The following is a 51304-nucleotide window of genomic DNA, read 5'->3' as shown; positions in this document are numbered from 1 at the left end:
TAATGGGTTCTTGATTGCTCGGTGGGAGGCTGAGGTGGGGCGATACGGGGAGAGGGGGTGAGGGGGGGGCTCCCCACCTCTTACGCTGTCGCATCCTCAAGGACGCGAATACAGTGAGGGCAGCAGCAGCGGCAAGCTGGGCAAGCCAGGCAGCTAAGTGAGCCTCGCGTCTTGTCAGCGCGAGGCCAACCATCGGCAGGTCTGCCGGACGAACTGCGCCCCACTCCCGACAGCTGAGCAGGGCTCGTCGAGGCTGGGAGGCGCTTCACTGACCTGGCAAGCGCAGTCGGTGCTCGCTCGGCGGCAGGCGAAGCAGAACTAACGAGAGCCATTGTTGCCCTTCTCGAATTCCCTGAACGGAAACACAAACTGCGCGACGTTTCAAGGCGCGCAGTGCACGCCCAGCGACGCCACGTGGCAGCCGCTGAAGGGAGCCGCAGGGTGGCGACCCCTGGCAGAGGTGCTGCAGGCGGGCAACACAGCAGGGGCGTCACCAGGAAGCAATCCCCGTACTCGTTGGTGTGCTGTGTCGCCTACTTCGGTGTTCCTGCGTCTTACTCTGCTACTCCCCGCATTCATAAACCAGCATTGACGAGGTGCAGCGTGGTGCAGTATGGTCAAATAGCCCCACCGCGGTTCGTGCGGAGTCGGGGCGATCCTCGTCCAGCAGTGGATTGACGGATTGGGGTCCATGTGCATCATGCAGAGGGTGGGGTCCATGTGCATCATACAGAGGGTGGGGTCCATGTGCATCATGCAGAGGGTGGGGTCCATGTGCATCATACAGAGAGGGGGGTCCATGTGCATCATACAGAGGGTGGGGTCCATGTGCATCATACAGAGGGTGGGGTCCATGTGCATCATACAGAGAGGGGGGTCCATGTGCATCATACAGAGGGTGGGGTCCATGTGCATCATACAGAGGGTGGGGTCCACGTGCATCATTGCTTGTGTTGCGATCCAAACGTCGTGGTTTAATTATCTTATATCTACGTGACTCTACCGACAGAACCAAAGAGCTGGCACCTCGCTTTGGTGCGTCAGGAAGTCGCGTGGCGGGTTGAGGCGTGAGAACTCGCGCCTCTGCCGAGATGCACTCGGCAGAGTGGCGAGGTTTGGTGGATCACACACAGATTTAGTTCAACTCCCTTCCCGTGCGCGTCGAGGAGCCGTAGCCTGGCTCGCCGGAAGGCCGCGGAGCCAACGTGGACTTGACCCGCTCGCTGTGTTTGGGATATCGTGTTGCCCCCTCGCACGCGTGGGGTTTCCCCAGGCGCTCCAGTTTCCTCCCACATGCGAACACTCATTAATTGGGCCGATAACACCTTGATATACATAGAGAACTGCAGAGCTTGGAGGGGATTTGGCACCGGCTCACCGCCTAGCTGCTGCTGCCTCCCCGCTCGTCTGCGGTTCGCTAACGCGCCGCCGAGTCTCTTCAAGAGTGAGTGGGCAGCGTGGGCACTGGGGGCCCTGCCGCTACCAGCAGTGACGCGAGCAGCAGGTGGAAGGGCCGCGCCTTCACCTTTCACCTGTGATTTAAAAACACACACTCGGCTGTAGCAGACAAACCCGAGTGCACTGTTCTGCCAGATTTACGAATGGATTCTCCTGTAAATATTCCAACGTTGTTCTAACGTTACCCCAACGTTGGCATCGTTTGCCCAACGTTACCCCAACGCTGGCATGTGGTAGATATCTTTTCCCAACGTTACCCCAACGTTGGCATGTTTCCCGCTTGTTCAGTCTCAACCAGGGGTCGCGCAATCGGAATTGATTCAAAACAATGAAAAAAATAAAAAGGCAGTCGCGAATGTTGGGAAACCAACGGACACGGACGTGTTTGGTACTAAAATATAATTTTCAAACACATGCGGCTTAACAAAGCGTTCGTGTTTGTTCTGCAAGGGGTTTCATTGTGTCCATGCCGTGAGCATCATCATTACAAGCAGCAGACGCGCACCGCCGCACGACGCCGAACATCGAAATCACGAAATAAATTAAGAAGCCGGAATGGAGGTTCGCCGCGAGATCGCAAGAAATCTCGGCGAGAACAAAAGACGGCGACATCGTCTTCGTCATCGTCGTCTTCGTCGTCATCGTCTCTTTCCGTGTCCAGGGGGAAGGGAGAGGGGGGAGAGTTGGGGGGCGTGGGGCACGCGCACGGCCGAAGGAAATCCGCGGAAGCTCCACCCGTGACTCGCCCGCTCCGAGCAGAGCGTGGCTCTCAAGACGGCTCTCATCCGCGCATTTCTAATTGATAGGAAAGCTCACGACAAGTTCCGTGCCGATAATAACATTGTGTGTGGCCTTAAAATAGCAGGAATCTATCATGGGCGACGTTTCGGGTAGTGGGCCTTCTTCAATCCATCCTGAACCTTTAGACTTGAGTACCAAGCTCCAAGGCTAATAGGAAGAAAGAACGCATGAACAACCGAATCATTCGCTTATCGCGGTAATTAATTGCTAATCCACTAGAGGGCATCATGAGCCATCATAGCACGTTGCTTGTAAGCGCTCAACGTTGTGGGAGGGTCCCATCGTGTCGAGATGGGAGTGGAAGTTCCAATGTCATCGATGAAACGAGCCGGACATGTGCCGATGAGACCCACGAAGGTCGAGATTAACGTTGGCTGCTCAAAGGCGCGATGCTTCTACTGGGACGCTTAGTGGTGCCGGGAATGAAGGGGCCGGTGGACTTGGCACTGTGGTGGACCAACGACGTTGTTCTGACCCCATGGACGTTCGCGTGTTTACTCGGCGCACAGTCTCACCACGGCGAGCACAATCGGCATGGACTCACGCCACGTGGAGTGACACGGACGAGAGGTTTGGTGGCTTGGGGCGGGGAATTTGTGTCACGGGACGAAGGCGTCGCGAGTCGCTGGCATCACGGGAGCTGTCGAGCGGGCGAGTGGGTGGGGGCCAGGGCGAGTGGGTGGGGGCCAGGGCGAGTGGGTGGGGGCCAGGGCGAGCGGGTGGGGGCCAGGGCGAGCGGGTGGGGGCCAGGGCGAGCGGGTGGGGGCCAGGGCGAGCGGGTGGGGGCCAGGGCGAGTGGGTGGGGGCCAGGGCGAGCGGGTGGGTGGCCTCCGCGGGACCAGGGCGAGGAGACAGACATTTGGAAAATTAGCTACCACCACCACCACCATCACCACCACCATCACCACCACCATCACCGACCACCACCAAATTCACTTTAATTCACGACGCATCCCCAAAATCGGTGGAACTGTAATAGATTCCTGGACCACCCAATTATTTTGATTAATTAGGGCCGATTGTTTGAACGTCATGAATTACGGTCAATCTACTTCTGGATGACAGTCTCCCCCACCTCCCCACACGGTGTGGACATGGGGTGGTGTGACCATGGCTGGTGATGCTGGGTGGGGGAGGAGGCGGACGGGTTCGGGTGCAGGGGCGGTGATGCTGGAGTCGTCTAGGGGATGTCTGCTCCTCGCAGCGCGGAGAGAACAGCGGAGGGGAGGAGGAGGATGGCACAGGGGAGAGAATCACTCGAACGCTGACGGGGAACACCAGCCCTGCCCATGTAGCCCGAACCACAACAACCCTGCCCCTAACCACACTACCTCTACCCCTAACTACACCAGCCCTGCCCCTAACCACACTACCCCTGCCCCTAACTACACCAGCCCTGCCCCTAACCACACTACCTCTACCCCTAACCACACTACCCCAAACCACACTACCCCTACCCCTAACCACACTACCCCTAACCACACTACCTCTACCCCTAACCACACTACCCCTAACCACACTACCTCTAACCACACTACCCCTAACCACACTACCCCTAACCACACTACCCCTACCCCTAACCACACTACCCCTAACCACACTACCCCTAACCACACTACCCCTAACCACACTACCCCTACACCTAACCACACTACCCCTGCCCCTAACCACACTACCCCTGCCCCTAACCACACTAACCCTCACGACACTCGCCCTTTCCCTCACCACACGAGGCCTCACCAGCCCTGCCCCCATCTCTATCTGAGTCGTGTGCCCGCAATCGGCCCTCGCTCCCCCTCTCGCTCCCCCCCTCGCTCCCCTATTGCTCCCCCCTCGCTCCCCCCTCGCTCCCCCCTCGCCCCCCCCCCTCGCTCCCCTATTGCTCCCCCCTCGCTCCCCCCTCGCTCCCCCTCTCGCTCCCCCCCTCGCTCCCCTATTGCTCCCCCCTCGCTCCCCCCTCGCTCCCCCCCTCGCTCCCCGCCTCGCTCCCCTATTGCTCCCCCCTCGCTCCCCCCTCGCTCCCCCCTCGCTCCCCCCTCGCTCCCCCCTCACTCCCTCCTCCGCCGCCTCTGTGCCGACCGCGTCGTGGTGCGTGGTAGACGAGGTGAGACGAGGTGAGACGAGGTGAGACGAGGACGGCCCCTGGTCCCGCCGTCACCCTCTCATCGCGAGCAGCCGTGCGATGGCCCTCGCCGCGTCCGCCCGGCCCGGGTCTCCGCGCAGGCGGTGCAGCTCCGCTCGCTCCGCCTCGCCCTCCACCTCGTCCTCCACCTCGTCCTCCACCTTCGTCCTCCACCTCGCCCTGCCGCCGCCGTCCAGCCGCCGAGAGGCCGAGCAGCCGCTCCACCTCGTCCGGCGCGACGAAGTACGGCGGGAGCCGCGGGCCGCGCCGCGAGTCGGCCTCGTCCGCCTTCGCCACCTCGCCGCCGTAGTCGTCGTCGCCCGCCGTCGCCGCCGCCTCCTCCTCCTCGTCCACCTCGTTGCGCTCCGCCGACTCGGAGGCGGGGGGCTCCGGACGGCCACGGGTGCCGGGGAAGGACGAGGTGACTCCTGTGGAGCCCTGCACGGGCAGAGGGAGGGAGAGAGTGTGGGGGAGAGGGGAGAGACAGGGGGGCGAGTAGGGGGGGACAGAGGGAGAGGGGAGAGAGGGACAGGAGAGAGAGGGACAGGGGAGAGGGGAGAAATAGTTGTGGAGGGTTTTGTGACACAAATTTGGACAGATCACTACGTGGCCTAACCCAATAAATCAAGGATGAGTGCATGCGTGGTGGTACAATGCTGCGTGTGATGGTAACCTGTGTGACAACGGCAGTGGTGATAATGCGCACCGCTTACACGCCGGGAAGTCTCCACACATTTGATAGGGGCACCTGCAGTGGCAGCTGTCCCTGTGTATCGAGGATGATTCTTTATTGATGAGTAATTTGCGGTGTATTGGCAAATTTGGAGAATTGAGTCGATGGGACATTCTTGGCAGAATCACCAATACGCAAAAGAAATGATCTATTTGGTGTTTGAACATTTTCACACCTGTTTTTTGCCATAAAGGCTAAAGCCAATTCTTACATTTTTCATCAGTTTGAAACTGGCAAAAAGGTCCCACAGATATAACTGCTGTTCAACCCGAGCTGCACGTGCTCTGATGTTTGCTTTTTCACCTTTTGGCATTCTCTGGTCCAACATCGGCGAGACAATGCCATAAAGAAGGCTGTCTCTGGTGTAGGCCAATGAATTTAAAAGACAATGCCACATATTCAGTATAATTATCAGAGCATGTTTGTTTGCATGCTTAGACGTGTGGTTAATGCAGACTTGGAAGGCTTGCCAGTAAGGTGTCTGTTTGGTGTATGAACATCCTTAACACTTGGCCTGTTATTGTCGCCAGAAAGGATAAAGGCTCTTCTGATATTTGTCATCAAGGGTCTGGAATGCTATCGCCAATAAACTGCAACTTCGATCACTACCTGTGACATATATTCTTGGGTTCTTTCGGTAAAATCACGTAGAAGGGAAATAATAAAATAATAACAAATAAAAATTGTCACGATGTTTCGACTGCAACACAAGCAATCATCAGGTGTGAAATCCACAGCAAGAAAATTTGAAAGAAAGTGGCGGTTTGTCCTGACGTCAGCACCACGGACAGCGATTTGGCAGTTGGCCAGATGGACGAGTCCATCTATGTTCGGAAAAGAGGAGGGGGGAGCAGAAAATGGAATGCGGTCTGAAAGTCACCGTAAGCGTGAACACAATCAATTAAGACCCGAAATGGTTTATCAAATCCTTCCAATGATTGCTAAGCCAGAATCCATCTTCTCGGTTGAAATTGTCTGTGTTTGTATATGTGGATAGCCTCATGAACGAACCTCTCATGGTAGCCAGATGGCTTGCAGAGAACCTCTGTCTTGGAGAAGTCAATGTCATGTGAGCCCACTGAATTATACCAGTGATCTGCCACGGCCGAGGTGTTGGCCCTACCGTGTTTTAGGTCTGCCTTGTGCTCACGGATGCAGTCTGAGACATGTCGTTTGGTTTCTCCAATGTAACTACTACCACAGAGGCAACTCAGTTTGTAGACGCCAGGGTACTCTATGTCCGGAATCACATCTTTTACAGACAGAACCAGATCACGGATTTCATGTAATGTGTTGAATCAGACCTGGAGCTTGTGTTTATTCAAGATTTTGGAGATCTTTTTTGTGACCCCCGCAAAGCTTTAAATCGAAATTTACCTGTGAGATCTTCACTAAAACCTGCCCTAGAGGAGTTGTACACACCTAGCTGCCACTGCTATTCAGAATGGCCTGAAATCAAATGTATCATTCCGGATGACCGCTGCAAAGTATGATCTTGAGTTTTGATTGTGGTGTGCTGATCTTTAAAGGTGTATCGAGAAATGTTTATTCTGCTACTGATGCTCTTGCTGTTATGGTGTGACTTGTGCAACCAGCTATGGCTGCGGGGTTTGGTCGTACATGTTATGTAAATCGTTTGTTGTTGGATTTGAATCACAGTTCCTATGATCACTGTTACATTGTTTTTGTGGCTTTATTTTGGTGTTTCTGAGGACGGTTTGGCTCTGGCCATGTTTGTTTGTTGTGGTACAGAGTTAGACTGATAACTTTAATCTACATTGTCTTATGGTTGTTATTGTTTGACTTGCATCCCACTGGGATTTTTGCACACAGCGTTGAAATTTGGTGCTTTTTCTGGAAGACTTTGCTGTTTTTTCCAGGATTTTTTCTGTTGCGTGTAGTCACTTTAAGATGTTTCTTATTCGTGTTTTTGTTTTGTTGCGGTTGCACCCGAGTCAAGAGCCGCATGGCTCACAGGACTACACCTAATAAATGAAACTGAAAACTGAAATTGGATCATGAGGTGAGACCGCCCCCTCCCGCACCCCACCAGCCGGCGTGAGTCGTACCCACGAGTTGGCGTCAGCGGCGTCCTCCGGGTCCTCGGGCGAGGCGTCCACCCCGCGCCGGTCGTTTTGCACGGCGTTGTAGGCGCTGTAGAGGCGCGGGGCCGCCATGTGCGTGGGGCGCGCGGCTGTGCCGTGCAGCACGAGGCGCCAGGCCACCACGCGGCCCTCGTTCTCCACGTGCCCGGACTGCGGCACAACGGCGATGTCGGTCACACGGCGGCAGTGGCATGCGGTGACATTCCCGACGCGGTGACATTGACGACAAAGTTTTTTGGGAAGATCAAGAATTGTAAAAACGGCACTCTCGGTGGGTTGGTGGGGGAAGGTGAAAGACGCAAAGAGACTGGGAAGCTTCAAGATCCACGTCCGGCAGACACTCACCCGGTCGGTGATGGTGAGGGTCCAGGTCCCCACTGGATTCTCTCCCCACGTGTGCACCGACATGAAGGGCCAGCCCTTGAAGCCGTCGCGAGACGCGTCGCGCTCGCGTTCCGCCAGCAGCGCCGTGGTCGTGCCTGTGGGGGGCCGCGGGGGGGGGGTAGCGATGATGATGGTGGTGGCACAGTGGCGAGCTCTGTCACCGCTCATCTCAGACATCCATCATAGAGGGGTCAGTCAACCCGTGGCGCCTGGGCCTGACTCGTGACCTCCTGCCGGCAGCAAGAGTCTGCCACGCTTCACGTGAGGTGGCCTCAAAGTGCACCTAGCCTGGCACAAGCGCCGTGGTTCACGTCCCCGTTGGCGAATGCCGGACGAGGGCCGTGGGTGGTGAGAGTGACGACCACGAGGACGTCTCAGGGGTGCGAGGGAGAACCACGGACGAGCGGGAAGGCAGCAGCAGCAACAACCGCCTGTGCTCTGCGGTCCTCTGTATATGAAGCTGTAATTATCGGCCAATGGTTGAGCGTTTACGTGCGGGAGGCAGCCCGAGCATCCGGAGAAGACCGGCAAGTGCATTGTGGGAGGAAGCGCCGTGTCCCGCACAGGGGGGACAAGTGGAGTCCACACTTTGCTGTGCCCGCGTCCCCACGACGGCCAAGCGAAGGGAGTTTCGGAGCATCTGTGTGCGAGCCACCAACCCTCGCTGCCTCCACGCTGCTGGATTAATGGTGGTGGTTATGTTGGTGACGTTGGCGGTGTTGATGGTGATGCTGGTGATTACGCTGTTGACATTGGTTAGTGGTGATTGTGGTGGTGATGATATTGGGAAGTGGTGGTGTTGATGGTGGTGGTGGCGGTGTGAGTTTTGTGTGGATCAGAGTCGGGGGGTGAAGGTGGGGGGTGGTGAGTGAGCGGAGTGGGGGGTGAGCGGGGATGAGCTCTGACCCGCGGGCGAGGTGAGCGTGATGTGGAGGTCTCCCCTCCGCGTGTACTCCAGAGTCGTCTCCAGCTGCACGTGCTCCAGGGATCGAATCTCGTTCTCCTGGCCCTCGCAGCCCCGCGTCGGGATGTCCACGGACACCTCACGCCCGTTACCCAGCCACCTGCAATGCCGTGGCGTGGGGGAGGCGGTGGGGGGTGGTGGTAGTGTGGGTGGTGTGGGTGGTGGTGTGGGTGGTGGTGTGGGGGAGGCGGTGGGGGGTGGTGGTAGTGCCACAACAGTTAGCGCGCTGTGGGGCAGCGGTGATGGACCTCCAATTATCGCGGTTTTCTCCGTAGGGCGGTGCGAAAGAAGTTCAATTTCCACTCGTACAGTGCGGCACGCGCGGTCGCGTGCTCGGTGTTTGTTGCAGAGGTTAGCTGTTCGAATCCGGCGTGCCACCCTGGTTAATACTGCGGTGATGTGGTGTATTGACCATAACAATGCTGTGCATCGTCTGCTTCCCAATGGACGTTCAAAGTCGCCTGACATCACTCACAAGAGTAGGAGTGAGGGAGAGAGTGAGTGGGCGAGCGAGTGGGTGGTTATTACTGCGGTGATGTTCATTAAACATCTAAAAGGTACTATTACTACGCACCGTCTGCTTCACTCGCAGTGTAACGATAAAGATCCCGTGACGTCGTTCGCAAGAGTAGGCCATCGTGTGCCGGAGTCACGGTCCACTTTTGAACAATGACACCACGATTCACTCCATTTGGATCACGCGCACAGCTGACACATCGCCCCCTACTGCGGAACGACCGCGGGCCGTGTCTGTGGAACAGCGGCGCCTTCCTCCGTGACGATCGCCCAGCTCGAGAATAACAATAGCGCCAATACCACAATGTGCTCACGATGGAGCGGGTGAGCGGGTGAGTGGGTGGGTGGGTGGGGGAGTGAGTGAGTGAGTGGGTGAGTGGGTGAGTGGATGGGGGAGTGAGTGGGTGAGTGAGTGGGTGGATGAGTGATTCAGTGAGTGAATGATCCAGATAGGCAGGTGAGTGAATGGATGAGTGATAAGGGTGGTTGAGTGAGTAGACGTGTGGGTGAGTGGATGGATGGTTGAGTGAGTCGGTGAGTGAGTGGGTGAGTGGTTGAGTGAGTGGGTGAGTGGTTGAGTGAGTGGGTGAGTGGTTGAGTGAGTGGGTGAGTGGTTGAGTGGATGGTGGAGTGAGTGGGTGAGTGTGTGGGCGAGTGGTTAATGACGGAGTGGTAGAAGTTACCATGAGGGTAAATGCCCAGCCCTGCAATCGCTCGCTGGCACCACTGCTGACGGAAGGGGCCTCCACGAGAGGGAGCTCTACCAAGAGAGCGACTCTAGACTACTCTAGACTCAGTGGAGACTCAGACCACAACACTTCGACCCCCTAACCCCTACACCCCAACACCCTCGCACCCCTACCCCCTAACCCCAGCACCTTTGCCCCTGACCCCCCTGACACCTGCCCGCGCGCTCACCCCACCGCCCACCCCAACCGGGCCGCTCACCTGGGCGTGAACCGGTCGTCTGTGACGACACAGGCCCTGGCGGGCGCCACGTGACGCCACGTGGCGGGCCGCGCGAGCTCCACGAGCGCCTTGGCGTTGAGGAGCCCGAACCCGAAGCGGCTGTTGACCATGAGGCCCGCGCCGTTGCGCTTCCAGCCGGGGTTTTTGGCCAGCGGGTCGTACTCGGACGTCCACACCACCAGGTGCTGCACGTCTCGCCAGGTGAGCGCCGGGCTGCGGTGGTGAGGAGGAGGAGGGGGGGTGAGCCCACAGAACGTGGCTCGCCGTGGCTGCTTGCGCAGTGGGGGAGGGGGGGGCGTCTCGTGGCGACCCGTTCAACACGGTCCACCATCGACGCGGTGACAACCACAAGACAAAGACCCCCCGTGTCGCCCTCACAGACTGCTGGGGCTGTGAGCGAGCGCCTACGAAGGCCGGCACGGCACACGGGGGGTGTGTGGCCGGCATCACGCCCGACCGCCTTTGTCTCCCCAGCAGCGATGTTTATGCACCGCACCTGGTCCTCATTTGAGGCTGAATCGACCCAGGGGATGCCCAAGACTGGTTTAGACAATCGCCACTGGTATTGGCCGTGAGCAGGAATCGCAATCGGGTCACCAAGTTCGTAGTGCAGCGCAGCGCTCACCGCTACACCACCGCTCCTATAACACCATCAACCACCACCCCACCCCGTCTGTATGTACAGTATGTTGAACTTCTTTCGCACTGCACGAAGCCAATCGCGCTAATCGGTGGTGCGGGGGAAGGACAACAAACTAACACACAAAAAGCAGTTCTCAAGCAACGAGTTTGTCAATCTACATGATGATGATGATTTAAAAGTGGCGTAGCTCCAGTGGCTTCCTAATATCGGATGGAAGAGCGTTCCAGACGGCCGCAGAAGCGCTTCTGAAAGCGCCGCGCCTCTCCCCTCCCTCCCGTCCCCCTCCCCTCCCGCCCCCCGCCCCCTCCCCTCCCTCTCCCCCCCGCCTGCCCCCTCTAGCCCCGCCCTCCCTCCCGCCCCCTCCCCCCGCCCCCCGCCCCTCACTTGGCCTCGAGCGCGAGGGCGAAGATCCCGGCCGCCAGCGGCGCAGACGCCGAGGTGCCCGTGTGGGTGTCGGTGCACGCGTTGTGCAGGTCCGCACTCGCCTGCAACAACACCACCATCAACAACAACATCGTCAACATCACCACCATCAACAACATCTTCAACATCACCATCAACAACATCGTCAACATCAACAACATCGTCAACATCAACACCATCAACAACATTGACAACATCAACACCACCATCAACATCGTCAGCATCAACAATACCACCATCAACAACACCACCACCACCAGCACCGTCAACAACATCGTCAACATCAACACCACCACCATCAACAACATCGTCAACATCACCACCATCAACAACATCGTCAACATCAACACCACCACCATCATCAACAACATCGTCAACATCAACACCATCAACATCATCGTCAACACCACCACCATCAACAACATCGATATCATCACCCCTCCAACATCACCACCACCAACATTATCAATATCAACACTAGCTGCAACATCACAATCAACGACATCATCATCAACACCACCATCAACATTAGCACCATCGCCAACATCACTACCATCAACATCAAAATCACCAACAGCATCACTAGCAATGTGATCATGATCATCATCGTCACGAGCTCCATGATAAACAAAGTCATCACCATCATCACCATCGCTGGCCTTAGCGATGCTGATCATGTCATCGTACTTGTTTGTGACATGATTGTTGTGTCTCAATGCCTAGGAGTGTCTGTCTCCATGTGTCTCCATGCCTAGGTGAGTTCATGTCCCGGTGTCCCTATCCCCTGATGTCTCCCTGTCTCCAGGTGTCTCCATGCCCAGGTGAGTTCATGTCCCGGTGTCTCTATCCCCTGATGTCTTCCTGTCTCCAGGTGTCTCCATGCCCAGGTGAGTTCATGTCCCGGTGTCCCTATCCCCTGATGTCTCCCTGTCTCCATGTGTCTCCATGCCTAGGTGAGTCCACGTCCAGGTGTCCCTATCCCCTGCTGTCTCCCTGTCTCCAGTTGCCCCCCCCCCTGCACACGCAGGCTCGTCGAGGGTGGTTGGTGGGTGGAAGCGGTGCGTGGGTGCGGTAGGGGGTACGTACGATGCGCTGGTCGCTGTAGTCGCCGCTGCTGTAGGCCGTCGCCATGGTGGAGGAGCACCTCTCGGCGTACCAGGGCGAGAGGCCGCGCTGCGAGGCGCTGCTCACCGAGATGGTGAACACGCTGTCCGTGTAGCCGTCGCAGTCGCAGTTGTCCCCCTGCCGACCCCCGTTCCCCGACGCCCACACGAAGATGGAGCCCTTCCCGCCGCGACCCTGGCGACGGGGTCACGGGGTCGATGTTCGGGGTGAGAGATAACGACGATACTAATTATAATGGAGGACGTGTGGTGTAGGCGCTGTCGTTCCCACGGTGTAGGGCACGCAGGCGGGTGGGTGGCCAGGGCAGGGCCCTCCTCACCCGCAGGATGCCGTGCTCGAAGGCCTTGCGCGCCAGACGTCCGGGCCCCTCCACGGTGCGGCCGTCGTCGTTGGGGCCCCAGGAGGCGCTGTAGATGTCCACGTGCTGCGGGTTGAAGCCGATGGAGCTCGCCTCGATGGCGTCCGTCACGATGCCGTCTAGCATGCGGATCCCTGGGGGGTGGGGGGGGGGGGCAGGTCAAGGGGCCACGGGGTTACGTGGGGACGGGCGGGTGGTGGCAAGGGTGTGGGAGAGGGCTACGTGGATCGCGTTCAGTTAGCCGTGGTCTAGCCCATCACTGGGGAATCGATCTCTGGCTATTTGGCCACTGTGGGCCACTCGGATCTGATATGGGACCACCACCGTGGAGCGTGGGGTGTGGCACGGTGCCGGATATCAGCCGGAGCGGTGCGGAGAGCCGCTCCGGGAATTAGATCTTGAACACGCCACTGCATCCATCTCTGCGTGATCTCGTCGTTGTGATTCTGATTGGTATTGGGTACACAATCTCTCTCGCTCTCTCGCTCTCTCGGTGCCCTTTCTCAAAGACGTCGGTGAGCGTGGCCTTCCTCCCATTTAGTTCCGTCCTTGATATTTACTCAATAGCTTGTTAGTCTGTGCACAATGTTACACTAAGGGCAATGTTAGTCTGTGAGCGAGTGAGGCGCTCACCTCCCACGCGGGCGTTGAAGGCCACCCCGACGCCACACTTGCCGTTGTTGGCGCGCATGGCGATTTCACCAGCGCAGCGGGTGCCGTGCCTGCCAGGGTACACACGCGGGGGTCACGGGGGTCACGGGGGTCACGGGGGTACACATACAGGGATACACGTGGGTATAAAGATAACGATCCCCCGGGTAGCCTGAACAGACTGTTGGGGCAAGTGCTGTTAGCGAGCGGCGCCTACGAAGTGGGGGCGGGTGGCTGGCAGCGCTCGGCCGCTTTTGTCTCCCGGGTGGCGATGTTTACACACCGCACCGGGTACTCATGTGAGGCTGAGTCGACCTAGGGGAGTCCCAGAAATTATTGTGGCGGTGGCTGTGGTCTCACTTGTTCTCGTTGGTGATGTCGTATCGGGGGAAGGGGTCGGGGTCGTTGTCGTTGAAGTCGTAGCTCGCGTCGGGGTCCTGGGGGTCAGGGGTCATGGGGAGGGGAGCGGGGAAAGGGTTAGTGATCAGGTTCGGGGTAGGGTAGCAGGGTTCGCGTTTAGGATTGTGGGGCAGGATTGGATATGTATGTGTATGTTGAACTTCTTTCACACTGTACGTAGCCAACCGTGCTAATCGGAGGGTATGGTTAGTGGTAGAATAGGGGTTGGGTTGGATAGGGGTAGGAGCAGAATTAGTGGTAGGAATAGGGCTGGAGGGTGGATTGGGGGTGAGCACTCCTTGCATGCTATATCCGAATCGTCCATCACTCAGTGACTCTCCAACTCCAGGCCGGGTTTTGCCGACGCGGTGTCCAGGGCCCATCAACACTGAACACAGCAGCTGCCCCCTCTACCAGACACCCAGCTGCTGCTGCTGCCCTCTCTACCAGACACCCAGCTGCTGCAGCTGCTGCCCCCTCTACCAGACACCCAGCTGCTGCTGCCCCCTCTACCAGACACCCAGCTGCTGCTGCTGCTGCCCCCTCTACCAGGCACCCAGCTGCTGCTGCTGCTGCCCCCTCTACCAGGCACCCAGCTGCTGCTGCTGCTGCCCCCTCTACCAGACACCCAGCTGCTGCCCCCTCTACCAGGCACCCAGCTGCTGCTGCTGCTGCCCCCTCTACCAGACACCCAGCTGCTGCTGCTGCTGCCCCCTCTACCAGGCACCCAGCTGCTGCTGCTGCTGCCCCCTCTACCAGGCACCCAGCTGCTGCAGCTGCTGCCCCCTCTACCAGGCACCCAGCTGCTGCAGCTGCTGCCCCCTCTACCAGGCACCCAGCTGCTGCTGCTGCTGCCCCCTCTACCAGACACCCAGCTGCTGCAGCTGCTGCCCCCTCTACCAGGCACCCAGCTGCTGCTGCTGCCCCCTCTACCAGGCACCCAGCTGCTGCTGCTGCCCCCTCTACCAGACACCCAGCTGCTGCTGCTGCCCCCTCTACCAGACACCCAGCTGCTGCTGCTGCCCCCTCTACCAGACACCCAGCCTTGTTGCTGCTGCTGCCCCCTCTACCAGACACCCAGCTGCTGCAGCTGCTGCCCCCTCTACCAGACACCCAGCAGCTGCTGCTGCTGCTGCCCCCTCTACCAGACAACCAGCTGCTGCTGTCCCCTCTACCAGACACCCAGCTGCTGCTGCTGCTGCCCCCTCTACCAGGCACCCAGCTGCTGCTGCAGCTGCTGCCCCCTCTACCAGACACCCAGCAGCTGCTGGCTGCTGCCCCCTCTACCAGACACCCAGCTGCTGCTGCTGCCCCCTCTACCAGACACCCAGCTGCTGCTGCTGCCCCCCTCTACCAGACACCCAGCTGCTGCTGCTGCCCCCTCTACCAGACACCCAGCTGCTGCTGCTGCCCCCTCTACCAGACACCCAGCTGCTGCAGCTGCTGCCCCCTCTACCAGACACCCAGCAGCTGCTGCTGCTGCTGCCCCCTCTACCAGACACCCAGCTACTGCTGTCCCCTCTACCAGACACCCAGCTGCTGCTGCTGCTGCCCCCTCTACCAGGCACCCAGCTGCTGCTGCAGCTGCTGCCCCCTCTACCAGACACCCAGCAGCTGCTGCTGCTGCTGCCCCCTCTACCAGACACCCAGCTGCTGCTGTCCCCTCTACCAGACACCCAGCTGCTGCTGCTGCTGCCCCCTCTACCAGACACCCAGCTGCTGCTGTCCCCTCTACCAGACACCCAGCTGCTGCTGCTGCCCCCTCTACCAGACACCCAGCTGCTGCTGCTGCTGCCCCCTCTACCAGACACCCAGCTGCTGCTGTCCCCTCTACCAGACACCCAGCTGCTGCTGCTGCCCCCCTCTACCAGACACCCAGCTGCTGCTGCAGCTGCTGCCCCCTCTACCAGACACCCAGCAGCTGCTGCTGCTGCCCCCTCTACCAGACACCCAGCTGCTGCTGCTGCTGCTGCCCCCTCTACCAGACACCCAGCTGCTGCTGTCCCCTCTACCAGACACCCAGCTGCTGCTGCTGCCCCCTCTACCAGACACCCAGCTGCTGCTGCCCTCTCTACCAGACACCCAGCAGCTGCTGCTGCTGCCCCCTCTACCAGACACCCAGCTGCTGCTGCTGCTGCCCTCTCTACCAGACACCCAGCTGCTGCTGCTGCTGCCCCCTCTACCAGACACCCAGCTGCTGCTGCTGCCCCCTCTACCAGACACCCAGCAGCTGCTGCTGCTGCCTCCTCTACCAGACACCCAGCTGCTGCTGCCCCCTCTACCAGACACCCAGCTGCTGCTGCTGCTGCTGCCCCCTCTACCAGACACCCAGCAGCTGCTGCTGCTGCCTCCTCTACCAGACACCCAGCTGCTGCTGCAGCTGCTGCCCCCTCTACCAGACACCCAGCTGCTGCTGCTGCTGCCCCCTCTACCAGACACCCAGCAGCTGCTGCTGCTGCCTCCTCTACCAGACACCCAGCTGCTGCTGCTGCTGCCCCCTCTACCAGACACCCATGTCAAGGTACGCCTCTGCTTGGGGTCAGGTTTTAGGGTCAGGCTTTAGTGGGTAGGATTTGTGGAGGAGGGTTCTGGGCAGAACACGAATCCTCGTATTCTCAGGAGAACGCTCGAACTCCACGCGACTGAAATGTCCCCAAATCCGGGAGCCGAGCCCAGGCCCCTCTCGCTGTGAGGCTGCACGAGTCTCACGGCACCCACTGCGGACGTGTGCCCCCCCCCCTCCCTCGCCCTTCCTCACGTAGTTGCCGCGGATGTCCGTGTGGTTCCACTCGAGGCCATCGTCCAGCACCGTGACCACGACCCCGCGGCCCGTGATCCCCGCGCGCCACACGGGGATCACGTGCAGGTCCAGCTTGGGCAGCGAGCGGTCCCTCCGCGTGTCCTGCTGCTCAGGGGGGCAGCACAGGGGACACGGGGGGGGGGGCATGGGGGGGGGTGGCACGGGGTGTTGGTGGTTGTGTCTGGTAGAGATGTATGTTGAACTTATTTCGCACTGTGCGTAGTCAACCGTGCAAATCGGGAATCGAACTCGGTGTCAGGGGCCGGGTTCGTAGCGCGGTGCGCCAACCACTGCGCCACCGCTCCCCACATACCCCCCCTCCCCCACCCAAAGTCAAAGATCCCCCCTGTAGCCTTGAAGAGACTGTGGGAGCAAGTGCCCTTAGCGAGCACCTCCATCACCACCACCAACCTTATCGCCCCCACCACTCTCACCACCCCCCCCCCCCAGGTGCTCACCAGGTACCACTCTCACCACCCCCCCCCCCAGGTGCTCACCAGGTACCACTCTCACCACCCCCCCCCCAGGTGCTCACCAGGTACCACTCTCACCCCCCCAGGTGCTCACCAGGTACCACTCTCACCACCCCCCCCCCCCCAGGTGCTCACCAGGTACCACTCTCACCACCCCCCCCCCCAGGTGATCACCAGGTACCACTCTCACCCCCCCAGGTGCTCACCAGGTACCACTCTCACCCCCCCCCCAGGTGCTCACCAGGTACCACTCTCACCCCCCCCAGGTGCTCACCAGGTACCACTCTCACCCCCCCCAGGTGCTCACCAGGTACCACTCTCACCACCCCTCCCCCCCAGGTGCTCACCAGGTACCACTCTCACCCCCCCCAGGTGCTCACCAGGTACCACTCTCACCCCCCCCAGGTGCTCACCAGGTACCACTCTCACCACCCCCCCCCCCCAGGTGCTCACCAGGTACCACTCTCACCCCCCCCAGGTGCTCACCAGGTACCACTCTCACCACCCCCCCCCCAGGTGCTCACCAGGTACCACTCTCACCCCCCACAGGTGCTCACCAGGTACCACTCTCACCCCCCCCAGGTGCTCACCAGGTACCACTCTCACCACCCCCCCCCAGGTGCTCACCAGGTACCACTCTCACCCCCCCCCCAGGTGCTCACTAGGTACCACTCTCACCACCCCCCCCCCCAGGTGCTCACCAGGTACCACTCTCACCCCCCCCCAGGTGCTCACCAGGTACCACTCTCACCCCCCCCCCCAGGTGCTCACCAGGTACCACTCTCACCACCCCCCCCCCAGGTGCTCACCAGGTACCACTCTCACCCCCCCCCCAGGTGCTCACCAGGTACCACTCTCACCCCCCCCCCCCAGGTGCTCACCAGGTACCACTCTCACCCCCCCCCCAGGTGCTCACCAGGTACCACTCTCACCCCCCCCCCCAGGTGCTCACCAGGTACCACTCTCACCCCCCCCCCCAGGTGCTCACCAGGTACCACTCTCACCACCCCCCCCCAGGTGCTCACCAGGTACCACTCTCACCACCCCCAGGTGCTCACCAGGTACCACTCTCACCCCCCCCCCCCAGGTGCTCACCAGGTACCACTCTCACCACCCCCCCCCCAGGTGCTCACCAGGTACCACTCTCACCCCCCCAGGTGCTCACCAGGTACCACTCTCACCACCCCCCCCCCCCAGGTGCTCACCAGGTACCACTCTCACCCCCCCAGGTGCTCACCAGGTACCACTCTCACCACCCCCCCCCCAGGTGCTCACCAGGTACCACTCTCACCCCCCCAGGTGCTCACCAGGTACCACTCTCACCACCCCCCCCCCCCCAGGTGCTCACCAGGTATCACTCTCACCCCCCAGGTGCTCACCAGGTACCACTCTCACCACCCCCCCCCCCCCCCCAGGTGATCACCAGGTACCACTCTCACCCCCCCAGGTGCTCACCAGGTACCACTCTCACCACCCCCCCCCCCAGGTGCTCACCAGGTACCACTCTCACCCCCCCCCCCCCAGGTGCTCACCAGGTACCACTGCTTGAGCCACAGGGGGTCGTCGAACATGTCCACGGGGGAGCAGTGGGGGCAGGGCGCGGGGGGGGCGCGGGGGGGCGCGCGCTTGGAGCGATCCTTGTGGTACTGCTGCTCCACCCACTTCACCTGCAGGGGGGGCGGGGCAGACGGGGGCAGTGGGGGGCAGTGGGGGGCAGGCAGAGTCGTGATGCCACCTGGAGCGGTCTCGGCGAACGTCGCCCCGATGGGGCGCAGCAGAGGCAATGAGCGGACTAAGAAACGAACGCGCGAGGAGCGGCGTCAGTGGGCGGCGCGCGTGAATCGACGTGGAGGGTGGTGGGGGGGTGGTGGGGGGGGGCGGTACCCGGTGGTCGCTGGAGAGGCGCTCCGTGTGCTCCTGGGTGTCCCTCCGCACCCTCCGCGGGAGGTCGCGCCTCTGCAGGAGGTAGTGGTCGTCCAGTGCCCCGATCTGCCGGTGCAAGGCGGACACGGGGCAGCAATTACGCATCGGAGCAGCCGCGCGCCGGCTCCGGCGCTGTTGGTGGCTACGCTGTTGCGCGTGGCCGCTGCCTGCGACCCACAGCGCTGTGGAGGCAGCGGCGAGGGCTGGTGGATCGCACGCAGACGGGTGCCGCGGTGGTCAGATGTTAACTACCTCGCCTGGTATACAGGAGGTCGTGGGTTCGCGCCCGACTTTTGGCACCTGCTGTATATTTTGAGTTGGCGTGTCTCTCTCTCCCCGTGGTCGCGTGGATTTTTCTCCAGGGGGTTTCCCTCCACGTGTAGAATCGACACGCGTTTAGGGTATTTGACGGCTGCTATAAATTTCCGCACGACGAGCCACTTTGATGAGCTCTCATTTGTGGTCAGGTTGCTTTTCATAAAGAGCTACATAGCTCAGTGGGCCTCACCTGGCAAAATACAAATAGTCTAGTTCAAGTCAAGAGTCGTATTAAGATGCTGCGGTGCCGCCTGCAACGCGTGGGTGGAGCATGCCCACGGCTCGCGAGCAGCAGAAGGCTGCACGGCAAAGCGTGGACTCATCTCCATCTGTTCCAACTCCATTGCTGTGGGTGGGCATTGAGGGGGAGCTCTACCCTGGCTCGCCACGAGACGGCAGCAATGCTGTCAATGTTCATTCATTGAACATTAAATCGCTGACTACTAATTTTATTTTTTTAAAATAGAGCATCACAAACAATAACTACAGTATAATGACAATTACTGATTAGCACCAGTAAGTCGGACTAGAGTAGAAATGCTAATACACACTAATAACAATTGTTAATTATAATTCTGGTATTTGAGCAGCTACTGAATACAGTGCCGAGGGCATTCACAAGACAATGAAAAATATCCCCCGTAGAGTCGCAACAGACTGTTGTTGGGGCAAGCGCTGTTAGCGAGTCGCGCCTGTGAAGGCCGGAACGGTGCACGAGGGAGGGTGGGTGGCCAGCACCACGCCCGGCCGCCTTTGTCATTTGAGGCTGAGTCGACCTAGGGGAGGCCCCATGACCAATTCATAGGTTCTCGCTAACAACCCTTTCCTCCAAAGTATCTTAAGGCTTTCCGGGGGATCGTTGTCACTGGCGGTGGGGAGTGGTTTATGACACGTGACGATTGTTTCCGCTGCCGCGCCGAGGTATCGGAAAGAACCCAACACAGTGTGCCGAGCCATCACACGAGGACGGGAGCATCGACTTCGTCGGCAGGAGCACGAAACACACGCGCTCCCGTCGTGACCCACCAACCCCACGCTAACCACACTCGCATCGTGTACAGCGTTGAAGCGGTGCCTTGGGGCATGGCAGCAGCTGGGGCGGATGGAAGCCACCACAAACACGCGCGTGTGTGTTTGTAGGGGGGGGGGGGTTATGCTGCGTTCACAACAGCGCATTCTTCAATAACAATACCATGTGGCTTGATGACGCAAAACATGGATAATAGGCGACGTTTCGAGCAATGCCCCTTTAATGCATGTACATTAATGTTCTGTGAAGAAGGGTCATTGCCAGAAACGTCGCCTGTTATAAATTTTCCATTATAAGGCCACACCACCCGGTGTTGTTGACAAATGCGTTGTGTTTTTTTCTTTCTGCACGAGAGGTAAAGCGTTGACAGTGTCGTGTAGCCGATGTAGTCGAGTGATCGACTCAAGTTCCATGGACAGGGGTTAGGTTAGAGCAGCTGGGGTATAAGTTAGGGTCACTCTTGATTTAGGGTCACTGTTTGGCCTTGCGGTCATGTTCAGGCTCGGGTCAGAGTTGGGGTTATGGTTACAATTAGGGTTAGGGTTGCGCGAACGATTATGGTTACGTTTTGACTTAAAACTTTCGTGACTGCAGGAATTCATATGCTTGGTTCTTTCGGTAAAGACACGTAGATAGAAAATTATAAAATAAAATTACAAAATTAGCTTTTATTGTTTAAAATTATTTGTATTTTTTATTTTTACTTTTTATTTTTTATCTATGTGACTTTACCGAAAGAACCAAGAAAATGGGTTCCGGCTTTAATTAATGGTTTGCTTATGGTTTGGGGTTGAGTTAGGGGACAGGGTCCATTAGTCAATGCTTGAGATCTTTGAAAAGAGCTTAACAGCTCATCGGATTCCTCCAGTGTCGAGACTCAGCCACATCACGCAATCCAAACACAGCGTCACTTGGCCAATTAACAATTATCTTTAATCACACAGCGACGCTCCGGTGAACCGGTCCGGTGCGGATGGGGATGGTGGGGGTGATGGGGATGGTGGGGGTGATGGCGGGTGATGAGGATGGTGGGGGTGATGGGGATGGGGGGAGGGGGTTGATGATGGGGGGGGGAGTGCGTCATCGTCCATGCTCTCCTTCACACATCACCGCGAGCAGCTGCTGAAACAGGAGCTCGCTGATGATCTCGATCGAGGTTTGACTCATAACGACATTCGCTAGCAAAGTGCATCATCGTCATCGCCCATTGCCAGAATCAAGATCGTGTTTACGTGCATCACCACCACCATGACCCCCATTAACATCACCACCATCACCACCGTTAACATCACCACCATCACCACCACCATTCACATCACCACCATGAACGTCACCGTTAACATCACCACCACCATCACCACTGTTAACATCACCACCACCATCACCACCGTTAACATCACCACCATCACCACCACCACCATTCACATCACCACCACACCACCACCATGAACATCACCATTGACATCACCCCCATTCACATCGCCACCAGCACCGCGTGGTCAGACCTCCCACCCATCAACATTGTAACAATCACCACAATATAGTTGTCATCATCACCATCATCATAATAGCCAACACCATCAAAGACAATGATCATCCGTGTAGCCATTAACAGACTGTTGGGGCAAGTGCTGTTAGCGAGCAGCACCGAAGAAGGCCGGCACGGCACACGAGGGGGGTGGGTGGCCAGCACCACGCCCGGCCGCCTTTATTTCCCCAGTGGTGATGTATTACACATCGCACCAGGTACTCATCTCACATCTGAGTGGGGGTGGCCACACACACAAGTCACGTGATTGACGGCAGGCTGGGACTGATCTCGACAGAGAACTCCGGACGAGAGTGGGTGCACTGCGGAGGGGGGACGCCACAGAATTACACAAAACAATACCTCGATGTCCCCACAAGGGGGCGGAATCACAGGCGTCAGTCGTATCGTCGAAGAGAGAATGATTGCACGAGATCGGGAGCTGTCGTTGAGAATGAGGGCGTGTATGTGAATGTGTAGGTGGTGCGGTGTGTAAGAGTCATCACTGGGGAGACAAAGGCGGCCGGGCGTGGCGCTGAACCCACCACCTGCAGTGCCAGCTTCAATAGGCGCTCGCTGACAGCACTTGCCCCTGCGACCTGGTGTAGGCTACACGGGGGATCTTTGTCTTTCTAGGTGCGTCGCTGTCTGTGTTGTGTCGGCGCTCGCTGACAGCACTTGCCCCAGCAGTCTGTGAAGTGCTCTTGTGGCAAATGCTATGATGGGCAGACAGGACGAATGGTCAGCACGAGACTAAACGAACACCAAAGGAAAATTAAATACTCCCAGATAGAACGGTCTGCAGTGGCAGAACACGCGTGCCAACCAGGACACACATTTGGTTTAGATAATGTTGAAGTTGTGTGCAAAAATAGCTACTACTGGCCAAGACTAATTAGGTAATCTTTTTAAATTGAGAGAAATAAAAATAAATTAACCGTTCGGATAGATGCAAGCTTTAGCGCTGCTTGGAAGCGAATAATCATAATACATTGTTTAAATGCATGCCTATACAGGTCACCATACTTCAATGTGAATTACCTGTGAACAGGTACTGCTATTTTAGTGGACACAAACGTCAGTAGGTACAAGAACATTCGACATGCATAATGTGCGTGGATTACCATATGAATAACCCGAACCGGCAATAGATACCCGAAGTAATGTAGATGCATTAATTAACCCTTCCCCACTTCTCTAAAGAAGGGCTCACAAGGTGTGTCACCACAGCTGCCCCTCTAGTTAAGGAACGAAACAGGAGGAGGATTTTTCCACAATTCTGTCTGTCGCCTGATGATGCCGGTTGTAATTACTGGCGAAACGTCGTACTCAGATTGTAAATGTTGTGGATTGTACTAATAACGAATTGGCCACGTTCTGTTTACGTGACAAACGTTACTAATTGGCTGTGTCGGGTGGTGGCGGGTTTAACGACACATTTATATATTTACGCGATCAAACAAAAAAACCCTCTATTATAGAGTCTGTTATGGTTATACGAGAGTTATTTGTCTTTGTGTTGTCGTGTGCGTCTGTTAATGAATAGACGGCTGTTGCTGCTGCTGTTGCTGCTGCTGTTGCTGCTGCTGTTGCTGCTACTGCTGCTGTTGCTGCTACTGCTGCTGCTGTTGCTGCTGCTGTTGCTGCTGTTGCTGCTACTGCTGTTGTTGTTGTTGCTGCTGTTGTTGCTGTTGTTGCTGCTGCTGTTGCTGCTGCTGCTGTTGTTGCTGCTGCTGTTGTTGCTGCTGCTATTGCTGCTGCTGCTGTTGCTGCTGTTGCTGCTGCTGTTGCTGCTGTTGCTGCGAGGCGAGTGACTGTTCCCTCGCCTCGATCTCAGCACGGCGGAGCCTCAGGAAGCGCGCGCACGCACGCGCACGCACGCACGCACACGCACGCACGCACACGCACGCGCATGGCGGTAGAGACGACTCGCTGACCGTGACCAGTGCACACGGCCACGATGATGGCGCTGATGATGACGATGATGAGGATTGTTTTCACAATGGAAACTGGTTATATTATTAGAGATGACACGTTCAGTAATTATGCTGCTGCTAATGCTGCTGATGACTTTAGATTACAATTATGGTGGTGATTACGATGCTGCTGCTGCTGTTGTTGCCTCTGCTGATGATTATGATCGCGATGTGATTATGATGACGACGGTGGCGATAACGATTTGGATATTGCCCCTGCTGCTGCTGCTGGTGGTGGTGATGTTACAAATGGAGTCGGCAAGAGTGATAGCAGATGTCGTGGTTGTGATGATGGTTCAGGTTATGATGGTGGTGGAGATGGTTGCTATGCTGTTAACGATGACGACGAGTAGAGAATGATAAGCAGAACCACCGCCTGTACCACCGCCTGTACCACCGCCTGTACCACCGCCTGTACCACCGCCTGTACCACCACCGCCACGTGTATCGCCACTACCAACTTCACCTGTAACGAGAGTCTCACGTGTCACGTGATATTTTCCGGAACGCTGTTGGGCCGGCTTGGAGCGGGATTGTCGGCGTAAGGCACTACCACGAGAGTGCAAGGTGCGCCTATCCATAACCCGATATTATTGTAGAACATAATCTTATCATGGAATGCACAGGTTGATGTGAATATAGGGCACAATACGGACACATCGAGGCAGGATGGATGTGGCGTGAACAAAACTGTTCCTGTGACAGCGTTCCGGATAGTGTCGATTGAAATTCAGCATTTCTTGTGCCACCACCACCACCCCTACTCAAGGCAAATATACAGGTCCCCCATATAGCCTTTTACAGACTGTTGGAGCAAGTGCTGTTAATGAGCACCTATGAAGGCCGGCACGGTACACGAGGGGGTCGGTGAACAATACACGCCCGGCCGCCTTTGTCTCTCAAAGTGCGGATGTTTACACATCGCACCAGCTTACTGATTTGAGGCTGAGTCGACCTAGGGGAGGCCCGGAACCAGTTCAAAGAAGTGTCACTGTTATTGGTCGTGAGCGGGAATCGAACCCGGGTGGACAGGGTCGTAGCGCAGTTCACTAACCACTGCGCCACCGCTCTCCACTATCACCACCACTCACCACCACCCCACTCACCACCACCCCACTCACCACCACTACCATCACCACGACCCCCTCTGCTACCCCACTCGCCACCTCCAACAACAGCCGTCATTCGTTACTAAGTGGCGGTGACGTCACCACGGTGCTTGTGCCAGGCTAGGTGCACCTTGAGGCCACGTGAAGTGTCGAAGGCTCGCTGGCAGGGAGCCACCTCTACCACCACCACCACTACCACCCCTAAGGTAACTCACCACCCCCCTACCCCACTCACCACCACCACCACTGACCACCCCACTCACCACCACTCACCACCCCCACCGCACTCACCCACACCACTCACCACCCCCACCCCACTCACCACCACCACTCACAACCCCACTCACCACCACTCACCACCCCACTCACCACCACTCACATCCCCCACCGCACTCACCACCACCACCACTCACCACCCCCACCCCACTCACCACCACTCACCACCCCCACCGCACTCACCACCACCACTCGCCACCCCCACCCCACTCACCACCACTCACCACCCCCACCGCACTCACCACCACCACTCACCACCCATAAGCCCACTCACGACCCCCCTACCCCACTCACCACTACCACCCCTAAGCCCACTCACCACCACTCGCCACCCCCCACCCCACTCACCACCACCCACCACCCCACTCACCACCACTCCACTCACCACCCACTCACCACCACTCACCACCCCCACCCCACTCACACCACCACCCCACTCACCACCACCCCATTCACCACCACTACCGTCCAACCCCACTCACCACCACCCCACTCACCACCACCCCACTAACCAACCCCACTCACCACCACGGCTCACCTGGCCTAGTAGACGGTATCCCAGCTCGTCAGCCAGGGCGGACGCGACGTGGGGCCCCCCCTCGATCTGCACTGCCCACTCGTTCACGTACTGCCTGGCGCCCGGGGCGGCCTCCGCGGGGCTCCACCACCAGCAGCACGCCAGGGCCAGGCAGCCCAGCAGGCGGGCAGCGTGCAGGCAGCTTCGCCTGCTGCCCCCCCTCATCGTGGAACCTCGCAGCGGGGGCAGCGAGGGATGTTCCAATCGGAACGGACGGACGGGCAGGATGACGGACGGTGTGGATGGAGGAAGAGGAGGGAAAGACGGGAGTTGAGAGAGAGGAGGCGAGCGTGGGGGGTGATCGGAGATTTCGGGAGGCGAGAGAGGAGATGACAGCAGGTGACTGGTGACGTGACAGGTCGAGAGAGTGGAGGGTGAAGATACCGGGAGAGAGAACGGCAGACGCGCGCTGCGGCTTCACGCTCCTCTCCGCCTGGGTGCCGCTCTCCTCGCGAGTGTCGCTCCGGGTGCTGGAGCCCGGCTCGGGGTGTCGTCTCGCCTCCCTCCCGTCTTGTGCAGCTGCTGCGGGGGCCGCTCCGAGGTTTTGAGGATCTACGCTGGACCAGAGCCCCCGCTCCAATGCGCGTCACCATCGCGTAGCGGAGGGGGAGGGAGGAGGAGGGAGCGGGGGAGGGGTGACGGAGCGCGAGAAATGAAGGCGAGTGCTGGCAGGGAGGGCGGGGGAGGGGGCTGCGTGAGTCAGTGCGAGCGAGCAGCTTGACTTGGACGAGCCCCTCCCGCGCGCGTCTCCACGTGTGCGCGCGCGTCTCTGTGTGCGCGTGCGTGTCTTTGTTTAGTGTATCCCGTGCGTGTCCCTGGCCTTGATAGGTGCTCGCGAACAGCACTTGCCCCAACAGTCTTGCAAGGCTACACGGGGGATCTTTGTATTTGTGTGTGCATCTCTGCGTGGGTTTCTCTGTGTGGGTATCTCTGTGTGTGTGGGGAGCGGTGGTGCAGCGGTTAGCGCGCCGCGCTGTGAATCCGGCGAGCCGAGTTTGATTCCCGCCCACGGCCAACACCAGTGACGATTATCTGAACCGGTTCTGGGAATGGCTTAGGTCGACTCGGCCTCAAATGAGTAGCTGATAAGGTGTGTAATCATCGCCACTTGGGACACAAAGGCGGCCGGGCGTGGAGCTGGCCACCCATCCCCCCCCCCTCGTGTGCCGTGCCAGCCTTCATAGGTGCTCGCTAACAGCACTTGCCCCAACAGTCTGTCAACGCGATACGGGGGATCTTTGTCTTCGTTTATTGCATCTCTGTGTGTATACGCGTGTGTCTCTCTGTGTGCGAGCGTGTGTCTGTGTGCGTGCGTGTTTCCTCCAGTTCGATGAGGCTATGCGGTGGATCTTTGTCTCTCCCACGTCAAGGGCTGCTCCTAAATTTGGTTCATTCTTCAAGATGCACGCTCCCTCGCCTCGCAGTGACGTCAAGAGAAGAGAGCGTGGTGGAGGTGGGAGGAGGTGGGGGGCAGAGGGGGAGGTGCTGGGGGGGGGGAATGGGAGGGGGGTGCAATGGGGGGGGCGTGGGTGGCTGGGAGCCGGGGTTAGAGGGGAGGGGGGAGATGGAACGCGGTGGGTGGTTTGGGAACTCACAATGGCTCAGAATCGATGGCAAAGAAAACACAGCAGACGCGGCTTGTGCGTCACCGTGATGATGGCGTGACGACGGTGATGGGGGACGATTGATTGGACATGATGGTGACGATGATGATGATGCTGATTATGATTATAGTGGGTTGTGGGTGATGATTGGTGATGGGCGAAGATGACGATAATTATTATAATAATGATAATGATGTCGATGATAGTGGTTGTTTGTTGTAGTTACCTTAATGATTTAGAGCGCAATGGGTTTGTCGGTAATGATTGTTGATATCCGTTGTGTGAAGAAGATAATTGTTGTTGTTGATGATGATAATGTTGATAATGGTTGTTGGTCACATTCACCCACTGGGAGGTATGAATGCGACATAGCAAGCAATAGCAAAACACACGGCAAGACACACGGCAAGAGGCACAGCAAGAGACACGGCAAGACGCGCGGCAAGAGACACGGCAAGACACGCGGCAAGAGACACAGCAAGACACGCGGCAAGACACGCGGCAAGAGACATGGCAAGAGACACGGCAAGACACACGGCAAGAGACACGGCAAGAGACGCTGCAAGAGACACGGCAAGACGCGCGGCAAGAGACGCGGCAAGAGACACGGCAAGAGACACGGCAAGACGCGCGGCAAGAGACGCGGCAAGAGACACGGCAAGACACACGGCAAGACACGTGGCAAGACACGCGGCTGGTGCCAAAGCGACGCCTTGCCAGGCTCGACTCACAGCTGGAATGCTCCGGCAGTCGCCTTTACAATGCCATGGGAAATAAAATAAAATATAGTTGTTGTTGATGAAATACATAGGCAGGAAGGACTGCATCTGCAAGTTTTCAATCATTGCATGAGTCCACTCCAGCAGTGGGTTGACCATGACGATGCATCTGATCCGTTTGGTACGTGACAACAACATAAATACGCGGACGAGACGGCCCCTTCACGCGTCTCTCGTGGGTTCCTTACACATCCCGGGAGTGCGTCAATTCAGCAGCGTTACTTCGAGACAAACGCGATCTCGATCGCCATCAACATCTTTTGTCTCATCAGCAGCTCGAATCGCTGCTGCTGAGCTGCCAGACGTTGATGGGCGAGGATCGGTTTCAACATTCAGTGGCTCGTCAGCAGTCGTTCTCCCTCGAATCAATGGGGGCGAACTTTCGGCCTGAAATGCGAGCACCCCTCGCTCTTGAGCCCATGGGGTCCTCGTGGAAGTCGAACGCTAAATTCGAGAGTAATACACAACTCAACAGCATCGTTCGCGTCGTTGTGGACGATTATCGTTGCCGATGATGGTTGTGATCTTTGGTTATGATGATGATGATGAGTAAGTAGGGGTATTGGGGGATTCGCCGGACAATGGGGGGGGGGGGGGTGGATCACGCGAGACACCCACTCACACCCACACGCTCAACCAGCACATCGCACGCTTAGGGGGCAGGCAGTACAGCAAATAGGTTGTTGCTAGGCTTCTGTGGGCCGCAAATATGTTCAGAGGTCAGCACAGTTTAAGGAGAGGATTTCCCCTCAAAGTAGGGCAGAGCTTCTTCGTTGTTGGTCCTATTGTAGAGGTGATACGCGCTGGGATGAGGGATCGTATGCCAGCGAGTAATGATTGGCTGTGTATGTGGTGACGCGCGCTGACGGTGGAGGATCAGGGGTCAGAGCGGGGTCGTGGGTTACGGGGTAATGATTGGCTGTGGGCCGGTGACGCGCTGAGAGGGAGTGACCGGGTGGCAGCGCGGTGTGATTGGCGGAGTAGCGTTAACACGCGCTGGGGAAAACGGATCGTAGAGAGAGTGCGTCGTGATTGGTTCACTAAGGAGCGATGCTCACGTCGACGTACGCATCAGCTCCGTCTCTCGTGAGCAGGGGCTATAAAAGGGGATGCACACAGGCGTGAGGGCAGTGTGTAACCAGCGAAGAATGAAGACGGGGATGAAGACCTAGGGCCCTGCGGTACCTAGTCCCGCTGTCCTAACGGGACCGGGACTCTGTGTAACCCACAGGCGAGTGTAGTGTGTGTAGCCATAGGCATAAGGTCTACACGAGCCGAATGCATTGTGTGTAGCCAGGGACATAGGGTCTACACGAGTCGAGTGTATTGTGTAGCCAGAGGCCTAGAGTTTACACGAGATCAGTGGAGTGTGAAGTCGGAAGAAAGGAGACCACACGTTGTATTTTGACACGTAAAGATTTAATAAAAAGTGTGTTCCCGTCAAGAAGTTCCTTCCGTCAATTCCCATACTTCAACTGGCGTCAGAAGTGAAACGGTCTTCCAAGCATGGATACAAGGAGGAGCCGTCGGACCCACGGGATTGACCACGGGGACAACCTCGACGACGCGGGCCAGCTGGCATCGGGGGGTGAGGAAGAGGAGTTGCCCACGGGGCAGGATCCGCCGACGGCGCCGGACGAGCGACGGGGGACTGACGCCGTGCTTCGCGAAGCGCACTCCCGTCTGGCGGAGCTGCTGCTCGCCGCCGCGTCCATCCTGGCGGAGATCAGCTCGTCGGGAGGAGCGGGGACGGCGGCCGACGTTCTACAGGGTTGCCCTGCAGATTCCCGCCAAAACGATTTGGCGATTCCCGCCATTTCATCTGCACCGACTTTTGGCGGGAACGGCCATCACCACGTGGCAGCGGTTCTCCATGCGCGCCCGCTGACGTCACCAACGCCCGCAGCGGACCGCCATCACACACCCGCCGCTGGGGCCGCCATCTTACACACCGACGGGGCGGCAGAGAGGAAGCACGAGGAGGAGGACGACTTCATCTTTCAGCAGCGCCTTCCCACGTTGTCAGCCTTCAAGGTGGAAGGCGGGGATTGGAGCCAATTTCAGCGCAGATTTTTGGCGCATCAGGAGATGTCCGCCTGGTCCGACGCTACGGCACTGCGGGCACTGCCTGCCATGCTGGACGACAACGCGCTCGCGGCCTTCACGTCCGCACGCAGGTCGGACCGCTCCACGCTCAAGGATGCGCTGGCTCTCATGGCCAAGGTCTATGGTCCTCCCTCGGCGTGCCGCCATCATTTTTATGCAAGACGGAAGGCGGACACGGAGACCGTGCTCGCCTACCGCACGGCGTTGCTTGCTCTCGCCGACGCCGCGTTCCCTCGTATGGACGAGGAGGGCCAAGATGCCATGGTTTTGGAGCAGCTGCTCAAGTTGGCGCAGGACCTGGGGGTCCCCATCAACACGGCCGATGAGACCGATATTTCGTCCTTACGGGTCGCCACAAGCATACAAGCGCACGAGGTCCTTCAACGTAAACAGGGAGTCGTCTGCAACGCTGCCGTGGCCTCAACTCCGGGCCCAGTTGTCACCGTGTCCCAAGTCGTCAGCCCACGAGAGGAGGCGTTCATCGCGGGACGACCGGGGGACTGGAGGTCGGGGGGTCGTTCGCCTCTGCGAGCGGCCCGCAAGCTGGAGCAACCGAGATCTCCGACGACTGTCATCACCTGCTATAACTGCGGCCTCCGGGGCCACGTGGCCTCCGGTTGCCGCGCCCCACGTCAGCGCGCCATGGGACCTCGGCTGGACGACGACCAAGGCCCCAAGTCGTCCCTGCAAACCCCGGTGTCTCGGAACTGACAGCTGCCGACCACCGGCGGCCGGATCTTGAGCGGCCGGAGCCACCGGACGGTCGCCAACGTCCCGTCCCATACGACGGACCGGCCAGACGGACTCGCGCTAGGTCGCGCTACTTTGTGTGACCTACCACGTGAGGAGTCGAGGCAGCCGGAGCGCCTCGGCACTGCGTTTAGTCGGAGTGACACTTGGTGTGTTCGTTTTACGGTGTTCGCTTTTACTGTATTGTTCGTCGGGCTGTATATTGCTTCTTATTTAAGTGTTGTTGTTGTGTTGTTGTTGTTGCGTTACGGGGCACACGGGGGGGGTGGGGTTTCTTTATTACTGCGTTGTCGTTAGGTTGTGTTGTTGGTTAACAGCCGGGCCGGCTGCAAGCTATGTGGGAGGGGGTGATGTAGAGGTGATACGCGCTGGGATGAGGGATCGTATGCCAGCGAGTAATGATTGGCTGTGTATGTGGTGACGCGCGCTGACGGTGGAGGATCAGGGGTCAGCGCGGGGTCGTGGGTTACGGGGTAATGATTGGCTGTGGGCCGGTGACGCGCTGAGAGGGAGTGACCGGGTGGCAGCGCGGTGTGATTGGCGGAGTAGCGTTAACACGCGCTGGGGAAAACGGATCGTAGAGAGAGTGCGTCGTGATTGGTTCACTAAGGAGCGATGCTCACGTCGACGTACGCATCAGCTCCGTCTCTCGTGAGCAGGGGCTATAAAAGGGGATGCACACAGGCGTGAGGGCAGTGTGTAACCAGCGAAGAATGAAGACGGGGATGAAGACCTAGGGCCCTGCGGTACCTAGTCCCGCTGTCCTAACGGGACCGGGACTCTGTGTAACCCAGAGGCGAGTGTAGTGTGTGTAGCCATAGGCATAAGGTCTACACGAGCCGAATGCATTGTGTGTAGCCAGGGACATAGGGTCTACACGAGTCGAGTGTATTGTGTAGCCAGAGGCATAGGGTCTACACGAGTGAAGGGTATCGTGTGTAGCCAGATGCCTAGAGTTTACACGAGATTAGTGGAGTGTGAAGTCGGAAGAAAGGAGACCACACGTTGTATTTTGACACGTAAAGATTTAATAAAAAGTGTGTTCCCGTCAAGAAGTTCCTGCCGTCAATTCCCATACTTCACTATCACAATCATAGCGGGGGTGCTGTCGACGTGCCGTGATGGCTCGCACGGCGAACTTTCAATGCAGAGGTCGCCGACTCGATTTCGATCTTCCGACGCGGCAGCCGAAACGATGGAGCAGGTTTCTGAAATCCCCCCCCCCCCGCGCCCCGCCTGCATCTGTCCATGCAGCCGTGATCATTGTTGTGTTCACCACAGCCATTTAATCGGGCAGGTCTCGTCGTGTGGCGGGGTAAAGTGTGAGCTACTCCCACCTCCTTCCAAGACGTCTTGGCCAGTGTGGAAGAGTTAGGCCGCAAATCCCCCTCGAGTAGCGGAGGCCCCCTTCCGCCAGCAGTGACCCCCTTCCGCCAGCAGTGACTTGAGCGAGCAATTGCAGGGGCTGCGCCTTCACCTTCTCTTCTTAATTAGGAACTGAAATGTGTCTTATATTTTACTTCCGTGACTCGGTGGAGTACTTTGCGCCCTGGACAAATGTCCCCCCTTTCTTGCCCCCCCCCTAAATCCGGCCCTGCCCACAATCCAAACCCAACAACCGAATCATCCGATCAAAGCTGCCGGTTTGGAAAGCAATCAGGCGGGGGCAGTAGCAATTACTCTTGTGGGTGCTTTATTTCATTATTTACCTCATTTATTTGCTCAACAAATAGGCGGAGTGCACACGCGAAGGGGCGGGGGGGGGCGGGGGAGGGGAGGGTTTGTGGGCAGAAGAAGACCGCGCACACCTGACTGCCTGCACCCCACTCCCCACTCCCTCTGTTTCCTCACCTCCTCTGTTTCCTCACCTGCACCCCCCACCACCCCCCGCGCTCCGCACCACTCACAGCTGTGTCTACCGAATTGTCTTGGCAACCAGCCCTCATCATCAGCCATGATCTATCCACTGCTGGATTGGATGAAGACCTTCCTCCCAAAGCGGGTAACGTGATGTAACAATCAAACCTAGCTCATACACACGCGATCTGATCACATCGCTCCATCTCCGCGGTGACTGTCCTCTCGTGCGTGTTCAATCCTGTGTGCAGCCAGACCTTATTGCCATCATCATTATATTCTCTCTCCACTGCTGAATGAAGGCGCCATCATCATCTAATGTATGTCCACTCCAGTATACAATAATAGTATTCACGTCCTTTGTTTATCCAGGAAAGCTTTGCTGACTCTGGCATTTTTTTTAGCAGGTTCCTGCTTTGTGTTCATTACATGAGTGGTTGGCGTGTCAGAATGAAACCAGAGTGAGTGCATGGAGAAAATCCCATGCATGCCGGGAGGTAATACGCAGGACTCCACGCAGATATATAGAACACATGGCTGAACTCCACACCTACCGATCAGCTCGCCTACCCAAGCCTGTAACACCTGTTATTTTCATGCAGCCTCCCATGCAAGTGCTCAGCCGGTTCAACGATGCCTCTGATCTCAGAAGCTAAGCCGGCCTGAGCATGTTCATTGCCCGGGAATCTCTCGGCGTTGTAGGCCTCGGCTGAGAGCTCAGCTGAGAGGTGGACAGGATATCACCATTACATGATTCAGAATCCGTATTTAATTATCATAATATGTATTTATCCTGGAGGATTTGATGATTGAATCCGACTGTGCAGAGCTCTATGAGCCGTACGGTGGTGGCTATGCACGCCGGTGATCCAGCAGGGTGGATGCAGCGAGGGTTGGCGGATCGCTCGTAGAAGTTGCGAAACTCCCTTTGCGTGGGCGCCGAGGAAGAGCCACACCCTGACTAGCCCGGAGAAGGCAGCACAGCAGAGTGCGGAATAACTTCCAACTGAATTCCAGCGAGCATATACGTGGACTCCACTTGTTCTGTCCGTATGGGATAGAGTGTTTCTTCCTCGCACGCGTGGGGTTTCTCCAGATGCTCTGGTTCCTTACCACATATTATAAACAACTCGTTCAGTGGCCGATAACATCTTGATACATAGAGGACGGCATAGTCTGGGCAATTGTTGGTAGTTGCCGGCTCACCGCGTGGCTGCTGCCTTGAGACTCAGCGTGGAAATGTTTTTGGGACTGGAAAGGCCGTTCATTACAATTATGCGTGGGAATTCAACAGTTGATTGCACTCGATGTACTAACTCCCGCCGTATGAATGTGGAATTTCCACCGCTGGCTCGGGGTGCCCTCAACAGAAGATGGGCGCTCGAATGAGTGAGAAACCTCTTGGACAATTGTGACATCTCACCCTCGGGCCCGTGTGAGGTCAAAGAGTGTTCGGGCCTCTCTCTTGAGTTACAATGTTCCTCGACAGCTCATCATGGGCTATTGCATAGCGTTGTGTTATTGATTCATGTTTATTTATGTATGGTTTAGGTCGTCGTGTAGGTATTTTGTCAAATTGCTCCGACATCCATGCTCCCCACCTTCACCAACCCGCACTGAGCAGTACGGTGAGGTATGGGTAAATAACTCTCGCTATCCGCACCGCGTGGGGAGGCTTTCATTCAGCAGTTGATTTACAAAGGGGCTGTACGTGCGCTATGTTTGTTTTTTACTTTGTATTTGACCATGTAAGGCCCACTGAGATATATTCCTCTTTTCAGAAGCGACCTGGCCACAAATTATAGCTCAACGATGGGGCTAGATTGAACACTAATTTCTTTAAAATAGATGTTTGTATCTAGTTTGTTGTCCTTCCCGCGCACCTACGATGATCATGGTTGGCTACTACGGTGCAAAATAATTTCAACATACTTACTATAAACGCATGTTTTTGAACGTGGAGGGAAACACTGGGAGACCTAGAGAAAAATCCACGTGACCACGGGGAGAACATGCAAACTCCAAATATTCAGGCGTCAGGGTCGGAATCAATGCCACGACCTCCTGCATACCAGGTGAGGTAGTTAACATATCGCCACCGTGGCGCTTACATGTAAGTCTGGCAAGGCTGCCAGTCGTGAGAGTTTTGTTGAGAGAGCGAGAGAAATGAGAGTGATTATAAAGGGGGTTGGAAAGGGAGACAGAGAGAGAGAGAAGGAGAGAGCAACATCTGCTCCTATTTGTTTTTCAGCGAAAAGTGGCCAGATTTTCCACAGCATTGGCAATCCTATCAGCACATGTGACGTGCTAATGGGCAAAACAACAACCCACTCCACCATCTACACGGCGACACTCAGCATCCTGGCAGCCTCCTCGATCAGCACCTTGGCTCGTGCTCATCCACACCCAGCGGTAGCTATCCACGGTGCAACCCACTCCACCGTCGATACGGCGGCCTTCAGCACCCTGGCTAGCGCCCATGCACAACTCAGTGGTAGCTGTCCGCGGTGCTGAAACGTCACCACTGCCGATCACTGGGCAGTTCATCCCTCATCCCCTCACAGTAATTCCTGTCCAAGATACATTATTGAAACCAATCATTCACCTTCAGCTGGAAGACAACCCAGTCATTGCTTATTATTACGTAAAAGCGATGGTAATTATGCTTAGATTCATCAATTTAAATCAATAGATTTTGTTCTTGATATACCATATTCGTCCGTGAGCCTAGACCAGATATTTTTCATTGTCGATATCACCTGAGGTGACATAGCTTTAGCGGCTCAAATATCTTTATGTGGCCAATACAAGTGAATTATGTAATGATCATGTCAAATGAGTGCAGTTATCAAGTAAATTCACTCTTAGTGGCCCTGTAAATCAATCGAGACGACTTTAGTTTTCCTACCTTTGGTGGTACCAATTTCTATTCTGGCCCATGAACTAATGTATCCTTTTGGTCTGAGTAGGAATCAAATATTTTTTGCTTCTCAAACATTACACACCGATATAAAATACTACGACAAATATCCTGGCGGAAGCGCGTCGGCGAAGTTTGTTGTGGGCAGTAGTGGTCAACATCGCAACATCCCTTGTTCTATGCTCCATTGCGGCCATCGACACTCACTGACCAGCGTGGTGAAGTATGGTCAAATGTTCCTCATGGCCAGCACAGTGTGTATGTGTGTGTGTGGGGGGGGGGGGGGGGGATTGGGGAGCGATTAGCGTGCTGCGCTATGAACCCAACTACCCGAGTTTGATTCCCGCCCACGACCAACACCAGTGACGATTATCTGAACTGGTTCTGGGCCTCCCCTACGTCATCTTAGCCTCAAATGAGTACCTGGTGCGATGTGAAAACATCGCCACTGGGAAAACAAAGGCGGCCGAGCGTAGTGCTGACCACCCACCCCCTCGTGTGCAGTGCCGGTGGAGGGGTCAATTCCGATTAGCACGGTTGGTTACGTACGGTGCGAAAGAGGTTCAACACACACACGTGATATATTCATTATGGATTCACGTGGCTCCTGTGGCCATTGCAGGCGCTGCATTCACCACGGTGTTACGAATATTTCCGTGGTGATGTTGCTGTTGCCACTGCCTTAGCAGTGGTGCAAAGGCACAAATAACAAAACAAAAAAGTCAACACATTCGTCAATCATAACACTGTGGCCTTAAATGGAAAATACATGATTTAATAGGCGACGTTTCGAGCAATGGCCTTTATTAATATCCTATGAAACAGTATAATTGCGCAAAAAACACAACTACATGTATTTATACATGTTATCCCTCAGGCCTGGCTCAGGTGAATTAAATAAAAAACACATTTAGTTCATGTTCTTTCTTTTTTTACAGATAAGGGGCAACCGGGCCGGTACTTAAACCTCACTACACACAACAAAATAGCTTAATCACGCATCACTCAAACTGGGAATTAAGCCCAGGACCTCTAAAATGTCTGCGTATGTGTGTCCGTGTAGTGATGTAGTAGTTAGCTAACCAATAACAGTGGCGAATATTTTAACCGGTTATGAGCCTCCACTAGGTCGACTCAGCCTGAAATAAGTACCTTGGTGGGGTGTATAATCATCAACTTTGGGGATACAAAGGTGGTAGGGTTGGCCATCCACCTCGTTGCGTGCCGTGCCAGCCTTCATAAGTGTTCGCTAGCAGCACTTGCCCCAACACTGTTAAGGCGACACGGGGGGTCATTGTCTTTGCATGTACATGCGTAACTAGTATGTGTTTGTGTATTACAATGAATCGACTCTTGAATCGAATCATGAGCCTGAATCACGACAATTCAGCAAATTGTTTACAACCACGTATTGTCGACAAATCACGTTACAGCCGGTCTGTATGGACGACTGCCCGTCATTACAGGTGCGTGTGTGATCCCATCCGTGGACTCTTGAGTTGGCTTCAAACTGGACCCTCAGAATGAGGATCTGGGGGAGGACGCTTGCAAGCTCCGAGGACACCATCCAGGGCTCGCATAGTCATCTTACCTCATAATGCCCCAGTCTCAAGGTGACTCAGTATATGACCCAGTCTCAAGATGGCCAAGACTCAAAGTAACTCAGTCTCAAGATGACCCAGTCTCAAGGTGACTCAGTATATGACCCAGTCTCAAGATGGCCAAGACTCAAAGTAACTCAGTCTCAAGGTGACCCAGTCTCAAGGTGACCCAGTCTCAAGATGACCCAGTCTCAAGATGGCCAAGACTCAAAGTAACTCAGTCTCAAGGTGACCCAGTCTCAAGGTGACCCAGTCTCAAGATGACCCAGTCTCAAGATGGCCAAGACTCAAAGTAACTCAGTCTCAAGGTGACCCAGATGTCAAGATGACCCGGTCCCACATCGCCCAACCCCTGGCCCCAGGAGGCCTCAGAGCGTGTGCTGGAGGTTGGGGTGGTCGATGACGCGGCTGCGGTCCAGGGTGGTGTTGAGGGCCCGGTCGCGGGGCATCCCACACTCCCCGAGGTGCCGCGAGAAGCGCTGCGACGCGGGGCGGTGCACGCAGGGCGCCGCCTCGGGCCCGGGGCTCAGGGCGCCGTAGTCGTGCGCCGTGGTGCGGTAGAGCGAGGAGGCGGGCAGCGTGGCCCCGGCGCGCACCGTGAACACCGGGTTGCCCGGGCTCGGGCTGCCGAGGCCCGGCCCGGCCGGCCCCGTGCCCGCGTCCGACATCATCGCGGCCTGCAGACCGGGACGCGGCAGCCGTGCTCATGGGGACCGGCGGGCAGAAGAAGGCGGTTGAACAACACGGACGTTGAGGAGAAACGCCTCATTCGAGACCCTCACATCATCGCACCTCCTGGCTTTGACATTCCTCCTCACAGACACTGGTGGTGTGACCATGAACCGCACCAAACCATCAACAACAGGCTGACGCGCAACATCTTCATGGGTTGAATACATGAAAGATAAACCAGGCGATTGTGGACATGCAGCCCCGAGCTATGGACCATGAAGTAACCCCATACAGACACGCAGATACATACAGAGACTCATAGAGACACACAGGGACTCATAGAAGACACACAGAGATACTTTATAGACAAGCCAGTGGTGAGACTGTGGCCATGCTGCCCAAGCTATGGGCCACACAGCGAACCCACTGCGGGCTGCGCTCCACCAACAGAGGAGGAGGTTGAGGAAGAGCGACACGACACGGACTCTCTCTGTCTGCTGAAGCCCTCTCGTAGTGGCAGCAGCAGCAGCAGCAGCAGCTACAGCAGCAGTAGCAGCAGTAGCAGCTACAGCAGCAGCAGCAGCTACAGCAGCAGTAGCAGCAGTAGCAGCTACAGCAGCAGCAGCAGTAGCCTCGACAGTGGCATAGAGCTCCTGAAGCATCTCACTGCTATTGCTGCTGCTGCTGATGCTGCTACTGCTGCTGCTACTGCTATTGCTGCTGCTGATACTGCTGCGTGCGTGTGACCCAGATTTGCATCACGTTACTGACACCGGGCGTCTTACTTGTACCGTGGAGGCTAGGGTAACGACTTCAGTCGTCATCGTCCGCAGTCTCAGATGAGTGTAATAGTTGAGTTCGCCGTGTTCAGCCGGCGGGGTCACGTGACTCAATGTTTACATTTGGTTGCCATGACGACGTGGGGGAGGGGGCATATGGAGCAGGGGGGGGGGAATGGGAGGGGGGAATTTGGGGGGGTGGGCGAGGAGGGGAATAGGGGGCGGAGGTGGGGGGAATGGGGGGGGGGGCAGGGGTGGGTCTGCCCCGCGGTGACGTAACTCGCGGCCACGTGACCCGCGGCGCCTCACTGCATGTTACCCGCAGCCCGGGGGAGGCGAGGAGGAGGAGGAGACGCGATCCGAGCTCAGACGCGCGACGGCGGCGACGTCGGGGTCCCCCATCCATCCCACCGCTCCGCGAAGGCGCGCAAGCCGCTCCGTTAAACAACTCCCCCCTCCCACGACCACCCGCACCTGCCTCGGGTCTGGCTCGGCCTGCCGGCATCGGTGAGGGTTCTCCCGGTAGGGCGGCTAGGAAAGCGTCGGGGGTTCGCGCGCGGCCAGGCCGAGGCGATTTGCATTTGCAAGTAAACAAAGGCGCGAGCAGGGGGGGGGCGAGCAGGGGGAGGGGCGAGCAGGGGGGGGGGCGAGCAGGGGGAGGGGCGAGCAGGGGGAGGGGCGAGCAGGGGGGGGGCGAGCAGGGGGAGGGGCGAGCAGGGGGGGGGGCGAGCAGGGGGGGGGCGAGCAGGGGGGGGGGGCGAGCAGGGGGAGGGGCGAGCAGGGGGGGGGGCGAGCAGGGGGAGGGGCGAGCAGGGGGGGGGGCGAGCAGGGGGGGGGCGAGCAGGGGGGGGGGCGAGCAGGGGGAGGGGCGAGCAGGGGGGGGGCGAGCAGGGGGAGGGGCGAGCAGGGGGGGGGCGAGCAGGGGGAGGGGCGAGCAGGGGGGGGGGCGAGCAGGGGGGGGGCGAGCAGGGGGAGGGGCGAGCAGGGGGGGGGGCGAGCATGGGGGGGGGCGAGCAGGGGGAGGGGCGAGCAGGGGGGGGGCGAGCAGGGGGGGGGGCGAGCAGGGGGGGGGCGAGCAGGGGGGGGGCGAGCAGGGGGGGGGCGAGCAGGGGGAGGGGCGAGCAGGGGGAGGGGCGAGCAGGGGGGGGGGCGAGCAGGGGGAGGGGCGAGCAGGGGGGGGGGTGAGCAGGGGGAGGGGCGAGCAGGGGGGGGGCGAGCAGGGGGAGGGGCGAGCAGGGGGAGGGGCGAGCAGGGGGGGGGGCGAGCAGGGGGAGGGGCGAGCAGGGGGGGGGGCGAGCAGGGGGAGGGGCGAGCAGGGGGGGGGGCGAGCAGGGGGGGGGGGGCGAGCGGGGGGAGGGGCGAGCGGGGGGAGGGGCGAGCGGGGGGGGGCGAGCGGGGGGGGGGGCGAGCGGGGGGGGGGCGAGCGGGGGGGGGGCGAGCAGGGGGAGGGGCGAGCAGGGGGGGGGGGGAGCGGGGGGAGGGGCGAGCGGGGGGAGGGGCGAGCGGGGGGAGGGGCGAGCGGGGGGAGGGGCGAGCGGGGGGAGGGGCGAGCGGGGGGAGGGGCGAGCCCAACGACGGCCTGAGACGTCCACGGAGGAGACGGAGTGACAAGTTCAGCTCGTGGGACTGTGGGGGTCACGCAGGGTGAGACGCGTGCGGGGTTGATGCCCGTTAACAACGACGACCTATCCCAACATACTAAGTGGGGGGTGGGGGGGGGTGTTGATAAGCCGGCACGGTGGCCAGCTGCACGCACGGTCGCCTTTGTCTCCCCATTGTTTACGCAGCGCATCATTCAGATGTTCGCCGCTGTCGTTGTCCGTGAGCGTGAGAGTCGAACTCGGGTGTTCGGTGTTGGTGGCTTGCCACGTGAACACGCGGCTCGTGGGGACGGCGGGCGGGTCGGAGTCGAGCGAACGCGGGGAACACTCGCCGCCTTTTGTGTTTCGAGCTAAATCTGAATAACACGTGAACACGCCGATACACGTGCAGCCACACAAAGTACACTCACTGAGTTCCTTGTTGACCCCGACCTCAGGTCTGGCCTCCACCGCCGCCGCGATGTCGACTTCGGAGAGCGACAGCGACTCGAGCGGGTGGACTCTGCTGAGCCGCGAGGTGAGGGGGGGACCCCTCGTGGGGTGGAGACCCGCGTGTTGATGGGAGCCCGCTGGTGTGAGGGGCCACAGGGGTGAGGGGGACCCGTGTGGCGAGATGACCCGCGGGGGGGGGCGAACTTCCCCGATACTCCGCCACGGACCCCGCTGCGCGTCGGCTCGGCCCCCTGACGCAACGGCCACGATTTCCACAGCGGACGGCGCGGGTTTCATTAACGTCCAGGTGGAGGGGGGGGGGAGAGGCGCTGACCCGTGGCCTCCCGTGTGTCCTCCCGCGTGTGGTGCAGGGCCTGGACGAGGGGTGCGTGGGTGCCGAGTGGAGCCGCCGGCGCGGCCCCTGCGGCGGCCCCCAGGGAGACGGCGCTAAGACGGCGCCGCGCGGTGCCGCCCTGGGGGGTACGACGCGCACCTGCCTGGCGGGGTCAGGGGTCACAGGGGTCAGCGTTATGATGGGTCGAGATCAGGGGGTCGCGTTTAGTGCGAGGGGTTAGGGTTAAGGTTTTTAGTTAGGGTTATGGGTTATGGTTTAGGGGTTTGAATGAGGAGTTGGGATTAAACTAAACTATTTTTATTTTAGCAAGGCCCACTTGAGCTATTTCAGAAGCGACCTGGAAATCAATGATAGCTCAACAAAGTGGCTTCAGGGCCGTCCATAAATGACGTCACGCGATTTTTGACGATCTTTGACCCCACCCTTCGTCACACGGCGTCAAAAAAACTCAGACCCCCCTCAAATATGACGTCACAAAGCTCTGCCCCCCCCCCCCCCAAATAAATAAAACAGGCTTCAAATCGCTTTAAACTATTGTCATTGTAGTGCGTATTTAATTTGGTGCTGCACTCTGATGCTATAGGAGAAAATATGTATTAAAAAGTCTAATTAAGTAGAACGTGTTGTCTATATTCATTTAAAGTTGCACATTTTGATGTGACATCACATTTCTCAAACCCCCCCTCCCCTCGTCACACATCATCACAAATGTCTGACTCCCCCCCCCCCCCCCCGGGTGCGTGACGTCATTTACGGACGGCTCCTTATCGTGTGGTCATTTCTAACAGCCTAATTCTCTAAACGCGCTTTGTTTCTAAACGCGGAGGGGAAACCCAGAGGACCCTGAGAAAAATCCACGCGACCATGGGGAGAATATGCGAACGACAAAAAAATGTGTTGTTCTTCACGGAGGCACACACTTGACTTGGAGGCAAAACATTTTTTACACAGCCCCAACAGGGCGAACTACATCAACGTACACACGCTAACTAGACCCCAACAGGGTAACTACATAACCGGCATCGTGGGTCAGTCAGGATGTTACTGACTGACCCACGATGCCGAGCGAAGACTGAAGATCGGAGAGACGTAGCGCCGAGGGTTGATTCCAGAGAAAGCCACAAACACTCTCCCGGTGACTGCCCCTTGATGCTCCTGAAGGATCCCGACCGAGCATCACGTGTCTCTCAAGCCCCCTTCGCTACCTTGTCCCGGTCACGTGCCCTCTCGGGTTCACCCAGACTACCCCGTCCTCACTTGCCCTCTCTCAGGCCGTCACCAGGACTATGCCCCCAAGGGCCCGCTCACATGCCGTACTCACCCTGGCCCTCGAGAGAGGTTCCAGACGCACAGTAGCACTCTTGTGACAGTGGCTAGCGCTAACACCATAGTGACACCATTAACGTCACTACATATGCAGGCATGAGGTTCCGGGATCGAACCCACGACCTCCTGTATACCAAGTAAGGAAGTAAACATCTCGCCACGGTGACTAGGATTGCGGTTGTGTTGGTTCACGTTCACTTGTGCCACCGCTGCTGCGGCCGCCCTCCACACTGGGAGTGATCGAGGAGTTTGTGTCTCGCAGGGTTCCTGGAAGGGAAACTCCGGGAGGCGTCGGGAGCCGGGGGTGAGGGCCCTGAGGGGGTGGGGGAACCCGGAGTCCCCGACGAGGCCACGTGCACGGTGAGTAACAGCAGTGGCAATCACCACAGCAACCACAGCAGTAGCAGCAGCAGCATCAGTAACAACAGCTGAATCGTGGGTAATATTTACTCGAAACTTACATACGTTTAACAGTAGCATCTATTAAAGCAGAGAGTGATATGTTAGAACAAAGTGCTGTGTTTCCAGATGTTATCACTTAAGCTTGTGGCTCATCCTTCAAACACAAAACAGCACATCCATCAAACACAAAGCAGCACATCCTATCTTACAGTCACATACCTAAGCTGTGTGTCCTGGACTCTCCCTAAGACAAGTCGGAGCTTACATGAAATGTGTTTGAAATAGCTCCGAGTTATTTGCCTTGTTTATCTCAAATGTAAACATTTTGGACATTAGCGTTGCATATATCACATTCACGTGACGGTGAGGAGCACTAACTGAGTGAACGAAAACAGGTGGAGCCACCCGCCAGACCTGAAGAGGTGAAGGAGGAGGTGAACGAGATAGCGGAGGAGGTGGGCAGCAAGACAAGTGAACCAATGGACAAGGTGTTGAAGAGGGTGGAAGAAGAGGGAGCCAACGTGAGCGAGGAGGTGAAGATGAGCGAGGAGGTGAGAGACGAGATAGATGAGGCGAGGGATGAAGTCGGTGGCAATATGAGGGAGGAGGTGAGTGATGAGATGGAGGAAGTGAGTGGGGAGGTGAGACGGGGGTTGAGCGAGAAGGCGAGTGAGATGGTGAGAGAGGCAGTGAGTGAGGAGGTCGGCGAGGAGTTCAGCGGGGAGGAGAGAGGTGAGGTGAGTGAGGGGGTGGGAGGGGAGGTGATGGAGGAGGTGGAGGTGAGAAGGGAGGTGAGCATGGAGGTAATGAAGGAGGTGTGTGGGGAAGTGAACCAGGAGGTGACACGGGAGGTGAGCAGAAGCGACAACAATGACCTCTTCGCGCTGGATCCCTCTGCGCTCGACGACGTTCCGGGTCCTCGCGCTTCCCCTGAGGCGCCCGTGGAGATGCCCGACTCCGCAGTTCCGTCACCCTCGGCAGGCCTGCAGGACCCCCCTGCTCCCCGCTCCTCCCACCCCAAGGCATCTGCGGAGCCTGGCACGCGGGCGGGCAGCGAGGATGCCCTCGTGGGGTCCTCAAGCATCCGTGGCTGCTTCCCGTTCCCCCTGGGGCGCGAGCGAGGTGGGTTTAGTTCGGCGATCTGCAGCGTCTGAGCCACTCACGTGGGAGCCGATACCTAGAAAAGACGAGTGACCAACACAGACGCGCTCACGGCACGTGCGTCCAATCGCACGTGCAAACACTCGTGTTGTGGGCTCGCGTTTGTTGTACGTAATGGGTCAATGTCACCGCTACGGCCACGAGAGGTGTCACCATTCACCATCCAGAGGTGCGGAAACCTGCACTGTCCGCTCTGTTGTTTCGATGAGGGCAGTGATCCCCTGCCATCGTAACAAGGATAACGAGGGTTGATGGAGCCGAGCGATGATGGTTCCCCTTGCGTCTCCTGCAGCCCCGTCGGGCGCCGGCTCCAGCACTGATGAGGACCAGGAGAAGCTCGGTCGATGTGATGATGATGAAATCAGGAGCGGTCCGATGGTGCCCAGGCTGCGCCGACGCCTCGCCCGCCGGCAACTCCCCACCGCGCTGGCCGACGGCACCGCACCTGGCACCGGGGGCACCGTGCCTGGCACGGACGCGTCGTTGACGGTGCTGGTGCCCGCCCTCGCGCTCATCGTGGTGCTGGGCCTGGTGGTCGCGAGCAACCACGGTGAGCGGCACAAACCCCCACCACCCCGCCCCCAACCACCCAGCCCCCAACCACACAGCCCCCAACCAACCAGCCCCTAACCACCCAGCCCCCACCACCCAGCCCCCAACCACCCAGCCCCCAACCACCCAGCCCCCAACCACCCAGCCCCCATCCACCCCGCCCCCAACCACCCAGCCCCCAACCACCCCGCCCCCAACCACACAGCCCCCAACCACCCAGCCCCCAACCACACAGCCCCCAACCACCCAGCCCCCAACCACCCAGCCCCCAACCACCCAGCCCCCAACCACCCAGCCCCCATCCACACAGCCCCCAACCACCCAGCCCCCAACCACACAGCCCCCAACCACCCCGCCCCCAACCACCCAGCCCCCATCCACCCCGCCCCCAACCACCCAGCCCCCAACCACCCAGCCCCCAACCACACAGCCCCCAACCACACAGCCCCCAACCACCCAGCCCCCAACCACCCAGCCCCCAACCACCCAGCCCCCAACCACCCAGCCCCCAACCACCCAGCCCCCAACCACCCCGCCCCCAACCACCCAGCCCCCAACCACCCCGCCCCCAACCACCCCGCCCCCAACCACCCCGCCCCCAACCACCCAGCCCCCAACCACCCTGCCCCCAACCACCCAGCCCCCAACCACCCAGCCTCCAACCACCCCGTCCCCAACCACACAACCCGCAACCACCCCGCCCCCAACCACACAGCCCCCACCACACAGCCCCCAACCACCCAGCCCCCAACCACCCAGCCTCCAACCACCCTGCCCCTAACCACCTCACCCCCCACCACCCAGCCCCCAACCACCCCGCCCCCAACCACCCAGCCCTCACCACACAGCCCCGAACCACCCAGCCCCCAACCACACAGCCCCCAACCACACAGCCCCCATCCACACAGTCGTCGGTCATCCACACCGTCCAACCCCAGGTCCACTCAGCCTGATATGCGTGTCTGCGGCTTTGAGTCAGATGTAGTAACCAGAGCTTGCTAACAGAGCAGCGTGCCCTGTGGTCTCTGAGTATTTTATTTGCTGTTTGTTTATTGTCATTTTTTCGTGCAGTCATTGGTAACCAGGTTGAGACCATCATCTCGCAGCACTTGAGAAGCTAATTTAGTCACAACTCTAGTCTGAGTGAGTCTATATACATCTGAGTCTACGTGACTCTACGTGAGTCTATGGATCTCAATATGAGACCATCGGCAACTGGTCTGAGCCCATCATTTCGCTACATTTGAGAACCCGGTATAGTCGTCACGGGTGGCTAAAAACTGGATTTGAACCCAGGATTTCAGTGGTGCCGGCTCAGTGCCCCGACACGGCCATTGTGAGCCCCCTGCATGTGTGGCCGTGCGTGCGTGAGCAGTGGCGAGCGGGAGGCAGAGGGCGCTGGTGCAGGAGAACGAGCGGCTCGGGACAACCGAGCGCCAGCTGCAGGTGATGGTGAACTCACGCGCGCACACTCGCACATGTACACACGTTTACAAACACATATACACACACATGTATACTCACATAAGTGTATCTAGGTTGAACTTTTTTTGCACCGTATGTAGCCAACCGTGCTAATTAGAGGTGCAGGTCTACACACAGGCATATGTATACACACATACACATGTTTATTCATATAAAGATCCCCCAGTTGGCATTTTAACAGACTGTTGGGGCAGGTGCTGTTAGTGAGCACCTATGAAGGCCGACAGGGCACACGTATATACACACACATTAATACTCGCATATATGCACACGTAGACATGTGCACACACATACACACGTGTTCACATGTGGTCTCCCACACACGGACACGCACGCACTCACATTGTCACGCAAGTGAGGACACTCACACCTCTTTCTGGAGGCAGAAGGAATGGGAACGGCGGTCGACTGGCTCCGCCACATACTGGAATTCGCGATGTGCATGTGTGTGCGTGTGTGTACGTGTCTTTGTTGGTGCACGTGGGGAGCGGTAGTGCAGCGGTAACCCAAGTTTGATTCCCACTCACGGCCATCACCTGTGACGATTATCTGAACTGGTCCTGGGCCACCCATAGGTCAACTCAACCTCAAATTATTACCTGGTGCGATGTGCCAATATCGCCACTTGGGAGAGGAAGGCGGCCGGGCGTGGTGCTGGCCACCCACCTCCTCGTGTGCTGAGCCTGTCTTCACAGGTGCTCGCTGACAACATCTCTCTCAACAGTCTGTTAAGGCTACATGGGGGACTTTTGTACGTGTGTCACCGTCTGCAGGCCGAGGGGATCGCCATGGCCAGGCGTTGGGAGGCCGAGCGTGGGGCCCTGTCCCAGGAGAACGCCGCGTTGCGAGCGACGCTGGCCCAGCTACGACAAGAGGCCGGGCGATCCACTGCGGCGGCGAAGCAGGAGGGCCCCGGGGCCGCCACCGCGCAGGGGCAGGAGGCCGCACGGGCGGCGGCGCGGGAGCTTGCGGCCGAGGGCCGCCGGCTGCAGGCCGAGGTTCGCCGGCTCCACCGGGAGCTGCGGGAGGAGCGTGCGGCCTCCGCGACCACCCGCGGAGAGCGCGACGCGGCGGCCGTGGCGCTGGAGGCCGAGGGGCGGCGCTCGCACCTGTGGGAGCGGCTCTACGTGGAGGCGCGCGACGCGGCCGCCGAGCACGGGAAGAGGAAGCAGGAGGAGGGGGAGGTGCGAGGGCCCGACCCCCGCCACCGGCTCTACGAGGACGCCAAGAACTCGACGAGGAAGCGCGCAGAGCGTGGGGCCGGGCAGGCGGAGTCCGACGCAAGCCGGAGCCGCGGCTGGGGAGGCCACGCGACCGCGGGGGCCGGGAGCGAGGCGAGGGCCGAGGCGCGGCAAGGGGACGGCCGGCGGGGGCAGGGGCAGGGGCAAGGTCAGGGGCAGGGCAGCAGGCGGAGAGGGGAAGAGCGGCTGAAGATGAAGGGGAGGGACTGGCGGGGCCCCGAGGAGTACGGGGCCCAGAGGGCGCATCCCCCACAGGGGCAGGGCCACAGCACGAAGCACAACGAGCAGCACAACCGGTGTCACGAGCAGCACAAGCAGCAGAGCTACAGGGCGTGGCACGGGAAGCCACGGCGCCACTGCGACCTGCACGTGGCCGAAGTGGATATAGAGCTCGGGCCCCTGCCCTTTGGCCCCAAGTGTTGACCCTGCATCTCTGACAATTGGCACAGACCTCCCCATGCCTTCCCATACCTCTCCCCCCGTCCACCCAGGTCTTTCTACATCCCACATTGCTTCACGCAGCCCTTCACTGCTTCCCCGCGCTTCCCTTAAGTCTCGTCCAGTTTTCTCACGACTCTGTTCCAGCACTTCCCTGCTTCCCTCAGATTTTGTAGTGCCTTCATTTGCCACCCACGGCCTCCCCCAGTCTCACTTTTTCCCTGCCACCCCCCCCCCAACCCCTCACGTTCCCCGTGCCTCCTTCATCCCTCTCTCTCCCCTTGTCCTGCCCTTTTATTCACTACCCCCGTCCTCCTATTGTCTCCCCATGCCTGCCGTATCCTCGCCCTGCTTTCCCTCTGATCTATCCCTCTGCCTCCCCCCCCCCCGAACGCCTTCCTGAAAACGTAGATGTTATGTTATCTTGTTTGAAGTGTTGTTGTAATTGCTGTTTTGGGTGTTTGGTTAGCGTGAATGAGTATCTGCACCCACTGGGATTCTACCCCCCACCCCACCCCATATGAATTGGACAATTGTTTCATGTTGTGGTTTAAAGTATGTTTCACGGACAACGTGCTCGAGAAGTGCCATCAACGCTGCCTGCGGAAGATCCTTCGAATCCAGTCCGAATACAGACGCACCGACACGAGTGCGTCCTCTCCCACACAAACACCACGAGCGTCGAGTACGAAACTAAACTTTTTTTTTACCAGGTAAGGCCCCCACTGAACTCTATAGCTCTTTTTCAGAAGCGATCTGGCCACAATTGATAGCGCAACGAAGTGGCTTATCACGTGTAAATTTATAGCATCCCAATACTCTCAAACGCGTGTTTATACACGTGGAGGGAAAAACCGCAGCACCCGGACAAGTATCCACACGACCACGGAGAGAACAGGCAAACTCCAAATATACAGGTGCTAGGGTTAGGAGGGATCGAACCCACGACCTGCTGCATGATTGGGGAGGGAGTTAACATCTCGCCACCTGGGCGTCCCACATCAACTTTGTGTTTCGTCGCCGCAGCACGGCGCTGGCGTTCCCCGCGCGCATTCGAAATATCTCCTGCACGGTATCTGCAGCCTGTGCCGCCCTCTAAAAGGATCAGTGTTTTGTTTAACCAGGTGACACCTCGGAGAGACCAACCAAGGTGAGTCGCAATTGCAAGTCCGACCCACGTGTTGAGAACTGCTGGTTCGCATCATCCGACTCGCTCTCACAATCTGCACGCAACTCGTGCCGATGCAACTACAAGCAAACTTGTTTTGTAACTTTAACGAATGCGAAATTAAAAGTTTAACCATTTGAATTTCACGAACGTAAAATGCTAATTATTTTTGACTGCAAAAGGTGCAACTGTGCTCAATGGATATGGATAAATCCTTCCCGTGATGCCGTGTGGCTCTCCCCTAGTCGGACATTGTGAGATATTCCTCTTTCACTTCCTCCCATTGTGTTCCGGTTTTTTTATTTTGCGGAAATGGAAACCCTGGAAGGCTATCTATTTGATCAGTATGGCCAGGTTTTCTCTCTGGTAATTAGTCCCGAATAGCAGTGCAACCTTATACCAACGTTTCATTCATATTGGACCTATAGTAAGCCACTGTAGTCTACGATCCTTCAACGGAGGAGGAACCGCAAAACGTCAGGAACTCTCTCCTGAAGCCCACTCGCTGTGGCCAGCACCCCTCCACATTGGCTTTCAGCTCCTGGACACGCTGCCACACGCAAGGGTAGAATGCGAGTCTCTCGGTCTTTATCCGAGTATTTGAGTTGCTATGTAAGTATGTGGATCGCTATGATAGTTTATAGGTCACATGTTAGGCTGTAGGGTCTATATATGAGTGGGTTGCTATGTGAGTCTGTGGGTTGCTATGCGAGTCTGTAGGTCTCTATTTAAATCAATGGGTCTATAATGTGAGTCTATGGATCACTATAAGTCTTGTGTCGTGGTTGTGGGGAGCGGGGATGTTGTGGTTAGCGCTACGCAGCGCTACGAACCCTTCTCTCCGAGTTCGGGTTGCACTCGCAGCCAACACCAGTGACGATTCTCTGAAACGGTCTCGAGCCCTCGGTCGACTCAGCCTCTAATGGGGACTTGGTGCGATGTGTAAACAGCGCCACTGGGGAGACAAAGGCGGCCAGGCGTGGTGCTGGCTACCCACCACCTTCGCTGACAACGCTTGCCCCAAAAGTCTGTTAAGGCTATACGGGGGATCTTTGTATAAGGCTTCTGTTAGTCCGAGTCATATACATGGTGGCCAAAAAAATCAGCACACACGGTTATTCTATTTGAACAAATGACATGGGTTTAGATTTTTCGTTTAAAATTAAAATGCCATCATAAAAATAATTAACAAAATGGATATTACTAATGAGAATAGGATCTGTCATTTGTGAGAAGGCAGAGAGGTGGGGGGGGGGGGGCAGCAGGTGTGGTGGGGGGGGGGTTGGAGGGGGGGGGGTCACTATCCCCGAACCTCCCCGCCCGCCACCCAGTCCCTGCTCTTTGCGGATTTTGTTCAAACAACGGCGGCTTCCGCTATCAGCCCCTCGCACCTGTGCCGACTCCACCGCCGAGCGTGCAGCCGGCACGGACAGACGAGCTGAGCGCGGTGTCGCGGCTGCTGGGCAACCGCTCCGTGCTAATGATGCGACAGGGAGGTGGAGGTGTGCGTGTGTTGGGGGGAGGGGGGGTGGTGATGTGGGGAGCGGTGGTGCAGTGGTTAGCGCACTTGCGCACGTAACGAACCCGAAATCGATCCGAATTAGATTTCCCGCTTACGGATACTATCGATGTTGGCCTTGCCCCCAGGCCGAGTCAGTAGCCCCAAGTGAGTAGCTGGTGCGGTGTTGACACCAGCACTGGGGAGTCTTCATCGGTGCTGCTGCTCGCTAACAGCACTTGCCCCAATAGCCTGTGTGGGCTACACTGGAGGAACTTTGTCTGTGCCTGTTGCTGCTGCCTCGAGGAGGGAGGAGGATGGTGGAGTGAGTCACGGCGATGTGAGAGGGCTGCACTCGATGAGAGTTCTTGTCAAGGACTAACTGGTCTCGGAGTGAAATCAATAATGGTTCTGACTCAGATGAGCAACGTGGCCCGAAAACATAACGAGGCAGTCCGAAAAGTCGGGTCTCTAAACGCAACCCCGATTAGACCAGCGGCCGCTTTCAGACTCTGGCTCGCCAGCCCTCAACTCACCGCCGTGGTCTTTGTGTGGCTCATCAACCCCGACACGTGGAGGCCTCAATCCAGCAGTGGGTAGACAAAGGGGCGCTCTAAGTCGAACCATTTAACGTCCCCAGGGGGAATACGTCTGGCCGTTTATTTGTAATATTGCCCATAATCAGGCCTTGATTTCTCGCTCGATATGTTTCGCATGATCATGACGCTATTGGCGTCAAGCGCCCCCACCCCCGCACCCTCGAGTCCTGTTTGCTATTTGCGTCTCTCTGTGCTCAATGTCCCCTCGCTGCTGCTCCTGCTGCTGCTCCTGCTGCTGCTGCTCCTGCTGCTGATGCTGCTCCTGCTGCTGCTTCTGCTGCTGCTGCTGCTGCTGCTGCTGCTGCTCCTGCTGCTGC

The 51304-nt window shown here is 57.9% G+C and overlaps 3 protein-coding genes across 6 annotated transcripts; 1 reads left to right on the top strand and 2 right to left on the bottom strand.

The window, feature by feature from the left end:
- Nucleotides 1–4305: 4305 nt before the first annotated feature.
- On the bottom strand, nt 4306–26252 carry PCSK4 (proprotein convertase subtilisin/kexin type 4). The gene is given in 15 exon segments (XM_061572331.1): nt 4306–4548; nt 4550–4819; nt 7184–7369; nt 7565–7698; nt 8510–8667; nt 10032–10265; nt 11080–11180; nt 12205–12417; nt 12563–12735; nt 13235–13323; nt 13613–13689; nt 16410–16556; nt 18457–18591; nt 18809–18913; nt 25623–26252. Coding segments are annotated over 15 exon segments (2361 nt in total). The 5' UTR covers nt 25827–26252; the 3' UTR covers nt 4306–4413.
- A 10208-nt stretch (nt 26253–36460) lies between these two features.
- On the bottom strand, nt 36461–38835 carry LOC133355101 (piercer of microtubule wall 2 protein-like). Of its 4 annotated transcripts, none has more exons than XM_061572398.1 (2): nt 38736–38835; nt 36461–37955 (listed from the first exon to the last, which is right to left on the bottom strand). In XM_061572398.1, the coding sequence occupies exons 1-2, from the start codon at nt 38772–38774 to the stop codon at nt 37647–37649; spliced, it is 348 nt and encodes a 115-aa protein (XP_061428382.1). In that variant the 5' UTR covers nt 38775–38835; the 3' UTR covers nt 36461–37646. The 4 variants fall into 4 exon arrangements, with proteins under 4 accessions (XP_061428382.1, XP_061428385.1, XP_061428383.1 ...); XM_061572401.1 differs by having other exon boundaries at nt 36461–37981; nt 38736–38813; XM_061572399.1 differs by having other exon boundaries at nt 38742–38808.
- A 1481-nt stretch (nt 38836–40316) lies between these two features.
- On the top strand, nt 40317–49171 carry LOC133355064 (uncharacterized). Its single transcript, XM_061572340.1, has 8 exons — nt 40317–40373; nt 40768–40847; nt 41134–41242; nt 42706–42803; nt 43241–43967; nt 44299–44556; nt 45934–46004; nt 46817–49171. The coding sequence occupies exons 2-8, from the start codon at nt 40791–40793 to the stop codon at nt 47705–47707; spliced, it is 2211 nt and encodes a 736-aa protein (XP_061428324.1). The 5' UTR covers nt 40317–40373; nt 40768–40790; the 3' UTR covers nt 47708–49171.
- Nucleotides 49172–51304: the final 2133 nt, after the last annotated feature.

Source organism: Lethenteron reissneri, chromosome 50 (genome assembly GCF_015708825.2).
Source record: "Lethenteron reissneri isolate LAM-NWPU_2019-01 chromosome 50, ASM1570882v1, whole genome shotgun sequence".
Classification (NCBI taxonomy): domain Eukaryota; kingdom Metazoa; phylum Chordata; class Hyperoartia; order Petromyzontiformes; family Petromyzontidae; genus Lethenteron; species Lethenteron reissneri.
The sequence above is the reverse complement of the archived record's forward strand: the minus strand, read 5'-3'. Positions and strand labels throughout refer to the sequence as shown.

Bases quoted from the DNA above. Each gene is read 5' to 3' on its own strand.
- LOC133355064 (XM_061572340.1), top strand. From the start codon at position 40,791: ATGTCGACTTCGGAGAGCGACAGCGACTCGAGCGGGTGGACTCTGCTG. The intron at 44,557-45,933 runs GTGAGCGGCACA...GTGCGTGAGCAG, and splicing joins GGTGGTCGCGAGCAACCACG to TGGCGAGCGGGAGGCAGAGG. The intron at 46,005-46,816 runs GTGATGGTGAAC...CACCGTCTGCAG, and splicing joins CAACCGAGCGCCAGCTGCAG to GCCGAGGGGATCGCCATGGC.
- LOC133355101 (XM_061572398.1), bottom strand. From the start codon at position 38,774: ATGACGACTGAAGTCGTTACCCTAGCCTCCACGGTACAA. The intron at 37,956-38,735 runs GTAAGACGCCCG...CCCGGTCTGCAG, and splicing joins CCCTAGCCTCCACGGTACAA to GCCGCGATGATGTCGGACGC.